This window comes from Ipomoea triloba, chromosome 13 (assembly GCF_003576645.1).
Source record: "Ipomoea triloba cultivar NCNSP0323 chromosome 13, ASM357664v1".
NCBI classification, from domain to species: domain Eukaryota; kingdom Viridiplantae; phylum Streptophyta; class Magnoliopsida; order Solanales; family Convolvulaceae; genus Ipomoea; species Ipomoea triloba.
The window spans coordinates 20,544,245-20,616,333 of record NC_044928.1 but is presented as its reverse complement, the minus strand read 5'-3'; the positions used below and the strand labels follow the sequence as shown (position 1 = coordinate 20,616,333).

General features: G+C 34.3%; 3 protein-coding genes, 2 long non-coding RNA genes and 3 pseudogenes across 6 annotated transcripts in view; 5 read left to right on the top strand and 3 right to left on the bottom strand.

The window, feature by feature from the left end:
• The window catches only part of LOC116002947, a 2,446-nt gene extending 917 nt beyond the window's left edge, over nt 1-1,529 (top strand). Inside the window, exon 3 of the long non-coding RNA XR_004094569.1 lies at nt 1,404-1,529. This is a non-coding gene — a long non-coding RNA (uncharacterized LOC116002947). The remainder of the gene's footprint in view (nt 1-1,403) is intronic.
• A 1,571-nt stretch (nt 1,530-3,100) lies between these two features.
• Nucleotides 3,101-4,677, top strand: LOC116001946. Its single transcript, XR_004094328.1, has 2 exons — nt 3,101-3,453; nt 4,429-4,677. It is a non-coding gene; the product is annotated as an uncharacterized LOC116001946 (long non-coding RNA).
• Nucleotides 4,678-6,311: 1,634 nt separating this feature from the next.
• Nucleotides 6,312-8,741, bottom strand: LOC116001339 (annotated as a pseudogene).
• Nucleotides 8,742-26,350: 17,609 nt separating this feature from the next.
• On the bottom strand, nt 26,351-29,455 carry LOC116002501 (eukaryotic translation initiation factor 5-like). The gene is made up of 2 exons (XM_031242648.1): nt 29,344-29,455; nt 26,351-28,293 (listed from the first exon to the last, which is right to left on the bottom strand). The coding sequence occupies exon 2, from the start codon at nt 27,955-27,957 to the stop codon at nt 26,623-26,625; it is 1,335 nt and encodes a 444-aa protein (XP_031098508.1). The 5' UTR covers nt 27,958-28,293; nt 29,344-29,455; the 3' UTR covers nt 26,351-26,622.
• A 13,376-nt stretch (nt 29,456-42,831) lies between these two features.
• LOC116002674 (beta-1,3-galactosyltransferase 7-like) lies at nt 42,832-47,720 on the top strand. Of its 2 annotated transcripts, XM_031242839.1 has the most exons (12): nt 42,832-42,918; nt 43,085-43,118; nt 43,340-43,436; nt 43,652-43,710; nt 43,840-44,048; nt 44,159-44,222; nt 45,678-45,750; nt 45,841-45,961; nt 46,060-46,147; nt 46,243-46,368; nt 46,616-46,725; nt 47,218-47,720. In XM_031242839.1, exons 2-12 carry the CDS (start codon nt 43,102-43,104, stop codon nt 47,364-47,366), a joined length of 1,113 nt encoding a protein of 370 aa, XP_031098699.1. In that variant the 5' UTR covers nt 42,832-42,918; nt 43,085-43,101; the 3' UTR covers nt 47,367-47,720. The 2 variants fall into 2 exon arrangements, with proteins under 2 accessions (XP_031098699.1, XP_031098698.1); XM_031242838.1 differs by having other exon boundaries at nt 42,838-43,118.
• A 2,538-nt stretch (nt 47,721-50,258) lies between these two features.
• LOC116001047 lies at nt 50,259-52,290 on the top strand (annotated as a pseudogene).
• Nucleotides 52,291-56,372: 4,082 nt separating this feature from the next.
• LOC116001338 lies at nt 56,373-60,112 on the bottom strand (annotated as a pseudogene).
• A 9,333-nt stretch (nt 60,113-69,445) lies between these two features.
• Nucleotides 69,446-71,496, top strand: LOC116001337 (cell division cycle 5-like protein). The gene is made up of 3 exons (XM_031241221.1): nt 69,446-69,511; nt 70,303-70,488; nt 70,747-71,496. Exons 1-3 carry the CDS (start codon nt 69,446-69,448, stop codon nt 71,494-71,496), a joined length of 1,002 nt encoding a protein of 333 aa, XP_031097081.1.
• Nucleotides 71,497-72,089: the final 593 nt, after the last annotated feature.

Sequence of the window (72,089 nt, the reverse complement as noted above, 5' to 3'; positions counted from 1 at the left end):
TGTTAATGTTAATGAAAAATCTCTCAAAAAACTGTAGGTATGAAAACATTATATACTGATTGTTTCAAAAATAATTTGAGGGAGGGAGCTTGAGAGTTGAGACTCTTATCAGTTGAGTGCTCTTCTACCTTAATATACCATCTCAACCTCATATCATTTTTATGTTTTTGGCTTGCTGCACTTCCGGTGTACTGACCATTCTCAACTCTCCCCTCATTCCTAATTTCTATATAAAAAATAAAAAACCTTGGGACATCAAACTGCACAGCTCTTACACTAAAATGATATCATGTAAACATGAGCTTAGGGGCTACAGTGAACATGCAGACATTACTGGGTCAATCTATTCAAATAGTTTTTAGACATTGCCTCTACAGTCACAAAGTGTTATAACTCCACATCTAATAGTTCACTCTATAATATCATTGAGAGACACTACCCAAAAGCATAGATTTAAGTTTACTGCTAGATGAGCTGATGATTGAATAAAGCACGGTTACCATTTTATGTACACAGATGATAATAGCTCAGTCCGTAACATCATTAAGAGACAATGACCCAAGGCATAGTTTTTAAGTTTACCATTGAATGAACCGATGAGTGTATATTGTTCTATGTACATGGATGAGCTGTAATCCATATGCCTCATGCATGCAGTTTTGCTGGGGAAATGCCATCAAAATTTCAAAATAAAACCAAAGGTTTATTAAAAGGATAGATGCTGCCTTTGCATATGTATGGTTAGGAACTAATTAAGACTATCATTAATACTGCAAAACTAGACTAGAAAGAACAAAAAAGATACATAGTATATAATTATCACACAGAATTAAACATGGTGGGATTGGTTTTATAAATGAAAAATGGGAATCTATAGTGTTTCTGCGGAGGCGCTAAAGTGGTATTAGAGTCAAAAGGAGAAAATAGATAAATTTCAAGAACAATGAAAATCATCAAGATCTTATATCAAAGATCATGCTGCTGATATAACTGTATGCATTTCAGTGCTCAACAATCCATACAATCTGACTCCACTAACACCATCATTTCAGTGCTCAAGTAAATCTCTCTTTTGGTTTTACGCTTTAATTTGTTCTTAATGGACTGGTTTACTTCTTTTGAATTATCCTTTCGATGATTAGTCTTCTGTTAGTTCTAGCATTGTTTGGGTTCCTATGTTTGATCTGATTAGTTTTGGTTCTGCTGATTTATTATCTGCCTGGCTAATTGCATTTTGACTACTTAGGGGACATAAGAGAGCTTCATTTTCCTTGCATTATGAATTTTGTGTGGTCTGATCTTTAATGATAATTAAACTCTAGTAACACTACTTTCTAGTGATAGTGGTAATGACAATACTAATAATGAGCAAGAAAGTAATGATTTGCTTGATGACGATGCAGATGATTACAGAAATGAAGAGGATGAGGATGATGAAGAGGAGCTTGATGCTATATTGCTATTATTGTGTATTGAGAGTTACAGTGTGCAAAAAAATAAATTTAAATATTGTTGTTTTGTTTTGCTCATTTTTTTAATTTTTATTTTTTTTTTATTTTTTAAAGGGTATCCGCGTTTGTTGTAAGAAGAAAAGACGCGGATTACCGTAAATTTTTTTAAAATATTCCGTTGCAAAATCGCGACGGAATTGCGACGGAATTATTCTGTCGTCATATTTCGCGACGGAATTTTTCCGTCGCTATATTTCGCGACGGCATTTTTCCGTCGCTATATTTCGCGACGGCATTTTTCCGTCGCAAACGGAGATACGACAAGCTGATAGACGACGGAACGAATTCCGTCGCGATTCCGTTGCAAAACCCTCTTCGCGACGGAATTTGGCTGTTTCGCGACGGAAAAATTCCGTCGCGAATCGCGATTTTTCTTGTAGTGATCAATATGTAAATGCCATACTTATATGCTCAAATGTAATAGTAATTAGGAATAAAATGTTTGTTGCTTATAAGGAAAAATGTAATACTTTTACATTTTGATGTAAAAGTATTATATTTTCCATAAAAAATATTACATTTTTCCTGTTAAGTAATGTTGACAAGTGTTTGTTGAAAATATAATATTTTTGAGGAAAAATGTAATATTTTAAATCAAATTGTAAAAGTATTACAATTTTCTATATAAGTAATAAACACTTTATTTCTAATTAGTATTAAATTTGTGCATATAAATATTACATTTTCTTATAGATCCGACCCTTTTCACGGTGAGACGGTCTTACACAAGTTTTTGCTATAAGTTATACACACACACATAATCAAGTGTGGCCTATATATGTATATATATATATATATATATATATATATACACACACACACACACACACATAATCAAGTGTGGCCGCCCCTTAACGTGCGGTCAATGCAGCCGCGCCACTATGTATACAAATATACACCACTCAATGTTAGAAAATGCACTACACAAATATGCATCATTAGGTACGCATCATCAAAAAACACACCACTAGGTATGCAAATATACACCACACAGTATTAACAAATGCACGATTAGTGGCAGGGGAGTTATGGTGCGGTATTTTGGGTGTATGGTGTGTTTTTTGGTGTTTATGTATTTTCATTGTGGTGCGTTTTCTAACATTGAGTAATGCATTTTTAACATTGAGTGGCATATTTTTTAATATTGAGTGGTGCAAATCGCATCGACCACACGAGAAAGCACGACCACATTTGAACAGAGATATATATATATATATATATATATATATATATATATATATATATATATATATATATGCGCTTGTGAATGACATAAATAAATATATAATTATATAAAGTTATTCAACAAGTATGTGTCTTTAGCATATTTGGTTTCAATAGTATTACATTACATGAATTAAAAGGTTATGGGTTAAATTCTTATAATTAACGATATTTTAAAATTTTAATACAAATCTCAATTACACAAAATAAATTTAGAATTGGGATACAGGTTATACGTTTAGACGGGCCAACCCGGCGGTTTGGGCCCATTTTAACGGCTCTAGCCTCTGCGGAAAGAAATGATAATTGACCAAAGACCCCTTAAATTAATAGTCAAAATTCAAAAAGGAGAGGAAAAGAATTTCCTCTTATCTCATTTCAGTCCTTCGCTCACGGTAGTAGAAACCCTTGTCTCTCCCTCATTGCTCATCTTACTCCTTCGGCAACGAAAAGCCTTCTTGATCGGTGATCATGGTGAAATCAAGAGGATGACACTCCAAATCACCAAAACAAGGAGGAAGAAGCACAGACCCTAATCGGAGCTCTTTGCAATTTTGAACACGAGCAACCCATCCATTTCTATGACGGTCGAGAACCTCGCGGCATGGAGTAATCTGGTCAATCAAAGGCAACCCAAAGTCAAGCACTTTCCCAATTGTATTCTTGGAACTCCTTGGGTCAAAATCAAGATGAGAATCATAACCCCATGACTCGGAAGGTAACCCTTTAGATTAGACTATTATTTCATATGTTGTAGAACCCACTCCCCTGTGTATGCATATGTTTGTTTTTGGTCTTGGTAATGATTTTGATGAAGATTTTTGGGTTGGACTTGGGGCTTTGCTAATAAATAAATGATCATGTAGACAATGAAGGTTTTGATATAGATTCACAAGGGAGAAGGGTAGATGATATTTCTGTGGGTATTTCTATTTGGCAAAAAAAAAAGAAGGAAAGATAATGATTCTAGTAATTGCTTGTTACTGTGGAAATAGAAAATATTATCCAAGTGAAAGAAAAAGGAAGGTCCCAAGAAAATGAGATGGTCAACAACTCGGATGACCTAGCAAATGATGTTGCAACAAAAAATAAATTTAAAAAAATCCAACAATAGAGCCACAGATGATGGAGAAGATATGGATGGTTAAATTACTTAACTGGTGAGTAGTGTAAAATCTCATAAGTTTATCCTAGGGCAAGAAACCAAGTGATTTCCTAGATTACTCCCAGCCTAGAAGAGATGCTTAGAATATTGAGCCTCATTGAAAAAGGAGCAAGTCCAGAAAGTAAAGTAAACAAATTTCTATTATGATTTATGAACATGATGCTGACTAGGAAGAAGACTCACCTTCTAAGACACTGATACATGACAATAACAATAGAAAATATAGAAAGACCTTCTAATAAAAATATGATCACAAATCACTCCCAAAAGTTTTCAAGTACATTAACTGACTCTGTTTCTTCCACAATAGTATGATTTAATAGGAGTCTAAGGGAAAAGGAATTACGAGAAACATTTAATGCAAACAACAAGAAATACATAAAAATAAAAGACGTTGTAAATATTGAAAATAATAAAGATTCTGGACTTACTAGCTGCCAAACTGAGAAAACTCTTCCACTTCATGCATGTTGATTATTATTCCTGCTTTTATGGGTTTTCATGTACTCCATTTTCTCTTGCATACAGAATACTCGCTCTCGAGTCGTCAAAACACAATGGGTCATCCTCGAAAAAATATTTGACGACATCTGCGACATTAAAGGTCTTTGAAATTCTCCAATTGCCCGAGAGGTAAATAACATACATGTTATCATTGATATTATTGATAATCTTGAAGGAGATAAACTTCTTTGGACTTAGCTTCTAAAAATTACTTATTGGAATTCTTGTTTTATGAATAAAAAACATCAACTGGTCACCCACTTAGAAAGCCAATTTATGCCTCTTTTTATTAGTAAGAGCCTTATAGATGGTCTTGGAAGATTCTTTCCGATCTTTTTCTCCCTCTTGTATGTACTGTAGTAACATTTTCTACTAAAACCTCCACATTTTTTTTTGACTCTTAGTGGGCTGGGGTAAACAAAGTGAATCAACTACCATGGGCTCTTTTCTGTTGCTAGAAAGAGTGATGGCACATGGCTTCTACTTCAAAGATTCACAACAAGAAGCTAGGGAAGGTATAATCTTCTTTTTGTGCCAAATGAACGAATATATAGTTGTCTTCTATGGTGGGTGGCATCAACGTCATATTGCCCTGGTCTGTCGAGTAAAATATGACAAGCATCTCTGTTGATAACTTCGCGTTCATAATATCATGATAACTTTTACCAATAGATATGGGAACACTACACATCTGTCACCTCTATAGAAGGTTAGGTCCCTGCTTGATCCATCCCAACTTGTAAGGCTTTGGGTGCGGTTTTGTAGGAAGCCTAAGGTATTGAACAAGGGACTTAGAGACAATATTGTCGTAGTTGCCATTGTCAATGACCAATTTACAAATCTTTCCAAAAACACTACAATGAGCTCGAAAAATATTTTTACGCTGTGTTGGGTTTTCTTATTCTATAGTGATTAGCATCCATTGTACAATGCAACTTAGAGGCTCACCATCTTTCTCAACAATTTCGACCTCCTCATTTGGGTTTTCCTCTTCTCCCTCTACGTGGTTAACATCTAATTTACCAAACATCTTTTTACAATCAACTAATGCTATCAACTAGTCATACCAACTAACCCAATCAACTAACAACTATTTACCAAACACCCCCTATGTATTTTCTTAATATAGCATAATTATACCAACTGTGTGAAAGGTGTTAAAACCAAGTGTGTTGTTGTAACATTAGGAATAACAACTTGAACAATCCAATTGTAGAAATAAGGGCATACTCAATTTAACACAATTGGAAGAAAACACTTAATGTATAGGACCCTCAAACAAGGTGAAAGTCAAATTCACTATAGCAAAATTAAGTATAAAGTTTAAAAGGGAACTTACACAATAAAAGACATGCTTTTTTGTTGAAACCCTAGTTTTGTAGCTTTAGATGAGTTGAGGATACAAGTTCTCCTTGTATCTCCTAAGACTACATTCTTATATACCTTGATGCAAATCATCTTATAGCAAGCTAAGCGTTCAATGGCACTGAGATGATGTAGGATGCCCAAGAATGTGTCTGCTATGAATTGAGTTACATTGGGACTTATTTGAGCAAAAGAGAGCTCTTAGGGGTTGTTGATGCAGTTCAGAATGCGTGAGATTGCTTGAGAGTTCTTTTAATATATATAGAACATGAGTCCATGTGGTCCAAGACTTGCTTTCTTATTCCTCATCGGAACAATACTCCTCAGCAAATTAAGAATGTTTAACATACATTACTTATTCTAATTACAAAAAGCCAACTCTAATATAATCATAATACTTAAGATTCCAAAAAGAGACCAAATCAAAATATACATTTAATGTTTTGCCAATTAAATGGCCAATACTTAAAAAAACCAACAATGTTTACCAACAAAGTTTACTTGTCTTTCTGTTTATTGTATATATATCTTCTTGCAAAGCTCTAGTTGGGGACTTGTGTTCCAACACAGCTAAATCCAACTACAAAGAAGGCCAATGCTTGCAGCGCTAGATATACATAAAAGAAGTCCTGCCCAAAAATCACATTATACAATGCACATTGCAACATAAAAACTCCCATCATAATCTCGAGCAAATGGATCCTGTTTGTAAGGGTATAGTTTAATGATTATTTCAAGAAAGTTATGCGAAAGCAATATAATGATTTCCTAGCAACCTTTTAGAATAGATATATTATCCAATAGAAATTTACACATCTAGAGTTAAATGCATTACCTTTCTCTAATCCTGCACGTTCTTCTTTTTGGCACTCTCACATTTTGCCTTTGCTTAGCTGCATTCCCTAATTTTTCTGTTACAACCCATTCATTGGCTCTGTTGGCTTCTAGTAGTCCGATTATTGCAGCCTTAGTTCGATGCAGAGACATGACGTTTTCAAATAATATCCATACCACAAGAAGATGGAAGGACCTTTTCCAAGCATAGAGAATAGCGATAATTCAATAAAAGTTATTGCAATCAACTCTTATAATTTTTTCATTTGTGGAATTGCTTACCTCTTTGTGCAAGCTGCATTTAGAATGGTTATAGTTGCCGGAAGATATATAGCTATTGGCTTTGTAAGATGCAACTCAGGGATTATAATAGCAAATGGGATAACAATACAATAGAAGAAAAAGGTAACCCAATGTGCTATAATCTTCCTCACGAAGAAAAAATCATAGACCAAGTGAAGTTTCTTGTATAGGGACACACGCTGCATTGTATATGAGAGATCCTTTGTGAGTTTTTTTTTGAATTATTATTAATACAAAGAAACCCCTATTGAATTTAATTACCTCGTTTTGGATGATTTCTTTGAACATTTTCCTGAAGAGGTTTGCTGGACCACATGACCACCGATGTTGTTGATACCTATAAGCCTTGAAGGTGCTTGGAAGTTCATTTTTTACCTAAATGAACTATTTTAGTTTCTTGATATATGGAGATTTGATCTTCCAAGTATTATTATAAATAAATTTGTAAATACTTAAAAGACTCACTTCTAAGTCACCAATATAAAGAAATTTCCATCCCCTAAGGCTAGCTCTGACTGCAAGGTCCATGTCTTCCACTGTTGTTCGATCTTTCCATCCACCAGCATCATGTAGTGCTTGGATTCTCCAAACACCAGCAGTCCCTAAAATAATATTTGAAATTATTAATTGCATTTATTAAATATTCTAGAGTGATACTTTTCATTGCTTACCATTGAACCCAAAAAATGAGCATGTTGATGAGCCCACTTCTTGCTCAACACTAAAGTGGTAGTTTAGTGACATCTCCTGAAGTCGAGTCATTATACATTCATCCGCATTCACTGTTGAAGTTTCACCCACTTTAATCACATGAATTGGAGTTCAAGAGTGGGATGAAGTTAATGCTAATACTGGCCTTACCAAATTTCCATCTTGCTTGCACCAATGCCAATTCTGAATTTTCTAGGAGATAAGGGATGGTCCTCCAAAGAAAATCATTATCAGGCTGAAAATCAGCATCAAAGATGGCAACAAATTCACAATCATCAACGTATTGGTTTTTTAGACCTTCACGTAAAGCACCAGCCTTGTAACCATTCCTGTTGTTCCTTGTCTCGTACTTCACATTAACTCCTCTTCGCATCCACATTTTACATTCATCCTCTACCAGTTTCTGTGTATGGGGTCTCAAAGGAATATTGTTAATTCATAAGATTTGGATAGATCTTTGTTTTAAGTTAATATTTAGTTGAGAGAATACCCTTAGGCTATCATTGGTGGAGTCATCAAGAACTTGCACAATAAACCGATCTGATGGCCATATAAAGCCACATACAGCTCCAATAGAGAGCTTGTAAACCTGATGAGGAATAAAGAAGGAAATTATAAGTATGAGTTATTTCCTACTAGTGATAGTGTGCTTATCCTTTTTTTTTAAAAATTATGGTAACTATTTTTTTTGGAATGCCCCTGATATCGTTAGTAATTACTCATCAAGAGTTTTTTTGCTTAGCTACTCAAAAAACCCTTGAGGTAACTTTTGTTTAGTTGGGTTACCTGAATAGTATTGTAGTTTTCTTTATAAGTTTTTACATTTAATTTAAGGTTGAAGTTCCTATTATTAGCTTGCCACAATGTTTATGCATATAACTTCATTATGCATTCACTTAGGTATAAAATATATGCAACTAATGTAAAGAAATTGTAATGGCTTGTACCTCCTTTTCATTAAACATGGGAATCTGGATCAACACCTTTGGGTAGTTTTGATTTTGCTCAAGATCTTCTTTCATAGCATTCAACTTATACCTGGTGTATCGTTTCTTCCCAAAGCACTTAACACCAACGATTACAATAGCCATGTAAACCCTTTCAAGAAAGAGCATAACAGACATCACTATGCATACAAACATTAAAATTCTCAGAATAGGCAAAAGAATTGGAACTCGTATGCTATCCCAAGTTTGTTTTAGACTTTCAATTGGAGTAGTATAAATTTCATTCCCCTGCTCTTTGAAAACTATTCCTCCTCTCATTCTCACAAGTTTGAGTTACTAAATCAATAATGAACGCAAATTAGAGACAAGAGAGAGAACTTAGGGAATGAAGACAATGGGCTTAGAGAGAAAGATTACTAGGTGGCTAGAACTGTGTTTAACAATGAGGCTATTGTGCTTTAAATAGAGAGGCTATGGTGAAGATGTAGATAAGGACTTCAATTGGGATACGGTGGAGGATTGTGGTTTATTGAGATTTCCATTAGCAATAAAACTCTACTATCCGAAAGACACATGGCTTACACGCAAATGTATCTTTTGCTAGCTGGAATACTGCATTTCCTGCTAGATGCAATTTGAGGTTCCGTCGGCAAATAGTGTAGGTTCATTATTTATTTATTTTTTGATTTACTATTTATAGTGTCTACTTAACCATTTCAACTCAAATTTTCCTATATGCTTAATGCTTCTAAGCTTCTTAGCTCATGGTTCTCTTTGCTTTCGTGATTTTAGCTACTTTTCTTACTCTTTTCTCGTTAAAAATTTTTGTTACTTGTATCACCAAGATACTCAAATTTCAATCTCGAGTTCCTTGTCCCCAATGACTTTCAAATGGATCAATTGAGGAAAACGTGAAGGAATTTAGTACTCAATTCGGTTGTTGAATTTTTGTTTCATATGATTTTGGGGAAAACGAGTCACTCATGCGTCAAGATTTTAATTATAGAAATATGGGTCATGGAATCCTATAATTGTGAATCCATTAACTCTTTTGTGGGCATTTGTATTCAATGTAAACTAGTAATTTACTTGTGTAATGAACGGAATAATTAGAAAAATTAAACCAAACCAACTTTAAATAAATCAAAGTTTTAGTACATTTTATTCTTTAAATAGAAAAAAACTATGAGATCTGAGTTGTCCATTTGGCTAGATCTAATGGTTCTAGAATAAGGAGAGAAAAAATCGTTGTGAAATTTTGGTAATTTTTTTTCAACTTTAGAAGTGTATTTTTGAATACTATTCGGTTCGCTTTTTAACCCTATACCATACATTTTTTTCCGTTGAAAATGCAATACACTTAAAGAACACTTTTTAGAGTTTATGGTTAATTTTTTATTTTGGTTTTAGTGTTTCATTTTTTAGCATGTGATTGCAATCATCCTTTGTAGCGATATAGAAGTTAAGGAGCTTGAAACATGACCTCCATTGAGAAAGTATAGGTCACCTTTGCCATATCCAGCCAAGTTGAGAAAAGAAAGGAACAATGAGTAACACAATAAATTCCTTGAGCTCTTCAAGAAACTCCAAATCAACCTTCCTTTTATTGAGACTTTGGCTCATCCTAAGTATGCTAAATTTTTGAAAATTTTGATGATCAACAAGAGAAAGTTGGAGAAGCTATCTTTGGCGACTTTGAATGAGGATTGCTTTGCAATTCTACTAAATAAGATCCCAAAGAAATTGAAGATACGTGGAGTTTTACTTTACCTTGTTTTATTGATGATTTGGGTGAGTATTAATTTAATTCCTTACTCCTTGTTTCATAAGCTTGGGTTGGGGGAACTTAAACCAACTCATATGAGCATACAGTTAGTTGATAGACCAGTCAAATATCCTAGAGGCATTATTGAGAACGTGTTGGTTAAAATAGATAAATTTATTTCCCTTAATTTTGTTATCTTAGATATGGACAAAGATACTAAGACCCCCTCTCATCTTAGGAAGACCCTTTTTGGGCACTGTGAGAGCTAATATAAATGTTAGTGATGGTAAATTAATTCTCAAGGTTGGAGATGAGGAAGTCATGCTTGGGGTAACAAAAGGAATTGTCCATAAGGGTGATAGTTGTAATTTGCTTTGCTTGACTGTATTGATCCCTGTTGTGGTCCAGATTGTGTGTATGTCTCCAGTTGTAAAGATTCTCAAGGAAAGAGCTTGATCCACAACGAAAAGATATATGGCCATGCCGTGGTAATAAAACAAGTCAATCCCTCAAACGTTACTAATCTTATGGTGAGAGGAAAGGCTATATGGGTTGAGATGTTTGATTTAAGAGAGCAAACTAAATGTTTTAAGTGATGAAATTTTGCTTTATAAATCTTATTTCAAGTTATTTCCAAGTAACCTCAAGTTTGATGGTTCAGGTTATTTAGTGACACAAGTATTCTCGTTTGGCACTAGTGAGGTAATTCATTCTATCAAGAGAACATTTAAGGTAAGTTGTCAACAATTGAAAAATATACTTTAGGAGAAAAAAGGGAAGAAAGAAAAAGGGCGTGACCTGTAATTGGTGAGGTACATCGAGTTAGAGACGTTAAATCAAACATTACTTGGTAATATCTTTCTCATTCGATATCTTATTTAGGTGATTCAAGACTATGGAAAACAAAGATAATTATCAACAAGTGTTATGTTTTGAGTTTCTTGAGATTTGGACTTTATTAAGATTAACATTTAGTATGAAGTTGTTGCATGTAGAACTTCTCATAGGTTTCTCAAGTAGCAAGATGACATGGCACTGGTATTAGCAGATGTGGAGCTTCTTTCTTGTTGACCTGGTTAATTTTAATGTTGACCTGTTTACATGGCACCTTGATAAGCTGTGAACATAGAGCAAGGCTCCTGTTTTCTTCTCCCTCAAGTTATCCAAATTCAGTTTCCAATCGTTATGAGTTTTTATACCAATTTTATGTTCGCAAACGCGACTCGCTTTCTTCTCCCTCGAGGTATCCAAATCTAGATTCCAATGGCCGTAGTGTCGCCTGAGAAAATCCAAGCCCGTCACTCCATCAACCACCTCTCCTACTTCTTTCAATCCACCGCCTCGAATCTACACTCTCTCATCAACGCCAATACGTTGTAGTCTTTTCCGTTTCCCCGACTGGACACCCCTATTTTCTTCTCAGAGTCCACATCGCACCTGCCCCCGTTATTGCACTCTTCCCCTTTCGAATCGGCTGACTCCAACTCCTCGTGTCTAACTCCGTAGTCTGTTTTCTAGGTCTGGTTTTGGGTTCCCCGACTTAGTTAGGATTTCTGGTTTTAGTTCCGGTGTCAAAGGCGGCCTGGTTTTTCTTGGCCAGGTTTTTAGTATGTGCGACCTTTCAAGCACCGGTCTTATGATTGTCTCCACTCACTTTGACATCCACTTTCTATCTAAAAGGTATTCTTATCTTCTACTATATACTTGTGAACATAGAGCAAACCATTACCAGTCTTACCCACCCCTTCTCCCTACCCCCTCTCTGCCTGCTCTAAAATCAAAGCTTTAAGCCAAAGCCCCATTACAAGAAACCTCCATTGGAGTGGAATTCTCCCCCTCTTGCTCGATAGATTGCATGCCAAGCTTCTTCATAGCGGCGATGGCCGCAATATTGGCACATATCGAGAGCGGATCCTTGCTGAGTTTATTCCCTGTTCTGGAGATTGTTAACCATTGTTAATGTTAGGTATCAGACAAATTAAGTAAACATAAAACAAGCCAAAAGTGTAATGAAATGGAATCTACGTACCTTGTTTACAAACAGAATTAATTTGTATATTCAGTTTATTGTGTACTTGAGATTTGAGAATAGGGTGAAGCACTTTTTCATTCATACTTCTTAATCATTCTCATTGTTCAGTATATAAAAACCATGGTCACACATTTAGATATAGATGTATTAGGGTAAACCAACTTATCTATTTAAAACTACCAACTCACTAATGGTTTCTCTTAGATCCAAAACCATTGTTGCATATTAGATATACATACAGGATGCAAACAATCGGCGATCAGTAGGACGGCAAACATGACAGTGGTGATTAATCCTTCCTCGGCGGCGGAAAGTCCCTAGAGGGCCTTAACAGAGAGGCCAATAAATGACAAAAGCATCACTTCCATCGAAGACGTGAGTGTAGACGTGGCTGCAAGTGCAAATGACTTGACAGAGGCATAAGCGTAAACGGGTTCTGGGTCAGAAACGATGAGGAAAGAAGACGTGAGTGTAGAAGTTTAAAAAAAAAAAGAAAAAAAAAAAAGAAATCCATGTCAGCATAGTCTTACTTATAACCTACAGGTAACTTATGAAAAGTTCTAGATGAAAAAAGATCATTGGTTTGTGCATCGAAACAGTAGTTATGAAAGGTCAGAGTGCGGCATGAAGAATCTCTTATAATTTATGGTGCGGAATGACATTTTAGCCATTGAAAAATAATTTTAATGGTGATAAATGCTTTCCCCAAATGAAATTTGCTTCATATATGATGTGCTAACAATCTCTTAATATGAAAAATGTAAGAGTAAACATTGAGCTAAATGGTGGGTTATGACACCATTACTTATGGTGTGTTTGGAAATCAGGAATATGAATAATTTTTGAAAATTGAGTTACTTTTTAGAAAATATTTTCATTCCAGTGTTTGGTTGCATTCTAGAAAACTATTTTAGGATGTGTTTTGAAACTTGAAAAATGATTTCAGTGTTTTTAGCGTTTGGGAATAAGGAAAAATTTAAAGTCAATGAAAAACAATGGATTGATCAATGAAAAATAACTAACATTTTCAAGAAAATGACTTCCTTTTTTTTTTTTTTGAGAAGTCATTTTCTGTTTGCAGCAGTGAAGCAATCAATCACTCCTGCCGTCGTCGCTACCACCACCCCACCCCAACCACCCACACCCACACCCACCAACCACCACCACCATCATTGTATATTTTAAATATTTAAAATTTAAAATTAAAAATAATTATGCTCATTTTTCAAAAATCGAACCAAACACACCAAGACAGTTTTATGAAAATGTTTTTGGAAAGTGACTCATTTTTTCAGAAAACATTTTTTAGAAGTCATTTTCCTGTTTTCCAAACACAGTAGTTCATTTTTCAAAAAATGAGTAGAATTGTATAATTAAACATTTTAATTGTTTTGTTTAGAATATAAGAACATTTATAAAAATAATGTAATAACATTATTAAATATAATAAATAATAACTAATAATATATCAAAATAACTAGTCAAAATCTTGCAATTCAAAATAACAAACCAAAATAACTAAAGTTTTACAATTTACAATTACGAATAAAGATTATTAATCAAAGATTACTAATCGAAGTGTTGGTGGTGGTAGTGGTAGTGCTAGTGTTGGTGGTGGTGATGTTATTGGTTATATAATAATAATAATAGTGGTTGGTGGTGGTGGTGGTGGTGGTGTGGTACTGTGGTAGTGGTAATGTAGTGGTGGTGGCGGCGGCGGCAGTGGTGATGGTGATGGTGGTGAGGTGTTGGTGTGGAAATTGGAAAATGACTTCCCAAAAAAAAAGGGGAAGTCATTTTGTATGAGGGTATTTTTCTTTGACAAAACAATCCTTGTACTTTGACTCACATTTTTCACTATTTATTAAATACTGAAAACCTAGAAAATAATTTTCAAAAATTATTTTCAAATTGATTTCTCTTGATATTTTTACAAATTCATAATAAAATCATAATTAGTACTAGTACTTGTAGTTCATGTGGTATATGAAACTCGTTACTTAACTTTTTATACTCCAAACCGATATGTCTGGAGTCAGTTTTATAATGTGAGCAAATTAAAAAACGATATGTATGGGCCAGTTTTATAATGAGAACAATCTCCTTCTGTAAAAAGTGAGGATTGGTTCAGCTGCTCATCAAGGTTCATCAATAATTGAGAATTTTAGTTTAAAAAATAATAGTGGGTTAATTTTGTAATTATTACAAATTTTTAAGTTTGTAATATTTATAAAACATACCCCATCATGTTTTTTCTTATTTTTCGGCAACGCTCAATCATTGATCTATCTAGATTGATGGATAAGTTCAATCTTCACTTTTTACACACATTACTTTTCACAATAGAGTTAATTTCAATGAAGGTTTCTTGTCTTTGGGGACAATTTCAAATTTAGTCACAGATTATCATTTTTGTAATTTAACACCCTAGACTATCATTTTTGTACACTTTTGGTTCTTCTAATGACTTTTATGGTGAAGCCTTATTCTAGGCAAGGATATTTTCGTCTTTTTATTTTTTTTAAAAAAAATTATTTTCTCAGTGAGTTAATCTTAGCGGAGGTCCCTTGTCTTTGGTGACAATCCCAAAATTAGTCTTAGACAAACGTTTTTACCATTTAACAACTCAAACTAATTTGGACACTTTTAGTCCTTCCAATGACCTTTTTCAGTGAAACTCTATTTTAAGCAAAAGTATTTTCGTTTTTTCAAATTTTTAATTTTATTTTATGGTTTTCTGCTCAGTTTTTTTCATCTCTTCAACCATGGATTATATTGCACCATCTCTTTCACCCAGCTCTTCTCTTCATCTTCTTCAACCTGGCCTCAAATTGTCCTTGGTCAATGGTGATACCGAGTACGTGAGAACTTTCGAGTGCAGCCGTGTATGGGGAATCAATTTTGCAACGTAGTTGGAAAGTTCAGGATGTCGCCACCTGGTAGGCTTTAGTCTAACTTCTTGTGTTTAAGTCCATGAATAATCTACTATAGATGTAGAGCCAAAAAAAAACATATTCTTTGTTATTGGAAAATACGCTTTTCTAAAATAGGATTTCATCTGAAGCACCAAAAGTGTCCAACATATGATAGTTTGTGGTGTTAAATGGCAACAACAATTGTCTGGGACTAAATTTGGAATAACCACTAAAGACAATGGAGTGATGGACCTCCGTTGAAATTAAATCATTGAAAAAAATAAAAATTGAAGAGACGAAAATAACATTGCCTAAAATAGGTTTCAACGAAAAAGTTATTGGAAACACTAAAAGTGTCCAAAATATAATAGTTTGGGGATATTAACTAACAAAAACTATAGTCTGGGACTAAATTTAGAATTGCCCCAAAAATAAGAGGAATTCGTTGGAATTAACTCTTTCACAATATTATGGGATGATTTATTATTATTATTATTATTATTATTATTATCATCATCTTGTAATCATAATATTTTTTTTTCTTGAAAACCAACCAAATAATAGTAGATTAAATCAACGCAGAAATAGAGTCTGGCGGGATAGAATCCCAATACATGGAGTTAGCCTGTAAGTAGGCCGAAGCAGCAAGCGTGTCAGCACCTAGATTAGCTGCTCTAGGCACATAATTAACTGAGCAATGATTAAATAACGACATTAAAGCCCTAGAGGCATCAATTGAAAATCTTGTAGTCATAATATGAATGAATTAAAAATTTTAAAATTGAAAGCCAAATGACACGTATAAAAATAGAAATCATATTTAATAATATTTACTTATTTAGTAATATGATTATTAAAGCTTTATTTATTATGGATGTGATTTAGTTTTTTTGAGAATCATCAATCATCTCATTGTTTGTTAAATATACTATTAGATTTATTTTTAACAATATATATATATATATATATTGTAATATTTATGAAAATGACCTCGTTCATTTTTTATTTGATTTATTATCCATAAGATCTTGCAAATCAATGATCTAAATTTGTCCACAAGTTCTCATTTGAAGAGTGGTTCTCATATGATTAGGATTTCATACATACATACATATATAGAAAATAAGTGATCAATAGGTATGATTTAGAGGAAATGAAGAAAAATGCAAAGCAAGATAGAGAATGAACCCACACAAAGGAGAGTACACCTTTAAAGAAATCCTAATTTAACTCCTAAAATGAAGCACAACATACGGATATAATCATTACAGCCTTTAACTAACAACTCAAAATTACCAAAGCACCCGTATACAAATGAAAAGGTAATAAATATGAAAGAATATCCAAAAAAATCACAATACAAATACTCAAAATGGATAGCTCAAATTTGTCTACAGTTCTCAGGTAGGAAATGATTCTTATATATATGGAAGGGTTCACATAAGAATAAACGCTTAGATAAAAAGTGATGATTAATATGGTCCATTCTTTTAATTTGGACAAATTTATGGTTGAGAGTTGTTAAAAGTTAAGGAAAAAATGAGCAATGCCAGTTTTATAAAAATTACAAACTTAAATTATTTGTAATAATGATAAAATTGACCATGTATTTTTTTTAATTAAAATCCATATGTGTGTGTGTAATAAACTTCCCATTAGGTTTGTTGAGAGGAAAGAGTTTAAAAGGTTTGTTAGTGTTGCCTAGGTTTCCCATCCCTTCTAGGTGGACTATTAGTATATCCATATACAGAGTATATCTTGGTGAGAGATTGATTCTTAAGAAGCTATTTTGGATAAGTTTAACCACTCACTAATAGTTGAACCTCTATTCAAAGGATAAATTAGACGTGCATTGCTATACACTTTATTGATGATTAATAGAAACTAAATAATAAAATAATTTTCTTTGTCTATGTTTCTTCTTATAAGTGGAGTACGTAGCAAAGACCTTAGAGAGTTGCTTGATTGAATGTGGTATTAAGATTGTTTTTACTGTTATTGTTGATAATGTCTCATCTAATGATATTGCTTTGGGGTTTTCAAAAGCAAGTTTTTGTCTTGGAGTACAAGTTCTATTAGGTGTTAGTACATGCACATAAGCTCTATAGTCCATATTCTACGGGTAAATGTAAATATATATATATATATATACCCAAAAGAATATACAAGTACACAGGGCATACCCTGGTCCGAGAAAACAAAAAGTCTGAGCGTCATCAAGCCAAAGCATAGTAAAGCACAAATACATAAGTAAGCCAACAGAAGCAAATCATAAGAAAGCTAGAACAAGAAGCAGCGAGTAAAGATCAGTAGAAGCACATTAGGATGGAGGCCAACTCTCGCGAAAGGTAGAGAGTTGGAGGCTCGTCCCAAAGTGATCCACTCGCACGTCCAAGACAAGTGCTCCACGGGAAGCTCAACATTTCTTACATGGTGTAGAAATATAGTTGCATCCGCTTGGCCCAAAAGAACAATGGTACAAGAGAACCAAGACAACCTGAGCGCATTGTGGAGATCGCTCCCAAAAGAACTAAGGAAAGCATCATGGCAAAACAGCAAAAACCGAGGCACACTGCTGGCAGTGTTGGATATTTATATAGTAATGGATATTTTCAAGCTTAAATAATATTTGGAGTTGTGGAGTTATAAGTATTTTTTTAGTTTGGTGGAGTTGATTTTGGATGATCGAGAGATACCTCGAGAGGTCAGTTTATTCGAAAGATCAAGTTCGCGGAACATCGGTGTCTCGAGAGATAGGAATGTTCGAGAGATACATCGAGAGATCAGTTCGATCGACAGATGTCTCGATAGTCTTTTTGTAAACTTCCAACTCTCGAGAGATGCGAATCTGTGAAGCGTTGTATGACTCGAATGCTGATCTGATATATGTAAGGGTAAGTATTGTACACATGTTTTAGTATCTCTTGTTTTGCAACAAGTATATTGCATTGGGGATATTAAGACTAGAATGTGTTTTAACACGTTTATCATGCATGGGTACGTAACTTACGTAAACCGGATTATCCTATCCAAAATCGGTTGGAATTCAAATATATGGTTGAAGGTGGTTTACCAACAGCCATAAACTTCCAGTAAACTGCTCCCAACGGTTAGAATTTTCTCTATAAATTCTAGGGAGTTTCATTTGATGAAGTGTGCAAGTTTTGCATTCTATCAAGTTATTTCACGGTTCAAATCTCTCCTAAAGTTTCTTTTCAAGCAACAAAAAACTTTGTTTCATCTTCTTGTATCCCATAAGATTTAATCTTGAAACCTCGTTGCTTTGTGAGATGAAAGATTAAAAGCTTATAGGAAAGTGATATCACGCCTGAAGATCTCATTTCCTCGTTACTGTTATTCCTCATATTCTCCATCAATAAATCAACAGGCAGTGAGCACCAAGCACAAACACACGAGCAAACTCATTATGATAAATCACAAAGTACCTGTCCCGAAAGCTCTAATCCAAGCCCCCGGGTGGACTTGGATAGGGATAGTCTGTACTGCCTTCCCCACTTTGGGCAAGTGGGCAACCATCAACGGATTTGGAAAAACTCTTTACCGGATCACCGTTGGGCCGGGCTAGTATACTGCAATCCGCCAGCATGTGTAGGGTAGAGTACTACCATCCCAACTTAACAACAAGTTGGTCAGTGTATAAGGCAAGCAAAGCAGGCATAAAGACCATAAAAGAATACGAGGCAGAGATGATGAGTTAAAGGTGGACAGATAAGCACAGAGTAATGGTGAGCTGAAGGAAAAGAAAGGAAAAGAGCAAGCCAAGGAAGAGGTATGCGGTAACAGAATGAAGAAGTCGGAAAGCAAGTAGAACAAATGCCCTAGGAAGGAAAGAAATGGGCAAGCTCCAAAAGGAGTGAAGCTAGACCCTGGGGGACAGACCAAGAGACCAACCGCATGCCAGGACCAAACGGTTGGGGTAGAGCATACTACCATCCCTACTTTGAGCAAGTAGGCAGCGGGGTACCCGGAAAACACACATACAATCCTAGTGTCGGGTGCACAAGGAAGGGGTAGCCTATACTACCATCACGCGAAGGGAATCAACCGCAAAAACAATGACCAATCCCATCTGCGGGCCATCGAGAGAGGATATCACTTAACCGCTGATATCAACGTCAGGATTGCTCAGTGTATAAAGATAAGAAATCTAGAAGATCTAGAAAACCTCTACAACTAAGGTAATTGAGTCCAAATCCATATAGACATCAAGTTATTATATTTTATGACAAAAGTGTAAAAGTAATAAATTTTTTTTGTCTAAATAATTAATGCATAAAATTCAACAAAGAAAAAAAATACATTTCAAAATTTAATTTAAAATTGGTGACATTTTCGTGCATATTTAAATACAAATTTATTCACCCAAGTTTCGATGCCAATTACTTCTAAATTTATTTTTCACTTACAATTAAGGCAAATATATAGATTCTAAAAAAATATTTATCAAGTATAAAAATATTAAACTATACATAAAATATTTTTTAAAAAAAATTGGGGGCCCTGTGCGATCGACCTGGCCAAGGCCGGCCCTGCTCCTAACGTGTCAATCAATTGGGAAAAGGTGGCAGACTTTTGTCTTTTATAATCTTGGGGTATTCTTTTTGTCTTTTGCACTAACAATATGGCAGGCACTTCTAAGGATTTAAGTGAGACCACTGCCTCAAGAACTTTGGGGTCCACAGATACTTTCTCGGAGGAAAATGGAACGGTTGGGAAGTCTACTGGGACCGTGATTAAAGATAAAAACGACTCCTTGGGTTGACCTTTTTAAGCCCAGCCGTGACAAAGGTGGCAACATTCATCACCTTAACTTCTTTGCTCCAGTGAATGGTAGGGCTGTTATTGAAGATAATGAGCTCCTTGTTTTTAAGGAGCAATGGGCCTTTGCACTTCTTGGCTGTTTTGCGGGACGGTTTCCGGGGACCACGGCCATTCAAGCCTTGGTAGATTCTTGGAAGGTCCCATGCAAATTGAGCACCCAACCGAATGATCATGTGCTCTTTAGATTCAATACCGAGGAGGAGCGTTGTAAAATTCTCTCTAATGGGGACTACTCTCTTTATGGCAAACCCTTGTTCAAGACTCTCCCTGAACATTTCCATCTTGAGAATAATGATTTTAATACTCTACCAATTTGGGTCCAATTCCCATCTCTTCCCGTGGAGTTTTGGGGTCCCATTGCCTTGAGTAAAATCATAGGGGAATTGGACCCAAATTGGTAGAGTACTAAAATCATTATGTAACCCCTCGGTTTTCCGACAAAGTTAGGGTTCGAAAAAATTTTTTTTTTTTTTTTAAGCTATGACATTTATGAGAAGATCTCTTGGTACTTCAAAAGAATTTTTTTTTAAGACTAAGTTATTAATAAGCTGCGATTTACGTACCGGTCACGAACCGAAAATTTTAAAGATTCGCTTACAGTTTGAATTTTCCTAGAAAATGGATTATTAAGTACGATACGATTAAGCCTGAACTTCCTACTTAGTTCAAGAGAAATTTAAATGGACTGTAAGAGTGAAATTGTTACGGACCTTCGTACCTAAATTTCGGGGGAAACCGAAAAATTCCCGATTTTAGTGGTTAATGACGGGATTATTTTTAGAATAATTTTGATGTTAGAATTTTCCCGAATTAAGTTATAATCCTCCGCACCTTTATCTGATTTAATCCCAAACTGGCAAAATAATCCCTACTCTTCAAGATCTACCATGGGGAGTTGACAAGTGTCACCCTATTTCACCACATGGTAATTTAATTAATGCAATGTCATAAGAGGTATGGTAAGATCATACTTGTTTCTTAATCTTCAAGCCAACTTCCCATCACACTCTCTCTCTCTCCCATTTTCGAAATTCTTGAAGGAAAAAGAAGAAGAAGTAAACCTCATTCTTCTACATTGTGATCCAAGAACTCCCTAGCTTTCTCTTCAACTCAAGTGCTCCATAATAGGATCTTCGGTGAAAAGTTTGGAGGAAGAGATCATCATCTTTCTACGATTTTAGAAATCTACTTGGGAGGTAAGGAATCGCTTAAGTTGGTTTAGTCACTTGAAGGTGATCAAATGCTAGTAAATTATGTGACTAGGAATTTTATGTGAAAATTATGTGTTAAGTTTGTGGATCTACAAGTTGGCTCAAAAGACTACATCTTGATTTTTGGTAATTTTTGTATGCATGTTCATAGTTAACTTATGCATGTATATGTTGTGTTTACGTTCATTGAGGCTTATACTTGTGAAAATAGTGGAAAAACGGGGCGTTACAACCCAGTATTTGCTGCCCGAAATTGGCAGAATCGGATGGACACAGCCTTGGACGCGCGTCCACCGCGCGTCCATCGGCGCCCAGGATTTCGGCGTCGCGGCCGAGAGGTCGGACGCCACCACGGACGCGCGTCCACTGCGCGTCCGCGGGTGTCCGAGACTACGACGTCACGGCCGAAAGGCCGGACGCAACCACGGACGCGCGTCCGCTGCGCGTACGTGGCGCCCAGTTTTTCGTCGTCAATGCCGAACGTGCGGACGCCGCGCGGACGCACACGTCCGCCGCTGCGGTAACCACGAGCCCGCGCGACACGGAGCCGTTTTCGACCGAACTTTTCCCCGATGTTTTTGCTCCCGAATGTTATGATGCTTGGAAGGCCTACGGGCAACCGAGTCAATTTTTGAAAGCTCAAATATTATTTTGTACATTATGTTCATTAATGTGGGGAAAGATTGTGTTTTCAAGAAACAAGTGTGACCCTTGCCACTTGGAATTTCATGGGGAAAAGTCATTAACAACTATGTGTATTTTGGAGATATATTCGGATAAGAATGATCGCTTGAGTCATCACGTGAATATACTAATTAAACCCAAGGACAGAAAGAATGTTTTGAAAACCTTAATTTCTGGATAATGTTGTTGAAATGTTTGACTTCTTGGGAGGCTTGCGAGCCGGGGCCCAAAAGTTAATGAGATGTTTGACTTTACGGGAGGCCTGCGGGAGCCGTGGCCCGAAAGTTATTGAAATGTTTGACTTCTTGGGAGGCTTGCGAGTTGGGGCCCGGAAGTTAATGAGATGTTTGACTTTACGGGAGGCCTGCGGGAGCCGTGGCCCGAAAGTTATTGAAATGTTTGACTTCTTGGGAGGCTTGCGAGCCGGGGCCCAGAAGTTAATGAGATGTTTGACTTTACGGGAGGCCTGCGGGAGCCGTGGCCCGAAAGTTATTGAAATGTTTGACTTCATGGGAGGCTTGTGAGCCGGGGCCCGGAAGTTATTGAGACGTTTGACTTTGCGGGAGGCTTATCAGCCAGGGCCCCAAAGTTATTGAGATGTTGACCTGCGGGAGGCATGAGTGCCGCGGCCCGAGGTGCTTGAAAATATTCCAAGTATGCCTTACACTTATCAAGGGGGAAACTAAGTAAAATTTTACTAACTATGAAAATCTAGTTACTCCGTAACTAGATTGAAGAATAAAATGTCACGAGTTCTGAACAGTATAATGTGTGTGTTGTTGAACTCACTATTTTGAGTTAAATGATGAAATTCTCAGAAATGAAAGTATTATATGCTGATGTCTCTCATATACTATGCTATACTTTCTTTTGTTGATAACCGATTGCAGGTAGATTGCAATTGATGGGTAAAGTTTACAGTTTCTGAGTTTTATGTTGTTTTTGAAACCTTTGTTTACTTTCGAGTGACAATGGATTTCCTTACTTAGCCGTCGTGCTAACTACACTTCATTGTGTCCGTTATCAGATGGAATCTAGTGTGGGCTCATGCAGCCCAGCGGACTCCGATCCATCGGAGTTTGAGTTCCCCGTTCTGGATTACGATGATTACATGCAGTTTTTGTCTGATGATGACCCGTACACCCCCGGCTACGCTCCAGATCCTCCAGTGCTGACTTGTACTCCCGACCTTGTGCCCACTTCTGTCTCACCGGCGGTACCGGTTTGGTCACCAGTCCCTGTTGAATCGTTGTGCCCTCTAGACATTATTCAGGCTAGCTATGGGTTCTACCCCATAGAGGTTTTACCCGATAGTGATCCTCTCGAATTTGTTGTTCGCTACCCTTACCCGTGGGACCCGAGTCCCCCGGAGTATCATGACGAGTGGATGATGCATATCAATACCTGTAACTTTCTGGACCACATCACCTGGTTCGAGGGTGAGTGGCACCTTGTTTGGGGCACCTACACTAGCTCGGTGTACCACTCGTTAGACTAGGTAGTGTCTAGGGTGGGAAGTCAAGTCTGACCTTTTGTGTATATATCTTTTGTAGCCATGCTTGTACTAAGATGGCTAGTGGGTCGGGTCTATCTCAAACTCTCCCAGTGGTTTGTAACTAAACTTTGGTACTTGTTAGTAGCTAGCTTAGCTACTCTTTTGTTGATGCCGTGAATATATATATATCAAGTTATGATGATCATGATGATATAGTACAATTCCTTATCTTTAGCATGTGCATCTAGAATGAATCCTATCTGTATGTGATTGGGTTTAGTCTAGATGTGGCGGTAACTACTCCGATTGTTCGGTACAGCCAAGTCGGGGTGTTACACATTATTCTCAAGATGGAAATGATCCGGGAGAGTCTTGAGGAACAAGGGTTTGCCATAAAGAGAGTAGTCCCCATTAGAGAGAATTTTACAACGCTCCTCCTTGGTATTGAATCTAAAGAGCACATGATCATTCGGTTGGGTGCTCCATTTGCATGGGACCTTCCAAGAATCTACCAAGGCTTGAATGGTCGTGGTCCCCGGAAACCGTCCCGCAAAACAGCCAAGAAGTGCAAAGGCCCATTACTCCTTAAAAACAAGGAGCTCATTATCTTCAATAACAGCCCTACCATTCACTGGAGCAAAGAAGTTAAGGTGATGAATGTTGCCACCTTTGTCACAGCTGGGCTTAAAAAGGTCAACCCAAGGAGTCTTGTTTTTATCTTTAATCACGGTCCCAGTAGACTCCTCAACCGTTCCATTTTCCTCCGAGAAAGTATCTGTGGACCCCAAAGTTCTTGAGGCAGTGGCCTCACTTAAATCCTTAGAAGTGCCTGCCATATTGTTAGTGCAAAAGACAAAAAGAATACCCCAAGATTATGAAAGACAAAAGTCAGCCACCCTTTCCCAATTGATTGACACGTTAGGAGCAGGGCCGGCCTTGGCCATGTCGGGCCAGGGCGACCGCACAGGGCCCTCAATTTTTTTTTAAAAATATTTTATGTATAGTTTAATATTTTTATACTTGATAAATATTTTTTTAGAATCTATATATTTGCCTTAATTGTAAGTAAAAAATAAATTTAGAGGTAATTGACATCGAAACTTGGGTGAATAAATTTGTATTTAAATATGCACGAAAATTTCACCAATTTTAAATTAAATTTTGAAATGTATTTTTTTTCTTTGTTGAATTTTATGCATTAATTATCTAGACAAAAAAAATTATTACTTTTACACTTTTGTCATAGAATATAATAACTTGAAGTCTATATGGATTTGGACTCAATTACCTTAGTTGTAGAGGTTTTCTAGATCTTCTAAACTTCTTATCTTTATATTTCATAAGTGTTTTTGGATTGTGATTCTTACTTTTATAAATAGCTATTTCTTTGTATATTATAGTGAAATCTAAATGTTAAAAAAATCTCCCTTCCCCAATGTTCTTTGTTTCTCTGTTATTTATTTGTGTTTTTCGTTTTACTCTATTATATTTAATTAGATTGCATCTCAAAACAAAAATAGCATTTTACTCTATTATATTTAATTAGATTGTATATCGAAACAAAAATATTGAAGGTCCAAATTAAAGTATTTTTAATGGAACGGCCATTAGGAGAAGTCAGAGGGTATGTCTACAATGTCAGGTGAGCAAATCGGACAAAAAACACTCAAAGGTCAAAATCAATTTGGACTTTGACGGAGGAGGGAAGTTCAAAATTTGAACTGACCGGAAAGGTAGACGGCCATGCAGGCCAGCAGCCGGAAAATCACAAAGAATGAGAACTTCCGGCCACCCAGAACTGAAAGCAAGCAACTAAATCACAAAGCCACCTCCCTAACTTCTAGGAGAACGTAGATGTGTTCACCAGAATACACAGAAAAACAGAGATGTTTCCCGGTACTGCCGGCGAACTCAAAGACGAAGAAACATGTAAAGTAACTAAAGCGGGAGGTGGTTCAGAACATAGAACAAGAAATAAAACGGGTGTGGGCCACCGGAAATCTGACTGGTGAAATCACTCAGTAATACAAAGCGTTTGAGAGGATGACCGGAAACAGTTCCAGCTCTCATAAACACTGTGTAATAGGAGAAACCCAGCACACCCGTTTCCCAGAGCTCCAAGGGAGCACCGGTAGAGAGAAAAACCAGAACAAGAACAGGCTATGACTTCACCGGAAAACCCAGTCCGGCGAAGCAAGCATACAAAGAAATCTCAGGCAGAAAAATAAGCCGGAAGGTAGAGGGGATTCAAACCTTGCTGGAGTAAGGAAGAATCTCCAGCCAACTAACCAGAGAAGCAAAGGTTCCGTGGAGCAAGCAGTCGACTGCAAAACCACGTCTATCCCCGTGGAAGTGTTGACCGCCATGGGAACCCAGTTTACTGGCCGTCGAAGACCGGCGGGGGCAGAAGCTGTTCACCAGTGGGGAACTTCCGACGAGGCAGGCTAAACCCCAAAGGTGAAAGGACAGAGCTTCAAAGAACACCAGTGCTTGAGGACGCCGGAGAAACTTCACTGGAGCCCAGAAAATTCATGAGACATTCGAGCTAAACCGTGAGATGAAAGTCAATTTGGATTAGGTCAGATCCTTTTTTTGCAATAATATAAATTGATAAAATTGAGTTTACTGCACCACCAACACATCTCTTTCATTCTTTCTTCTTTTAAATCAAGATTCAAATCAAAATCCTGCCCTTCCTAGTTTCACCAATTTGGATTAGAAAAGGAACCAAGCTTTTTAATATCTGATTCCTAATTATCAATTTGTTAGGTTGCCAACTATACATTATAAGTTATAACTAACAGAATTTGGAAAAATATAATCAAATGCAAACACTAACCAATCATTTAAAAAGACTCGATATGAACAAAACCATCATCCAGATCAGAAGAAACAAACTTCCACAATTGGCAAATTGTTCACCTTGTTTCCAATAACACAAACAAGCTTACAACACTGTTTAAACCATGAAACACAAACGATGGCTGTCCGGTTTGTAGAACTGAAATATATGCGGACAGCATTATTCATATTGATAACACGCAGACAAGTAAATGCATAAGCAAACCAGCATTGAAGTATATAGATAGCTAATAGGGAAAGTGAAACCCGTTACTAGGATTCAGATTCAGATTCAGCACTCTGTAGCCATTCCACAAATGGCTTGACGTTTTTCCAAATATGGGAGCCTGTATTGTGACTGTTCAAACCCTTCTCGTACCACTCGAGAATAAACTTTTCTTCCAGTATATCATTGTCGTAAAGAGCTTTGAGAACCAAAGCCACCTCCTTAACAGCTTCAGGGCTGGCTCTACCACAGAATGACTCGATGGCGTGAAGCAAAGATGGCTGTGTACCCTCTTCTTCACGTGTGACAGCAGCGAGGTAATTCTTCTTCTTAATCACCGCCTTGGAGAAACCTTTTCCAACTCCATCAAAGAGAGCTTCGAAGAAAGCATCGAAAATCTCGTCGTTAGACCCAGAAAGAGAGCCCAATAAAGATTTAAGCTGGCCAGATGATGCGCTCCTCTTCAAGCCATCTTTGATTTCATTGACCAGAGTATCATGAGAGTTGTTAGATTCGTATCCATTCAACTCGGGCCTCTCTTCATGTACTCGGGAGCTTTTTTCAGACTTCTGTTTCTCGTCACTAGTCGAAAGCATTACCATGCTAGCAGTAACGGAATTAAGCTGCTCCTGGATCCTTTGTTGAGCAGCCGCCATGGAAGTATCAGTCTGCCACTGTACATCGTCATCACTGCCATTATCGATTTCAGCTTCATTTTCATCTGCTTGGCTACCAGATGGCGAGCGCTCTTCGTCGGAGACATTGGCTTTCTTCTTTGATATCTTCGAAGCACCGTTCTTTAAATTGTTAGAGGAGCCCTTCTTCTTTGCAGCCTCTTTCTTATGTTTCTTCCGTTCCTCATCTGCCATTTCTCCTTCCTTGAGCCTTTCTTTCTCGGCCCTCCTCATCGCCTTCTTGTCCTTCGATCCCTTCTTTTGTTCAGGAGGGTTCTTAAGAATAAAAGTCGTGAGCTTGTCCCTCATGTCAACATCCGAGATAAACCCACAGGCAGCACATTTGAGTTGAATCATTTGCGACTTGGTGATGAGAACCTCAGTTTCGGGATTTCCACAACCATAACACTGCACATACTTCTTGATGAAGGTTTCAAGGAGCCCAGCGAGTTTTGCAGTGTCGTGGGCCCCATTGACATGAGACGTTCCTGTCTTCTCGTCGAATTTGGATTGGGCGCCAAGCTCACAACCAAAAAATTTAGTAGGATAAGATGCCGGTCTGGCCAAGGCCTTTGCAATGTCTACCATGTTCACCACATTGGTCTTGATGCCGTTTCCACGGCCTTCAATCTTCGTAATCATTCTGGGCATCTTATACCTATAGAAGGCATCATCTTTGTTTCCAGCACCAATGTTTTGCAAATCCATTTCGTTCTCAAGAAGATAAGCTCGATCTTGTCAGATTGATCAAAATGGGTAGAGGGTATCTCTATCAAAAAGAATCTGGTTTTAAAGACGGGGCAGGCAGTATAAACTGGCAATACTCACAGTCAGAACTATGTCCCTGCAAGAGCTCAAGATGCATGCAGCCCACCTTTTGCAAGAGATTTCTATCCTTTATTCTCGACGTAGGACAATACTCTCCAAATAGCCCAATAGATGAGAGAAATAGAGAGGTCCGTTCAGACATAAAAGGCGTTTCAAAATTTACACCCTCCACTTTTGCTGATCGCTAATATGCAGCCGAACTGGCAGAATAGAATGCTGAAGTATAGCAGCAACAACAAGTTAAAAGGATCCAAACAAGAAGCATTTAAAAGATCACTCGTTTAAAATAAAGAAATCAAAATTGACAACCATATAGTTTTCTATAGTTATATGAGAACTAGAACTAATTTCTCAATCATTCGTGATCCTCTTGAAGAATTTCCAAGAACTAATTTCTCAATCATTCAATTATTTTAAATTTCAAATAAAGACCAGATGTATGGGCACTAAATTTTTGGCCAAAGAACACCCAAAACATAAGGGCTCTAGTCTGTACAGTTCACTTGGCACATCTAAGCCAACAAGAAGAGGATTGGTGAACACAGCTAAAACTAAACATATATCCAATTAATTTAAATACTCATCACATATTCACATGCACATATATAGAAATACAATGCAACACTTAGCAAGTACTATGTCACACATTTAAAACAACAACAACCAAACAAGTACTGTGTCTGACATTAAAAATAAGTGACTCTCTTGTGAGACCGTCTCACGCATGGTCAAAATGAAATTGTAATACTGATAAGGAATAAAGTGTTTGTTACACATAATACTTCGGAAAAATATAATACTTTTAAATCAAAATGTAAAAGTATTACATTTTTCCTCAAAAGTATTACACTTTTATTCTGATGACTATTAAATTTTTCAGTATTACATTTTCAACTTATCTCACACAAGTTTTTCCTTAAAAATAATATGAATAAACAAGTTTGCCAACGTGCCCCACAATGTTTCTCTGCAAAAAACCTAGATTGCCCGGGATCTGCAAGATCAGCTCTTTCCATCCAACATAGAAGCGGAACACCATTGAGTTTTTAGATCTAACCAATAGATCGCAATGGTTTTGTCCTAGGAAAAAAACCAAAGGGAATACCCAACCACAATTGCACACAATAGCAATAAAAAATCAATCCAACGATAAACAGAGAAGATCTACAAGTACCCAAAATTATTTATGATCTAATAAACAAATAAATAAAATAAACAGGCTGATTGTATATGCGTAATCAGAGAAAAGAAAAGGTTCGGATGTACCTTCAGGAAGAAGAGTAACAGAGAGGTCGGAGAGATTGAGATCAGTTGTTTGACAGGTTGAGTCGGAAAGAAGGAAATTTATTTATGGGCGATTTGGAGGAATAGACAAAACGAGGAATATCCTACTTAATCTATACTACTTTGTATTAATCAATATCTATACTATTAAGGTGCATTTGAAAATCAGTAAAATTACTTTTGAAAAATGTTTGAATGTATTATGAAAAATTGCCTTTGTGTGTTTGGTTCATTTTCTGGAAAATGGGTAGAATTATATAATTAAACATTACAATTATTTTATTTAAAATATAAAAACTTATAATAATATTATTTATTAAAAAATAGAATTAAAAAGAAAAAAAGCGTAGCACAGGTTTTCAGCGTAAACATGTACTAGTTTTCGCCATGGTTTCCGACGATTTCTCCACCTCCTTGGTCCACAGTCATGGGTGATATGGCTTGGTTTTGACCGAGAATATGCGAAACGACTATTTTGGCAATTCCGAAAAATGACTTACGGAAAAACAATATCGTAAGTCATTTTCCGGAAAAATGAACTGATTTTCCTTGGTCAACAGAAAACATTTTTCGTTGACCACATTTTTCGAACGTTACCAAACATCAAAAACTCAAAAAACGTTTTCCGGAAGCTATTTTACGGGTTACCAAACACACCCTAATAAAAATAAATTTTAGGCAAAAGGGTCAAATAGACCCATGTACTAACACGGATTGTTCATCCAACACCATGAATTAAAATATGGTCCATCTAAGTCATTATACTCCTAATTATTTTTCATCTAGCATTTTTAGTCTATTTCTAACAAGTAACCCATCTAATTTGTTGACATGGAAAAATAAAATAATAAAAAATGATGACATGTTATTTATATAATGTTTTGGATGATTTTACCCTATTTCATTAATGAGGAAAATGATTTCTTACAATGAAATAGGATAGAAATCAAAGTTGTTATATAATGTTTTAATTACAGTGTACTGCACTACTGTGTATGTATATAGTGGGGTATCCAAAGTTGTTCGGCAATGAAATTCCATGAAAATCGATATATGAAAATTAAATATAATAACTTAAGATATTGTATTGGGTAAATTTTATTATTTTTAAAAAAATAATTTAATTTTCATATATTGATTTTCATGAAATCTCATTATCGAACGACACTGAATACCCCGCTATACATACACAGTATACTGTAGTTGAAATTTTGTATAGCAACTTTGATTTCTGCCCTATTTCATTGCAAGAAATCATCCAAAAATACAATATCTTAAGTTATTCAATTATCCAAAAATCCAAAAATATTAATTTATTTTTAAAATAAAATAAAATTTACCCAATACAATATCTTAAGTTATTATAAAAATAATTTAATTTTCATATATTGATTTCTATGAAATCTCATTGTCGAACAATAGTGAATACCTCGCTATACATACACTGTAGTTAACACTTTATATAACAATTTTGATTTCTACCCTATTTCACTGCAAGAAATTATTTATTTCATTAATGAAATAGGGTAGAAATCATCCAAAACATTCATATAAATAACATGTCATCATTTTTTCTAATTTTATTTTTCCATGTCATCAAGTTAGATGGGTTACTTGTTAGAAATAAGCTAAAAATGCTAGATGAAAAATAATTAGGAGTATAATGACCTAGATTAACCATATTTTAATTCATGGTGCTAAATGAACAATCAATGGTAGTACATGGGTCTATTTGACCCTTTTGCCTAAATTTTAATATGGTAATAAAATTCATATTCCTACTACAATTGTACATTATAGTAATACAATTTTTAATACAATATATTATTTTCTACCTTTCTATCCGTAATACAATTTTACATTAAAATTACTAATAGAAATCTTCAATAATAATAATAATAATAATAATAATAATAATAATAATAATTTAGTCATAATAATAGACTAGCATCGTTGCTCCGACGAATATATTGTTCGATAATGTTCAGCCGTTGTTAAAATCAATTGTTGGTTCACCACCATTTAGTCCAGTAATCCCATAGGGAGTGAGAAGCAAATTTGTTATCTCAATAGCCTACCTAACTATTTTATTGAAATAAAATGCATTTTTTAATTTCCCTCCTCGATATAAATAATTGCAGTAGCCATTAGTGAAGCATTGTACGATGAATTTATGGTTTGCTCTCCAAGAACACCTATTAATATGTGTAAGAATGGTAATACAACTCACATTGAAATTATTTGTAATAATCTTTATATTTTATTATTTCCCGAAAATATTTCAGTTGCTAGCAACCCAAATAATATATATCCAATTAATATAAAATTTAATTTGTATTATGACATGCATTCATAGTTGTGTATCTAAAGTACGAATTATTCTACGAGAATCGTTTAAACACATATAATTTTTTCTTTTTAGAAAATGAGTCGGTATTGCAATCAACAGTTAGTTCTCCCGCATTTAATCCAGTTAATCCAAGATTGAATGGTGAGCAATTTTTTTTTCCAATATCCCACACACAAATTTTCTTATGTATAAAATGAAATCATAAATTTTCCTTCCTCAATGTAAGTAACTGTAGTAGCTGGTAACGAAGCATTGTTCGATGGATTTAGAGTTTGCTCTCCATCAACACCTATTAATATACCCACCAACAACTACTATTGAAAAATATAATGTAACACAATATATTAAATTAAATGCAAATTATGATTTATTTGTTCTGTTACATTGCTGCAGTTAATGTTCATCAAAGTCCATTCAAAGAGAACAATGTGGTCACAGATGAACACCATTAAGTGCAATCACAAATGGTATATGTTATATTCAAATTATCTTATTTCTCATCTAGGTTAAAGTAATATTTTAATATGATTTTATTATTTAGTTATTGTTTTATTTTTATGTGTTAACGTGTTAGTATTATTTTGTATTTATTTGTTTCTTCTTTTCCTTTTCTTTTTTTTTTTTTTTTTTTGAAAATAATGCAGTTGCTAGCAACCCAAGTTTATATGCACTGAACAATGTAATTCGGCCCGTCACACATTCGACTGTCATCATAGATGGTAACACCTTTTCTCTATTAGTTGACTACCTATTTCTTTATTGATTCCATACGCTAAATGTGATGTTATATATGTTTGAATAAAAAAATATTCTATACACTCAATGTTATGTTATATATGTTTGAATAAAATAATTGCAGTTAATATGCGTAACATGTCATCACCGTCCAATGAACGTTCATTGAGTATGCCAAATATGTCAACTTCAACGTCTTCATCACACCAACCATTAGCTAATGTTACAAACGGTAATTTAGACTTGACGATTCACATATTTTTCCTTTTTGTTATTCTCAGTGTGTGTTTACAACTATTTTCATTACTAGAAAACAAATTTAACAATTCATTATATTTTTTTAAAAGTGGATAGAGCATCTCATCCTCGGTGTAATTCTGCTCCGCGGTCAATTGTAAGAAATTCCAGTAGGACATCGGCAAGAACAAATGTAAGGAATTTAACCACGGATTTCGAATAGGTCGCGGCTCAAAATAACAGATATTGTGAGTTTTTTTTAATACAAAGGGTCGTTCTGTTTATTTTTGTCACAACATAATTAATATGCGTTTTACGTTGCTCACTTCGAGGATGCACAGTTTCTACTCACTTCGAGGATGCACAGTTTCAACGATATACTAATTTGTGGGGTTTTTTTTTTTGTATTTTTAAGAGTTAGTGTTATCGGATTCGGATAAGAAACATTTCGCTCATGTGGAGTTGGAGAAGTTGTTATCTTTGTGGGGGAAGAGCCTAAGGGGCTTTTCAGAAATGTCAATTCTTGACACAAGTAGCATGAGTTTGATTGAAAAATGTTGTTAGGCGAAGAGTTGATGTATGACAAGAAATCGTTGAAGACAGAGCATGAATCGTTGGTAACATAATTGACCGACGAGCAAAATAATGTCTACGACTTTGTGATGAACGATATTGATTCAGATGGAGGTAAATTATTATTTGTGTATGGTTACAGAGGAACATGCATGACGTTCGTGTGGAGAACGTTATCAGCAAAGATAAGGAGCCGCGGTGATATTGTTCTGAATGTTGCTTTGAGTGGAATAACATCTTTGCCTTTGCTGGGAGGTAAGACATCGCATTCCAAATTTGCTATACTGCTCTCTTTGAACAAAAATTCCACGTACAATATATTGCGAGGCAGTGACCTTGTTGAGCTTATAATTAGGATCAAATTGATAATATGGGACGAAGCACCGATGATGCACAAACACTATTTTGATGCTTTGGACAAAACCATGAGGGATCTTTTGAGGTTCGTCATATCGGGTCGTGTTGAAAAGACATTTGGTGGAAAGACAATAGTTTTTTGCTGCGATTTTAGACAAATTCGTCCTGTTATTCCGAAAGCACCGAGACCAGTAGTTGTCAGAGCCACTATTAATTCTTCGTACCTGTAGACGAATTGCAAGGTATTGAGGCTCACGACGAACTTGAGACTACGGAGCTTAACTTCAGAGGAAGATAGACGGATGGTCGATTTGTTTTCAAAATGGATTGCAGACATCGGATATGGGATTGTAGGGGGTGTAAACAATGGTTTGTCTGAGATCGATATTTCGGCACGATTTTTGTTGAAGTGTGGACCCGATCTCATAGCAACTATAGTGGAGCGCACCTTCCCAAGCGTGAGATATGAAATGCTTGATGAGTCGCACCTAGAAGGCCGAGTGATCCTCTCGTCGACTTTAGATGTCGTTGATCAAATTAATCAGTACATGTGCGACATGAACACTGTAGAAGGTCAAGCATATTTAAGTTGTGACTCTTTGCGTAAGGCAGAATCAAACACTGAAAATCTTTCAGAAGTACACACTCTTGAATTCTTAAATAGTTTGAGGTTGTCTAGACTTCATAATCATTCATTGACATTAAATGTTGGTACACCTGTTATATTATTGTGAAACATATACCACTCTCCTAGTCTTTGCAACGGTACGTGCCTCATTGTCACAAGATTAGCAAATCACATTGTCGAAGCAAAAATAGTTAATGGGACACATGTAGGAACCAAAGTTCTTATCCCCCGAATGTCTCTCATTCCTTCTGATATGAGATTGCCATTCAAGTTTCAGTGTAAACAATTCCCATTTATGCTCGCATATGCTGTGACTATCAACAAAAGCTATGGTCAAACGCTAACTCACGTTGGGTTATTGTTGAAAAAATTAGTCTTTAATCATGGTCAATTGTACGTGACTTTTTTCCTGAGTCACCCATCCCAATGGCCTGAAGGTGTTAGCTCTAGACAAGGATAGGCAAAATTTTGTTGCTACTACCAATATCGTCTACAAAGAGGTTTTTAATAATGTTTAATTCCAACCGGTGATATTATGTTAACTTTTTATTTCGTAATATTATTGTTAACTTTATAATCTAATCAATTCCTGAGCGATTGTCAAATTAATTACACTACAATTAGTTTGATTATTAGAAGACTATTCGTATTAGATTTGAACGGGTATATGTAATGTCCTTTAGACATTTGTATCTATTCAATTGTATGTGTCTCAACTTGCAGGGATTAATCGGCGTTGGACACACATTATCTTATCCTATTTTATAACTTATTATTTATTAATTACTCCGTATTATTTTATTAGTCAATATAATAAGAACTCCAATTTAAAATTTGGTTAGAATTTTTTTTTTGTTGAAAATCGCATTCCTTAAAATCCGTTTAAGTCTCATAACTCCTAAAGTAAACTATATTTTGTTACAATTAATATTAAATAATTATTATTACTTGAACTCCCAATAGAATAAAGTTGTAACAAAACATAATATAATCTATCAATATAGATTAAAGTTAGAATAAAGTTGCTATAATAATCAAATTCAGCGACATTGATACGGAGTAATTTTTAGGAAAAATACTACTCCATACTTGTTTTTGTTCCCACGCACTCTCAATAATATCAATGGTATAAATAATTAGATTATATAAACATGTCTATCTATCTTTTTCCTCTTTTTTTTTTAATATATACACTACTTCGCGAAGAATATGACTAAACTATTAAATAAAAAAAATTCAACATACTCTTTTCAAAAAATAAAATTCAAAATACTCCGCATATATTTGCAAAGATCACCATCATTGTCAATTGTCATATTCACTGTCTTCGTGTCTTATTGTTTATTTCTTAGATATGCGAAGATTGCAAAATTGATATATATCTAGACAGAAAATATATCTTACATACAAATGAATTATGATAGAAATTTATTTCTATAACTGAGTTGCTCAAGAACAAGTAGATTTGTCCAATTTATACAAATCCTAAACACTGATATATAAAATCTCCAAAGTTTTGGCACCGGATGCATACATATACACATTGACTATTAATTGGACAATTATTTGCTTGAATTCAAGCAAGGATAACATCAGAAAACATAATCGATCCAATCAATTTCTTCAATTGCACTATATAATATTCGATGTTTAATTTATATAATTGTATATCGATTCAAATATTCTTAAAATATTATAACAAATACATTTCATGCATCGCAGGGGTGAAAATACTAATGTAACTAATTGCATAATAATCTAAGATCTATAAGTATTATTCAATATAATGGTAAATAGTTGTTAACTGATCGAATTAGTGAGTTTGATTAGTTGATAGCATTAACTGATTGTAGAAAAATGTTTGGTAAATTAGTTGTTAGCTGATAGCTGATTACATGCAAAATGACTTTCTGAAACAACTTATCAAAAAAGCTGCTTTGAGCAGCACAATAAGCTGTTACAAAAAAGTTAATTAAGCAAACACTTATATAGGCTTTTTAATCAAGTCAAACAATTAATAGTGGTCAAATAAGCTAAAATTGGTTGATAAGCTAACTATATTACCAAATAGGGTCATAGTCTAGAAATAATGGAGTAAAGGAATAATATTATTAATTATTAATAGTGGAAAAAACTTAATACAATTATGGTTACAAGTGAGCTCATAAAACTCTAATTAGGTTTAAAAATGTACTAGACCCTTAGGAATCATATCCCTTTTCAAGCTAATGAAGCACAATATTTATAAAGTTGAACTAGAAAATACATGTTAAAAATTCACAAACAACATAGAAGTGATAAACAACTATAAGTGGTTCAAGTTGGTCATGATATGTGTCGAGCATGTATGTGACATTGTGACCCTTAACAAAATGGTTGCTGTTGTGATACTTTTCTGACAAAAAAAAAAAAAAAAAAATTGACCATGTAAGCTAGTTTCTCGATTTAGGAGGCCAGAGGCTCCAAAACTAGTTGGGTTCATGACGTCATTCATATAGTATACACTTCATATATCACACCAATAGCAAAAGATGCATTATTAAAGGCACACAACAAAACCATCTTCCTAAACAAAGGCCACATATCAATTGTGGGCATAACATGATTAAAGAGAATAAGCTCCCCATAGCCATTCAAAAATTTGATAATTTTGAGATGCTTATGTTGGGAAAAATTAGCAAAAATTTGTATTTTAAGTAGTCATTTTGAGGTATCAATTTAAGTGGGTTTACTTTTGATTTGGATTGAGTCCAAGTGGATTCAAATTCTCTCCATTGAGATGATGAATTTGATATATTATACATTAAAAAAGATTGTGAATAAGAAATTAATTCTCAAAGTGTACCTATTAAGTTGAGAAAATGAAGTTTGTGAATGCTTTTAAGTAGTCTTTGTTCCACATTGAGAAAGCATGTCGATTTGTACCAATATAAATACAATTTAACTTTAAAAAAAAAAAAATTGACTTGTGAAGTTCTCTCTTGTATACAATGGAGGGGGTTGCAAATCAATCTCAAAATAAGCTCCAGCCCAAACATGCTAGGGTTTTAGGAATCAATATTAATTAATCTCAATTTATTGGATTTTCAAAAAAAGATCTCAATTTATTTGAGAATTAATTGAAAGTTTTCAACTTTTGGCATATTTAAAAATTATATTTTTCACTCATACAAACTGTCTCTACTATTCTAAAAATTCTACCAACACTTCTAAAATTCAAAATTTTCTTTCTTTATTCAAGTTTGCCAAGAAAGTTTATATTGGAGTAGTTCATTAACACCAATGCAATCTGATACATATGTCCCAATCCCAAATTTTTACCACCTTCAAGATTATTGTTGGTAAGAAAGTATAGATGGGTAATTATGCTTAATACTATGCTGAAGGCATGTGCAAGGAGATTTTGAAGATGACCTCCAGAAACGGGTTAACTCTGAATAACATGTTGTATGTGTCAGAGGTGCACAAGAACTTGATTTTTGGTTTGCTATTGAACAAACATGACTTTTGAGTGGTGTTTGAGTAAGACAAAGTAGTTTTGTTTAAGAGTGGGAATTATGTAGACAAGGTTCTGTACTTGATGGACTATTGAACCCAATTTAATAACTGTTATTAATAGAAACATTAATAATTCTTTTGCTCACTTGCTTGAGTCTTCCAATCAATGGCAAGGTAGACTATGTCATGTTAATTTTAATTTTATAGGTAGATTATTTAACATTAATCGTATTTATGCATTCCAAATAAATAATACAAATGTGAAGTTTGTGTGGAAGCACAATCAACTTGCCTTCCTGCAACTCCAAATTGGCCCCAGTCACCGACCATCGAATATGCTAAACTCTCCTCCCATGGTTTCGTCACTATGACTTGGTGCCGCCGTGACCGCATCAGCAAATATTCGTTTGAGGATTTTCACACTTTTAGTTTGCCTATGTGGTCTTCCTCCTCCATCATATGCCTCCGGCGGGGTCACCGAAGGCACCTCCGCCGCCCTCTACATGGCTGCAAAGGAACGAGAGAAAAAATGAGACCCGTAGTGAGCAGTCCGCGAAAACAGAGCAACGTTAAATCCGTTGAGTTTGCTAGTGAAAGTGAAGAGCAATAAAGAACTGGTCCGTCTATGGAAGTGCCCCTCAATGGATCTACTTGCGCTTTCTCAGATCAAAGGAGGCGAGGAGCTGCTGCTACACGACTTACAGCGGAGCAGTGATCTGCAATTAGGCAAAGGCGATGGTCTGACAAAGCTACAGTCGGCGCACTCTCGGTCAATGCAAAGATCTCAGATCTGGTTCCTTAGTTCGAAACTCCTAAGCCATATCTCTATAGAAAATGCTAGATGCCCTCTAGTTCTCATATTGAAACAGCGAAAAAAGACTAAATCAAAAGCTTGCCTACCGATCACCGCATCACCTCCTCGTCGAAGTCGCCGCTGCCAATCAAACCAGATCCAGTATCTTTCTCGAACGCTCATCTATGTCGCCAACTGATGATAACAGTGATTTGCTAGTTCTCAGATTGAAACAACGAAAGAATGCCAAATCAGAAGCTCGCTTGCCGGTCACCGCCTCATGTCTTTGCCGGAGTTGCCACCGCCAGTTGAACAAAATCCAGTTTCTCCTCTGATGTCCATTATTCGTTCCAAAACTTCTGAGCTAGGGGCAACCTCAGATGAAATTCTCGAAGTTATTAAACCTTTATGCATAATCATTTATTGTTTGGTAACAGTTTGTGGATATAAGGTTGTTCTCAAATTCTTTCCGCATTAGGTTTCTGATCTAGAGCTTGCAGTCTGTTTGTTGGAGAAGGAGATATGATGAGTTGACGTAATTACTCCTCAGACGGCTATCTAATAGAAATATAGATGGAGGATTAAAATTATCCTCATCATAAAATGTGATAAAAATTAATAATGTGGACTAAAATTAGCAATGCCCCAATAAAAATTGTATATATATGGGTTCTCGTGTGGTTGATAGTCTCAGGTGCGGTTGTGTGGTTAAATTTGAGCCATTAATCTTGCTTAAATCAACGTCCAGATTAATAGTGATAAAAAAAACATGCAGTGGCAATTTGGTCTTTTTATATTTAGGTCAAATTTAAGGTGCGTGAATTTCCTTCTTTAAGGTGCGTGGGTTTTTGTGCTTAAGGTGAGTCACTTGTTGAAACTTAAAGTGCGTGAATTTCATTCTTAAGGTGCTTGAGTTTCATTCTTAAAGTGCGTGATTTGTATGTTAAGATACGTGGTTTGTGTACTTAATAAGATACACCATTTTAAACCTTTAGGTGCGTGATTTGTGTGATTTATGTACTTAAGGTGCGCCATTTAAAAACTTTAGGTGTGTGGTTTATGTTCTTAAGGTGCTTTGTTTGTGTGCTTAAGGTGCGTGATTTGTGTACTTAAAGTGCACCATTTTGACGCTTAAGGTGTGCTTTGTTTTTCCTTCTTAAAAAAAATAAATTAAAATGAATTTTTATAATTTTATAAACAATTTCATGAATTCCTTTAGATTGTCTGTCATCCCAAGTGCTCAAATGAGAGCTTTAATGGAGGATGTGCGTTTTTTTTATTATTTAATTTTTTATTGATTTGAGCCTTTGATCAATGGCTCAAATCTAACCTCATTTTTTATCTGGGAGCAATTCTGCATATGAACTCTCCCCCCCCTCTCTCTCTCTCTCTCTCTCTCTCTCTATATATATATATATATATATATATATATATATATATATATATATATATATATATTTCCCAAAATGATCCCTCGACTATTGCTCATTCTCAATTTTGCATTTCGACTTTCAATTGCACCAAATGTGGTCCCTCGACTTTCAAAAACTCACCCAATTCGATCCTCCGTTACATATTCCGTCTAATCAGTGTTAAAATGAAGGACATTTTCGTCCATTTACCTATTGTTAGCCTAATAAACATTGAGAAATAGTTAAGGGACCATTTTGAGAATAGTTGGGGAACATTTTGGGAAAAATTCTTTTATTTATTTCATTTTTGTTTATTTTCATTTTTGTAGACTCTATCAAATTAGAATTTCTATACATTTTTTTTCTTACAAATATAAATAGTTAAAATTGCGCAATCCAACCTCAAAATTTTTAAGTTTCTTTACAGATTTTTTCCCTCTATATAAACATACAAACTATTTCTATGAAGTTTTGCAATAAGTTCCGCAAATTTCATAAATACTCATATACTTTGAGTCTTATTAAACATTTAAACCCTGTGTTAGAAGGGGGAGGGGGGAGGGGGGAGGGAGAGCTTTTGAGAAAATTCCTATGTACACATAACAAAGATATAATTCAACTGGGGATTGTCCTAAAATCCTCGTAGTTGACGTCAAGCCTACAATTAGTGAATTAACAAACTTAACAAAACTTATGTTGACTCTTCTATGGAACTATAATGGAAGTAACATTTGACTTGCTCCGTACTTTACATTTTACCAAACATTCCTGCCTAACATTGTTTTCTGTAAAATCCCTGTATCTAGACATTCCTCATTTATAGTCGACCAAATGCTATAGGGGGAAAAAAAGAATTATATTATTATCACTTTGCCCCTATAATTTGAATCAATACTCCACAATTCATGGATTTAATTACATTTTTAGATAGAGTAAGTAAAACACTACTAACTGATTTATCAATTAATATATCCTATTAAATAAATAATTACAACTTCTTAATAAATAAGAGATTAAAGTAGTCATAAATAACAACATTAAAACATTTTACCAAACTCATAAATAAAGTTTCAACTCCAATCCCAATAATTTTTTAATTAATTCGGTAAGAATGTAAAATTCTTTTTTTTTTTTTAATACTACTGACTCTATTACAATGTATTATTCATAACTACTTTCTCAACATATTGAAGCACAAATAATCAATATCGCCTCTACTGAGACTCGAACCCACAACCTTCCATATGAGTGAGTAATTCGGTGCCACTGGACCACAAGGTAAAAAAATACAATAGTGTCTCTAATGTATAATCATAAGGGGTACCTTGCAACGGCAAATGGCCCCTTGTGATGTCCACACGTTCCTATTCTAGCAGAGGTCATGGCGGTACGAGAAGCTCTCTCATGGCTGAAGAATCGTGGACTAGAAAATGTTCGGATTGATTATGACCGCTTTGTTTTTTGTTCTAGTTTATCTTACTCTAGTTTAACTCGTTCTTACATTGGTTTAATTTTCCAGTCTTGTACTCCGTTAATCAATTTTCTATCGAGATTTAGGATCCAGTTTATTTGTAGAGATAAAAATCAAGTTGCCCACGTGTTGGCTAAAGAGTAAGACCGAGGGGGCTGACTCTATCTGCTTGGAGTGGCAGTGTGATGTACCACCTCCTTTTTTGAACACTTTGCTAGTCTAATATAACCTCTTTGTTGGTTGAGATCGGGGTTCGATCCTCACCCATGTGAATGTAGCAAATCATTTGGCCATCCCCATGTGTGCTAACCGTTGGAACGCATAATTAGTCTTCTAACTATCGGCTGGAGGATACCTTTGCACAATCAAAAGAAAAAAAATTCATTTGTTGGTTTTCAAAAAAATATAAGCATAAGGGGTACAGTGTGAATATTTTCATATTATTGGGGTCTAGTGAAATAACTTCTAAAATAATTCTTTTAAAAAAAGAGAGAGAAATTTATTTAAAAAATCCCATCGTGCCATCAGACAACGAAACCACATTAGCATTCTCTGTATCTTTACTTTGTTTATTCCAATATTTGCTGCTCTTTTGTTTTAAGAGGTTTTCTTTTAAATTCGAAAATTATTCTTAGCATTCCAGAATATATATTTGTATCATATGATCTATATTCAGTAACAAAAAAAAAAAAAGAGAAAAAATTAATTATAAGTTATTTTGAGAGAAATATAACGCTCTTTATAACTTAAAATTAATATAATATTTTTTTAATACTCATAATTTTTATAAGGTAGTATCTAATCCTGTGACAATCCATTTAGAATAGTAAATATGTTATCACATTACGTAGTAGTTGACAATTGATATTTTAAACTAGGGTCACACTTGTGTGAAGATTCGTGATATAATACATTTGTGTGAGGGAGTAAAAGTAGGGAGTAGAACTTGAGAGTCCAAGTAGTATTTTCCTTCAAAAAATATAATACTAATTAGGAATAAATTGTTTGTTACTTTTGGGGACAATGCAATACTTTTACATTTTGATATAAAAGTAATACATTTTTCATAAAAAAAATATTATATTTTTTCTTAAGTAATGTTGGCAAGTGTTTGTTACCTATAAATAAAAATGTAATACTTTTAAATATAAATGTAAAAATATTACATTTTTTTCAAAAGTATTACATTGATATGATCCTTCTCAAGAATAAGGATTCGTGAGACGTCTCACACAAGTTTTTGCCTTAAAACTATTGTTTTTAACATTTTGAGTTATGTTTTTTTTTTAAAAAAAAACTGTATAAAATACAAAAACAATATATATATTTAAAATATTTAAAAAATTTAGTTTCATTAAAATAATAATAAATATAAGAAAATAAAGTGAGGAAAGACTAGTATAAATCAAATTCCAGATTTCCAAATCCATCACCGTCCTATTGCACGTCGTCCTCCCCTCCCCTCCCCACCAGCTTGCACCTTCCTCTTGATCTCTCTCTGTACTTTCTCTGCTCGGTCCAGACCTATATACACACAAGACCTACACGTAGATACGTATATACATATCGTTTGTCTTGTGTGTATATAGGCGCGGAAGGAAGAAGAAAGCAATGAGAAATAGGCACAACGCTAAAGTATCTGCGAAATGGATACCCCTTTTCTCCATTGCTTTCTTCTTCCTTGGTATGCTTTACACAAACAGGTCTGACTATAGCTCAATGGCTTCTATCTTCTTCTTCTTCTTCTTTTTATTCTTTATTTTTTATTCTTTTTACCTGTTTTTTTAGTTCAATTTCGGATTTGTTTTGGCTGGACAACTCTGATTGGTTTTTGTCTTTTTGAATTTTGAATTTTGAATTTGTTTCGAGCTTTTGCGTTTTGATTTTGTTGTTGATGGCTTTGATGGATCTGCTTTTCGAACAGGTTATGGGGCCCACCGGAATCCACCAACCAGCTCATTGCTCAGCACAGACGTGACCAAGAATTGCAAGTGATTTCTGAGGACTGCACGACTAAGAAGGTCTGTATTAAGATTACTACATTAATATGTTTTGAATCTAGTTGTTATTTTTTGAATTTTTTACTTTCTGAATTTTGAAGTGAGTTTTAGATTCTTGTTTTTTTGTTTACTATCTTTTTGGAGTGTTTTTTTTTTCCTTGCCTGGCATTGAAGTTGATAGTAGATTTTAGTTGGTGTGCATGCTTATATGAATCTTTCAATGTTCTGTGCACTAGAAACCTGGACAAGAAAAGGATGTGATGCAAGAGGTGTACAAAACCCATGAAGCAATTCAGTGAGTCTTGAATTCCTAGCAGTATATGCTTCCTCCTTTCTGACCTGCAATAAATGCTTGTGCTCTTATTTATTTAAATGGGTGTTTCTTTTTCCTTTTTATTTTTTGGTGGGTGTGAATGGCGTTTAGATCTCTGGACAAGTCAATTTCAATGCTTCAGATGGAGTTGGCAGCTACTAGGAGTACTCAGGAGATGAAGAAATCTGATGGGTCTGATGAGTCTCCTCAATCACAAGATGGGCCTCCAAGGAAGAAAGTATTTGTTGTTATTGGGATTAATACTGCTTTCAGTAGTAGGAAGAGGCGTGATTCTGTGAGAGAAACTTGGATGCCTCAAGGTATTAATTGCTTTTGATGGCGACATTTTGTTATTTCAATATGTTCAATACAGATCTTGGATCGGTCTTGCTTTGTTTTGAAAATGTGTTGTTTCTGGTGGCCTGATTAGGGGAAAAGCTTCTCAAGTTGGAGCAAGAGAAGGGGATTGTTATCAGATTCATGATTGGGCACAGGTATTTTGCTTTTGTAAAATTTTTCACCATATGGCATATGGTCAGTCTCTTCAGCAGTATATTGTATTTTTGGCAGTTAATTTGTTTAGGCAGGTTGCTGATGTCTAAATTGCAAAAAAGTTAAAGGCTTTGAGCCTATATCTTTGCATTCTCTGTTAGTAAAGCTGTTCCAATTTGATTGTTATTCATCCCCGTACAAATCAGTAGAGTTTTATTATCAGTTCATCACATATATTTCCATTTATCTACAACTATTAAATATTAATTGAAATAATTACTCCTATGATTTTCAAGGGGAAACCAAACTGAAACATTTAAATGTTACTGCACCACCTCACAATTGTTATTGAAGCTTCCTTGGCTTGGACAAAGAGTCAGATGACAGATCTGGTTCTTGTGCATTAAACAATAGCTGGAATAAAAGGGGTAAATAATCAGTGTCCCCAACTTTCTTGCACCTTTTTGTTCTTTGTCGGACTACAAACATTTCTCTTGAACTGTTCATCACCCTACTTGATAGAAAATTTCTTACATTATAATCCTGAACCATTAAATCTCTTGGGAAAACTATAGGGCTTACCAGGTCAACCTTTGGTACCTTGCAAACATGAAATAATTTTTCTACTTTTCATCAAGCAATTACCTTGTCTGTCTTACAGTTCATTATTTCAAAATATTAGGGCTACTAGTCCTCTCTTTAAACCCTCCTGCCTCATAGCCTTATGGCCCCAACTACAAGCTCCTTCTATTCCTAACTATCTTCCCCTAGTTAGTCTACCAGTTAACAGTGCTCCCTGTAGAATATTCAAGTCTGTTCAAATTGTTGTTCTACCTTTGCCAAGTCCAACATTTACTGGCTTACCACTAGTGTACCTAGTGTCCTAGTGTCATATTCCAATCTTGTACACATATCAAGAAGCAACTGGTCAATACTTCTCTTTGCCAATTCAAGCACCTTCAAGGCCTGAGATTTTACCTGTGTCACAAAAAATACTTGGTGAAGTGTTAATGTACCATAAGGAAAAATGAATTTGATATCTTGCCATTGTCCTCTAGAAGTTTTCTGATTGAGTAACTCAACAGCTTCAGTTTCTGAAATTGATTTCATGTTTCAGTAAAGGCATAAAGTATTTTGAAAATTACTGCAGTAATCAATTACAAATCTATGGTTTTAAGCAGGGAATGCCAGTCAAATGCTCATTGTTTTTCATAAATTTACCAAAGGGAATTCACTTCACATTCTTGGTGATCTGTGCAATTATATGGTTTTGCATTCTCTGTCTCTACCTCTCCCTTGTCCCCTTGTCAGTTTTATTATTGTATGAAAATGGTATGACTCATTCAACTAAATATTCAACTTATTGGGAATTTCTGATTTGCATTCTAAATTATATTCTCAATGGGGTCTTAGATGGATGTGAAGGAATTGACAAGTATCTATTTTGATGAACACAGTGCAACATCTAATAGCATTCTGGACCGTGCTATTGATTCTGAAGAAGCTCAACATAAAGACTTTCTCAGGCTGGTAAATTGCATTCCAAATGGATGTTGCTTATGGAAGATTATATTTTTGGAATAATTACAAATTTGCATGCCAATGCACACAATATTTCAGGACCACGTTGAGGGATATCACGAACTTTCTGCAAAAACCAAGATATTCTTTTCTAGTGCTGTTGCAAAGTGGGATGCCGATTTCTATGTCAAGGTTGATGATGATGTCCATGTCAATTTGGGTACACACATTACACTGCTTATATATTTTAATTCTATACAGTCCTATGATTTGGCATAATGGAAATATAACTTGTATCTTATTGGGTGATTCTTACAGGTATGCTTGCTGCAACTCTTGGCCGCCACCGGTCGAAGCCCAGAGTTTACATTGGGTGTATGAAATCTGGACCTGTTCTTGCCCAAAAGTAATTTGGCATTTTTCTTTCACTTCGTAATGTTCTTTAACTTCTTTTCCTGTAATTCATTCAGGTTATATATTAACTTTGATTATCTTCGTCAGGAATGTCAAATACCATGAACCAGAGTATTGGAAATTTGGAGAAGAAGGGAACAAATACTTTCGACATGCTACTGGGCAAATTTATGCCATTTCAAAGGATTTAGCTACATACATTTCAATCAACCAGTGAGCTTTTCGTTTCATTAATTTTTTAAAGATCCAAATTGATAACTGGATTCTTTAAACATATAATTAAATTTCTCAAAATGGCTATTGGAGCAAAAATTTTCATCTGATTGTCATTACGTCTAAATATATGTTTAAAACTTGAATGCTTGCCAAACAATATGATACCAAAATTCTTGAATAAGTTGTTTCTGCGGTTTGCTTGAATATTCTTGTAAATTTTAAGCTTTTGTAACTGCGAGTGTAGGCCAATCTTGCACAAGTATGCTAATGAAGATGTTTCCCTGGGTGCTTGGTTCATTGGTCTTGAAGTTGACCATATTGATGAACGAACTATGTGTTGTGGAACTCCACCAGGTATTTCTCTTATATTGACATTTAACATTAGTAAAAGTTGCATTCAATCGAAAACTTGAATTGTTTTGCTCAAATGTGGAATGTAGAGTGATTTCAAATTAGAAGGCATGAAACCGAAAACCTGAAGAATGTGTAATTGCAATACCGATGAATTTTATTGGAATTTTTCAAATGAAGTTTCTGCAAAATTCACCCTTTAGTATTATTCTCTTACCAACCAAACAAATGATCACCATTCGGATCATATCCACTATGAAAACTCCGCATGGTGCTGATTGGCAGTGAGCAACACTCTTTTGGCAGATTATATTTACTCAAAACTAAATTTTTGTTTTTTTAATTAAGCCTTGGCTAGCAGAGAGAGAGAGCAAGCACCCTTACAGAAATCCCAAACTCACCTCCACAGCCTCATTCTTTTCTTCTGAGCTTTTCTTATGTCCTCCCTTTATTATGGCTGGATTTTTATACACCCTTTTTGCTGGTTCATTGCAGACTGTGAGTGGAAGGCACAGGCAGGCAATGTATGTGTAGCTTCCTTCGACTGGAGCTGCAGTGGAATTTGCAAATCAGTAGAGAAGATAAAGTTTGTGCATGAAATGTGTGGCGAGGGTGAAGAAACTCTCTGGAATGCCCTATTCTAGACTTCTAGTTCAACCAGGGATTTCTGGCAAGCTAAGAAGCTGTAATTCAAGTTCAGGCCTTTGGGGGCATATATAGATCACAGCATGCAATGTATGATGTAAGAATTATAGCTGTTGACTAAACTTTATTACCAGAAAGCGAGAGATCAAGATTTGGGTGTAGATATTAGATCTGTTGTTGCCTAGATGTGGGTTTGGGGGAGGGGAGGATAAAGCTTATAGCTTTGTGATGGGAGACATTCAAATATTGAGTTATTCAAATATTTTGGGTTTATTGAGTATTTGTAAGTGCAGTGGTGATTTTTTCTGGTTCCACGTTCGACAATAAAAATTCTAAGATGAAATGACCCTCTACCAACTGAGTCTTTGAACAAGACTTGAATGTTTTGAGTTTAATTTTTCAAAGTTGGATAGTATTTGTTAGGGCAGTGCTGATGCTTTTTAAAGCCATAATATATTATATTATATTATGTATATATATATATATATATATAAATATAAATTCAGTTCTCGTGCGGTGGGGTGTCTCCCGTGCAGTTGTGCGGCTTAGGTACGTAATTTTCTTCTTAAGGTGCGTGATTTTCCTTCTTAAGGTGCGTGATCTGTATGCTTAAGGTGCGTGAGTATTGAAATTTAAGGTGAGTGAACCTAAAGCTTAAGGTGCGTGATATGTATGCTTAAGGTGCATGAGTTGTTGAAGATGCGTAGTTTGTGGTTTAAGGTGCATGGTTTGTGTACTTAAAGTGCGTCGTCCTAAAGTGGAGGAAAATATAAATAAATAAGCACTCATCACTATGCTTCAATTCCAAGTGTAAGAAGAGATCTAGAGTGGAGGAAAATTAACAATTCTCCTTGGCCGGAGACGAGGCGGACCTTCGTCTCCATGGCCAGAAGATGAAGGTTCTCCTGGCCATGGAGACGAAGGTCCTCATCTCCATGGCTAGAGACGAAGGTCCTCGTCTCCATGGTTGGAGGCGAAAGTCTTCGTCTCCGACCATGGAGACGAAGCCGGCCAGAGACCATTCATCTCCTGACGGCAGTTCTTGTGTATTTTTTTTAATTTTTAATTTCAATTTTAATTAATTATTATATTTAAAATTATTTTAAAATATTATTTTTCATATGGATAACTAGTACATAAGGTAAAACATGTCATTTTGGATTAAATTGCATGAATTTGTGTAGTTTAGGGACTCAATTGCATTGTTTTTTTAGTTCAACGGCCTAATTATATTTTGGTGGGTAGTTCAATGACCTATTTGACCCTTATTCCTTTTTTATTTCCTTTCGTTGTTGAGACAAATTGTTTTGGGAGTTTGTCAATGACAATTGCTACAATTGTTGTCAATAGAGGATGATAATAAATAATTTAAAATATATGGTTACAATAGATATTGTTATTTCTTTAGAAGTTTTCATGCATTAATAAAATTTCGAGAATGATGTGTAAACTTGTTCAATTGGAGCTAGTGGATATCAACACTATCAATCCTTTGGAAAATGGTCTTACCGTTTTAGAGTCCAGGTGTAGTTGTATTTAGGTCGCGCAGATCTGACAATGATGTAAGTACAATTTTGTACGATCAAAACGAAATAGTACAATATTTGTAAAGTAATGTACAATATTTGTAAAAAGAAATATATACAAAAAATATTAATATCATAATGACTTAAATCATTCCAATAATGCAAAAACATAATTGAAATATTGATTCTTGTTTTATGTGATAAAAAGAAGATTAATTAAACGAAAAAAAACTTAACTTAAATCTGTTTTTTTTTTTAATGCAAGAAAATGATTTTCACGGTTCCTGATTTATCATCTTTGATGCTCAACTGTCGTGCTAATTATTTGACTAAAGTTTATGTTAACTTTTATATTGTATATTTTTTAATACATTTTAACATATTTGTAGTATATGTTTAACAATTATGTTAACCCTGATTGAGATAAAGTTCAACTTTTTTTTATATAAATTAATGAGTAAGTTAAAAATAATAAGGCTGTGTTTGGCAGAGCTTATTTAGGAGCTTATAGCTTATTTTAAGCTACTAATAAGCTATAAGCTCTGTTTGGTAATGCTCCCAAAATAAGTTAGTGGTTTAAAATAAGAGCTTATTTTTAAACGCTACCTTAGGTAGATTTTCAAAATTAAGTTAGTAGCTTATTAACTTTTTTCTATCTTTATCCTTATTATTTTAAATAAATGACATCTTTTACCCCTCCCAATTAAAACTCTTTTGGCCTTTTCTCTTCAATATATTTTGATATAATTTAAATTTGACATTTGTGTTTGAATAATAATTTTTGTATGAACTAATTTTATAAATTATAAACATTTTGTTTTACTTTATATATTTTCAAATATATGTTCTTACTCTATATTTTATTAAAATATATTGATTTCATTATTTTATATTTTAATATGTAAACAAACCTATTTAAATTTAAAACTATTTAAATTTTATGAAGATGTCCTTTTTAGTCTTTTTACATTTATTAGCTTATCATAAAGCTAATTTTACCAAATACTTTTAGGCATAACAACTAACTTAACAACTCTTCAGATTTCATAGCTTTTCAGCTTTCAGCTATCTTTTCAGTTAGGTTTGTCAAACATAGTCTAAATAATTAACAGAATATTTTAGATGTAAATGTAGATTGTAAATTGTAGATAAAGGAAAGTAATAAATATGATGGGTGTTAAAGAACATCACCTTGAATGGTCATAATGTTAATATTAATGTCCGTATTTAACAATATAAAGTTTACAAATTAAAACTTTTGATATACATACATTATGTAATACTTAGTTACCAATTCAAAAACCTTAGGGTACTAATTAAAGCTAAAATAAGCTTATAAACCTTCTCCCTTGGGCCTTCACACAATCAGACCTTCAGCACGCATTCTGTTCTCAACCATTCGCCCCTTCACGCCAGGTGCCGGTCGCCACAGCAAGCAGCCGTGCACCTTTCAGTTCGCCGCTGTTGACGCCTTCATCGAAGTCCGTAGGTAGCAGCAGCTCCGCGCCTCCGCCGTCAGCAAGCTCTCCGTCGTTGTCGACTTCGTCCGGCAGCACTTCCATCTCACTCTTCTTCGGTGACTGGTCCGAACTTCAAACCCTAAGCCCCTCAACTTTCTATGGGATTTTATTATAAGTTTATAATAATTGCTTGATTGCGAACTTGTTAATTTTGAATATCATAGTTGTCCATTGTGATAAGTAGACAGTGGATTATGATTTTGGTTTGTGAAATGTAAATCCTAAAATTATCCCAAAATTGTCACCATTTATCATAATTGTGATACTGATTTGTGACTTTTGAATTGATAAATTTATAATGTGTGCTAGTATGCGATCGATATTAAATTTTGATATTTATAATTATAATGTAATTTATAATGTGTCATGATTATTTATTAATTGATATGAAATTTGTTTTGTGGTTTAGTCACTGAAAAAATTTGAAACAAAAATCTACTTTTGAGAGTTCATTTAGCAGAGGTAGTTTCAAAGTTTCTAGTATGCATCTTTGTATTTAAATTGCTTTAATTTCACCCCTCACCAGTGCTATTCTTAAAAAATTTTGCGATCTCTGTTTCAAACATATTATGAGAAAGTTGAAACATTCGTAACTTTCTTTCACTAATTCAAGCAGGATTCGTTCATTCCTATCTGAAGCAGAAAATGGAGGAAGTTGAAGTTAATAGATGCCAGATCCAGGAGTGGTACCCAAAATTCAAATCTGACTCCATAAAAACTGAAATCCTTGATCTTCCAGAATCATTTATAGAGTACCTTCTTGATGATAATGGCCCCTTTCTTCTCCCCCTCTCCATAGAAGATAATGATGCCCTTCCCAATAGAATCCATAAACCTGAAGATGAAGAGGACTGTGAAGTTACTGGAGGATCTGAAGATGAATCAGAAATACCTCCAACACCCCCTTCATTCCCTGAACTCGAGATGAAGGTTAAGGAATCAATTCAATCTCTTGGGGGTTCTGCCTTCCCTAAGCTTAATTGGAGTTCACCCAAAGATTCTGCTTGGATGAGTTCTACGGGGAACCTCAAGTGCACATCTTTCAGTGAGATTGCACTTTTATTCAAATCATCAGATTCCTTAGTCCATGATCTTTGTCATGCATATGATTCCTGCAGCAACAAGACAATTTCTAGGCCTCCTAAGTTTGTTCTTGCTCTTCGCAAATGGTACCCTTCCTTGCATCCGGAGATGGAGTTCCGTTGCTTTGTGCGAAATATGGTTCTGGTAGGGGTTTCCCAACGTGAGGTCACTGGGTTTTATCCTTCTCTCATTGAGAGGAAGTATGAGCTGAAAACAGCGATCCAAAGTTTTTTCTGTGCTAAGGTGAAGAGCAAATTTGAGTCAAAGAGTTACACATTTGATATATATGTTACACTGGATCACCGGATCAAGCTTTTAGATTTTAACCCATGGGGTGCTTTTACCTTGCCGCTGCTCTTTACTTGGGAAGAATTGGAAGAAGGGGGAAATGAGTTGGATTTTAGAATTGTAGAGAACCAATGTGGAGTTCGACCTGGCTTGAAGACTGCAGTTCCTCGAGATTACTTAGATACCAGTCCGGGAAGTGGTTGGGATGAATTCCTGAGGAAGGCTAATGAGGAGTTGAACCCGTAAGAAATGCAAAATGAGGAAGGTTTTATCCCAGGTCAGTGATGTGGTGACTTTACTATATATTTTATGATCACTAAAACTATGCCTTGTGGCATGCAGTTGCAGAAATTCTAATTTCATTTCTCTTTCTGCATTCCTCATCTACCAGCTCTCATTTTTCCTTGTTTCCAGGATTTTATTGCGCGTTTCTGTATTAAACAAAGTAAAATTGCTTATTAGGTACTGAATTTGCATCATACATAGTAATATACAATTACAAACAACCTCAGCTCATTGATTTGGTCAAATCTTCCAATAAGGTTTGTGATAATTATGTCTATTACCAATCACCTATTCACATGTAAGAAAAAGCAAAGCAATGAAGCATAGGCTATTGAGTTTAACCTTCCTGTGACAAAATGTGCTGGCACTGAGAAGTCTTGAGTAATTATGGTATTCTTCACACTTGAAAATTTTTGTTACATTTTTGAGGATCTCAGTTTTTGCAAACTCTAGCAACTCGAAGGATTGTTTTTCCCCGTTTCTAAGAATGTGAGATTTCCCTTGAGTAATGTAAAAAACTTTGTTATATTTTTTAGGATGTCATTTTTTTTTTTCCAGATTTTTAAGTAATGTGAGGATTTGAAAAAAAAAAAATGTGACAATTTGATCTAAGCATCTGCTTACAGTTTTTGTAATCCCATATGTTAATGTCACTCTAAAATTTGAATAAAGCATTAAGAACAGTTTTCTTTGGTAACTATACTATATATTACCCCGTACTATATTTTAATATACTAGTTATAATATAGGCATTGCGCAATTAAACTAATGTCCAGTGTGAAAATTAAAATAAGTAGATAACTAATATAGTTTTTTAAAATGTGAAAATTTATATAAAATAGAATTAATTATTTTTAATATGATTGAATGAATATTTTGAACTTGTGATAAAAAAAAAAATAGTATAGGTGGGTATTATTGTACATAGGTATCGTGTATTAACAATTTCATATTAAAATAAATTAATTCTTAATGCGATTTTGTTTAAAATTTATGAGTCGGTAAAAATTAACTTTTTTTGTTTTTGGTTATAAGTGATATGTTTATATTGTAATTCCTAATATTGATGAAAAGTAATTAAAAAATTATGCAATGAAACTATAAAATATTAATTTATAGGTTTTCCTTATACACATGATTGAGACGTTAATTTTAGTTATAGGTAAACTCTTTCTCTTGCAAACTTTCATTGATATCCTGATGATAATTTTAGTATGACATCCAAATTTTTTAGGTTGATGATTGTAAAAATAATATATTTCAGTTTTTGTTTATGGCGGAAAGTAACGAATTAAATTAAATAAATAATTATTACCACGATAAAAAACAATTGAAAGAAGAATATAAAGAGAATACACAACCTAGTCCTCATGAAAAGCCACATCAATGGATACAAGGTGCCTATTAAGCTCAGGAGAGTAACATCTGTACTCCTTTGCACACGAAAATAACCAAGAAAGACACACTTTAAAGACTTTTGATATAACTCGTGGACATTGGGACGAACATTCCGAACAAAACATGCACAACCAAATACACGTAGGTCATAAAGGCTTTGATGGATAGAGACAATGGAATGGAGTTTTCCCATTCTAGACTGTGGAGGGCATGCGATTGATTAAGAAATAGGTTGTGGAAACAGCATCAGCCCAAAATTGCTTGGGAACCCCCTTCTAAAACAAGGCCCTCACAGTCTCGAGGAGATGCTTATTTTTGCGCTCAGTCACCCCATTTTGGGGAGGTGTGTCGACACAAGATGACTTATGTAACATACCCTTCTGAAGCATATAATAGGCAAAAAGTGAATGAAAAATATTCTTTAGCATTATCATTGCGTAAGATTTTAACGGCGCCCCAAATTGGGTTTCAATTTCAGCACAAAACCCATGAAACAAACCAAACAATTCAGAATGACTCTTCATCAGATATAACCACGTCATACAAGAAAAATCATCAGTAAATGTAACAAAACACTTAAACCCAAGTTTAGAGGTCATCGAACACGGTCCCCATACATCAGAATGTACTTAACTCAAAAGGAGCAGTTGCACGTTTGTAGACTCTAGGACTCAAATGCACGCGATGGTGCTTAGAAAATTCACATGACTCACAAGGTAAAGAGGACAAACTCCGAAATTGAGGACACAATGTCTTTAACAATGGAAGAGAAGGATGACCCCAAACGACAATGAGCATCCAAAGGGGTGATAGCACTGGAACAGGCCATCGACTCTAGCCTTGTGGTGTCAAGAATGTAGAGACCCCAAACATGTGCACCTTACCAATAACCCGAATATGAAATTAATAACTAAATTTTCATATTTTCTTCCTTTTCTAAGAGTTAAAAAAATATTATTTTTTCACTTTTTTAAAATCCATTTTTGTGAGAGGTAAGGGTGTATTTTAAATAAATTATACTCCGTACTCCGTAGATAATATTGTCCCAGATGATATAAAATGAAAGAGTGCTAGCATAGAAATAAAAATTTAAAAATGGAATATAAGATATAGTTATTCAAGGAGGATTAATAAACGCATAACAAAGGGCAAAACAGAACGGTTCATTTGACAAGTGCATCCATGCTCCATGCCTGGGGCATTCAAGTGTCGAAAATATACGCATAATAATTGATGGAATATTATCTTGACATAATGCAAATAATAATAGGAATGCCTTCGCGCCGGGTTTAGCGTAGTTGGTTCGTCACCTGACTTAAAGGTCATGATTGGAGACTGCAATTTAAGGGGAACCGCTGGAAACATGTATGAGAAAAAGGTCCAAAGATGATGGAAGGTCTAAATCAGATCCCTTCTGCATTGCGATTTACCTCTGCAGTGGCTCTTGAAGCAGGTCCTGTGGGGTTTAGAATTAATTTAGCAAAGGTGGGATCACCTAAGTTTTATAGGAATTTTAGGATTTCAAAATCTTAAGTTGGAGACATAATAATATTCTTAAGGAAAAAGTGTCAAATAGGCCACTGAACTTATCGCTTTTGTGCAATTGGGCCATTAAACTTAAAAGGTGTGCAATTCAACAATCAAACAAACAAAATTTGTGCAATTGCACCATTTTTACAAAAATTTTCTGGTAAAATCCAATTATATTACTAACATATATGTATTAAAAGTGGCATTTTCTTCTACCATACTAGTTGGGTGTTAATATTAAAACGTTTTTAACTCAAATTGAATTAAATTTTTTTGTAAAAATGATCAAATTGCACAAACTTTGCTTGTTTGATGATTGAATTGCACACTTTTTAAGTTCAATGGCCCAATTACACAAAAGCTACAAATTCAATAGCCTATGTGACACTTTTTCCTATTCTTAATATATAATAGTAGAAAAAGGGTTATTATAGGAAAGAAATATATGCATTATCTGGTACTAGAGACAGAGATCTCATTTGCAGTCCACATCTATAGCGCACTGGACATACTAATACTGGAATGCATGAAAGCAGATATGTTCTTCATGAAGTTGAAGAGTATATTTTCATCAAAATTTAGTTCTAAATTATATGACTTTTCTAACTTTTACCCCTACAAACCACATATTTCAAAGTCTCACTAGAATTCATGGGAATAAAATGCTAAGGGAAGAATTGTAAGCTCATAGGGTGCATTTTGGCAATACTTTCTTATGAGTCAAATATATGTCGGCATGGTCTTGTTTGGAAACTTTTTTATGCCATACGACATGGTCGGATTTTAGGGCGGTGTAAGATAGGCAATAGCACATGCCCTCAATTTGTAGAGTGCCTAATATTTATCTTTGACCTAACTACTTAAGAAATAAAAAAAAAATCTACAATTAATCCTAAAACACATCAATTTTATCCAAAATCACTTCTCATAATTATGACCTAATAATTAATTGAGTATGACAAAACCATTCTGTTTCCTCAACACGGCATAGATAATGTCTCAAGTCCTGAATCTGCATAGATAATTCATAAAAATCATATATTTTACGTATTGATTTTAAAAATTGGGCTTATACTTTTAGTAGGACCTCATTTATTTATAAAAACAGAGCCACCAAAATTCAAAAATAGGCCCTGCCATACGAAAAAGCTTATCTCAATAATAAATAGGTCTCAGTGTACTGAGAAGCCATATGACCTCATAACGGAATTGATCGAAATGGAGAAAATATTGAATTTAATTAACTAGTAATTTTTATTTATTTGAATTAAAATATATAACGACCAATCTAATCTAATCTAATCTAGCTAAAATCTAAACATAAAACCAACCAATCTAATCTAAGCAACACACTAACCATAGCACAATCAACTAACTAACAAGTAGCTTCAATGGCAAGCCTTCTGATTTTGGATTTGCAGGTCGTGGTTGGGAAAAGGGCTTCAGAAACATGGAGACTACACTTCTCCTTCCCCACACAAGCCGATTGAATCACTGGCATCGCATTGGTGGCATCACAAGGGCTTGTTTCAAAGGAGCACAACTACCTTTTGGTTCACCAAAGCTAGCAAAGTTGATCTTCGAGATCTTTCTGCCCCCACCTTGGCAACACAATTCCAATGTTTTTCCTTCTTCTACATTGGCGCATATGGTTCCTACTGTCACGGTTTGCACCCTAACCTCTCGAGGATCACCGCCCATCTCTTCGAACAAAACCAATTGGTTGTTGTTCCCTTTACTTAGGAGGAAGGAACGTGGAACATGGTACCATCTTTGTGAAGGTTTTCCACAACCGGTCACACATTTTGATCCACCATAGTTCTCACGATAGTCACATTTAGGGCACCCATCGGCTTTGGCAAGGAAGGATGGCCAATATCTACCAATGTTATGCCCATTCACCCATGCAACTCCCTTCCCCATTCCTCTCAAATCCAACACCACTGGGTCTTCGCCTGCTGGGGTTTTAAAGAATGTCTACAACAAAATAAACACAACGGTTTTTTAAATTTGTGTGTTGAGAATAGAGGGGTCGGAGGAATAATGTATGTAATTGTATGGATTAATTAAGTTACCTTGTACCAAATAAACATCCTGTCTGTTTGGAAGTCAGATTTGTGCCACGTTAACTTATTGTGGTCATCAAGTTTAAAAATTCCTTTAGAAATTCCATGTATTCCGACCATATATGTCCATGTGTTCTTTGATAAATCTAGCCCTTCGCCATTTGGTTCAACTATCTTAACTGGTCCAAGAACTCCTTGTCCTACTTTTTCCAAATATTCTCCATAATTCTACCAACAAAGAAAACACAAGAGGAATTAGGAAAAAGAAAATAAAAAGATTATTTAAAAAATTGATAGTTGTAATGAAAAAACTCTTACTGGTAGGCCGACGGTCTCGCTAAGTAAAGAAATTGTATTGATATCTTCTCGAATTTTCACATTCCTTTCGAATGAAAATTCAAACTTTCCATCTTGAGCCCACTGAGAACCTATGTACTTCTTGTTAAAAAAGGCAGGGAGGACATGGCTTTTGGTATTAACTTCAAGAGTAAGCTCTTGACCCAAAATTGGATTGTTCTCATCTATCTTGAAACTGAACAAATTAAAACAAACTAATCAATTAGTGATCAATCCTATAACCAAAAAAAAAAAACTATGATAATTATTTGCCAAATATACATACCTTGTCATGTACCACAAGTAATCGGTAGTATCATTTGTTACAACTTTCTGATCGAACAGTTGTTTGGCATCACGAGCATCTATCAATACTGAGCTTTGATCTTTGTCACCATACTTGAGATGCATAACAGTTTCAGGTCTATATGACCATTTCAATGGCCCTTCACTCAACTTCTTCACCATCACAGTTGTTTGAACATTAACCTACAACCAAAAAAAATGTCAATAAAATACATTCAAATTATTAGTTACATTCATGAATATTGTACTAGATTGATGTCTTTATAATAAGTTACTCACCCGGGCTGTATTATAAACTTCAGTTTTGCAGTCAGGGAGGATTGTGACAGACCATGCAGGAGTGGTATAATTCCTGCCTTCAAAGGTGATGGATATGTCATCTTTATCGTTCGCATTTCCTAAGAAACATATCCTTTTCCCCTTACACTCGTACACTGTTGACTGAAAAACATAATATAGAATGATGTCATTAGATTCATGAAATTTGAACAAATTAAATATAATAATGAATTATAACACTTACCGACATCATCCTTCCATAGTTAGTGTTGGTTGCATTGCCATGCAAAAGTACATCCTCCAAAGAATATAAGAGGTTATGGAGTTCCTTGAGATGCCCCCACTTTGGTTGGTTCACATTGCCTAAACCATTCCCACAATAGTATTATCAATGATGGGGAAGTCAAGTTGAGATCAAATTGGAGTCTAGTAATTAATTAAAACTTTACCATATTCATCGAGGGGAGCATTGTAGTCATATATTGTGGCAATGTATGGTCCACCCGATGTCCTCCCAAAGTTTGTTCCACCATGATACTAAAGATGAAAAAGTAGGTTAAATCTGAAAATCAGAAAATAAGAGTAGAGCAATAAAGCACAATATCGTACCATATAGTAGTTTTGTAGAGATCCACCATATTGGAAAAAACGAGCAACAGCAAATGCAAGATCTTCAGCAGGTCTGTGAGGATCTCTATCACCCCAACTCTTAAACCTTACACATTAAAGAATCAAAATTATTAATGCAATTAAATTCTTAATTAATTACATATATAAAATAAATAAATTTAAAAGTATATACTAACCAGCCACTCCAGTTTTCAGTCCAGAATTTAGGGTTATTGTTCTTAGGCCAGAATTGATCACAATAAAATCCATTGCAGGTATTAATCTGCATTTTGAACCAATTCATGAAAATTAAATTAAATATAATTACTAAAAAAAATTTAAAAATAAAAAATTACCATAGTTTTTGGAGCGTCATCCTCCTGGCACATTATCCAAGGCACTCCAATATCTAGAGAAAGAGCAAAATCCGCACACCAATTTATATATTTCTTTCCTTCATCTCCATAGTGCGATATAATATTTCCATACTCATTTTCAATCTGAAATTTAAAAAGAAATTTTAATAATAAATATTTACGTTCTAGGTGAAAATTATTAAATAAAAAATTAAAAATTTAAAAATCAGAAAAATGGCAACATTACCTGGGCAAGGATAATATTTCCCCCTTGACTGGCAAAAAGTTTCTCTCCTTTTACCATGTCTACAATTTTCTTGGTGAGGATCCCCATCTCCCTCTGAGTAGGGAATAATTTTTAAAATCATGAAATGCAATAATAATAATAATAATAATAATAATAATAATAATAATAATAATAATGCCAAAGACCTTGTGGTCTAGTGGCACCCGATTTACACTCCCATGTGAAAGGGAGAAAATAATAATAATAATAATAATAATAATAATAATAATAATAATACCATGAATATTGGTTCTGAAAGTGGTGTTCGGCATGTTGTGTAACCACACAGGAAATCCTCTGAAATTTAATAGTAATAATAAGGTGAAAAGTTACAAGACTTTAAAAGCTGAAAAATTTTATAATCTTTATGAAGCAAAGATCAAGCTTGACATTTACCCAAAATTCCATTCTGCACAGACGTATGGACCTATTCTCAGCATAGTATAAAGCCCTTCATTTTTTATTGCCTTGAGAAATTGTATCAAATTTTTATTTCCCGAAAAGTCATACTGCAATATTATGTAAAAGTTAACAATATATATATACACATATTTCCAAATTAATAAAAACATTTATTAACAATTTTAGTTCAAACCTCACGATAACTTGGCTCATGAGCATTCCAAAAAACATAAGTTTCTATGGTGTTGATACCACCCTCTTTTGCCTTTTTGATCAAGGAAGGCCACATCTGTATAAATAATAACCAAATTTAAGATATTAACAATACAAAATACATTAAATCTTTTTTAATAGAGTATATAACAAAATTGAGAAATACTTGAGTCGTGCTACGAGGATAGTGAATGGAACCAGAAATGATAAGTTTTCTCTGACCATTAATTTTTAGAGCACGATTATCTAACTTGTAAAGCATCGTGAAATGGTAAATAACAAAAAGATATAGTGAGAGCAAGGCCAATGAAGCTAGTGAGTAAAGATGCCATTTTACAAAGAAATATTGGAATAAGAAAGGTTTGGAATGAAATTTTTGTTTTAGGATTACCCTATTTATAAGAAAGAATTGAAGTAGGTAGCTAACTAACATATTGATAACAAAAATATTTAAATATTATTTAAATAATATCTCCTTTTACTAAGTAAAATGTATTATCTTTAAATTATCTTTTTTTTTAAAAAAAAAAATCAAAATTCAAAATAGATCAATACACCTAAGTTATCCTTATTTTTAGCACATGTATGATTTATTCGTGGTAGACATTATATTTTGATATTTTGTATAATTTCACCACTCAAAAGAAATTTTTAGATCCGCCTTTATTTGTGTAGATATATTTTTATGCATGATCCACAGTAAAATTTGCTCTATAGTCTCAAGTTGCTTCTTTAGGGGTTTGTAACTATGCTAAAATTTTAAAATTTTACTCTATTCAATTTTACATGTTTCACTGGCTTAAACAGATTTTCTTAACCTTCTGAAAATGAATTATGATTGGGAAGAATGATTGGGGAATTTGAGCTACAGCAGGAAGGCTTTAAATATTGGTCACAATTGTGAAAATTGAAGGTCCACCCAAGTGGAGGATCTTCCTGTGGAGAGCTTCTGAATAATGTATTGCCCACCCACTACAAATTTATATCAAAGAAGGGTATGTAGAGGTGAGTGTTACATGCTCAAAGTGTGGAGAATACATGCATTGAAGACGTACAGCATGCATGCATTGGTTTGTTGTGAGTTTTGACAACAGGTTTGGCGTGAAAGTGGATTGGCAATTGCAAGGGAGGGAGTAGATTTTAACAATTGGTTAGAGATGACATGGGAGGCATATATTGGATTCGAATGACTTGCAAATGCTGGCATGGCAGCTGTCCTATATCAACTTTGGCAAGCTAGGAACGTGGCAGTTGTCTTTAACTTCTCCGTAACTTCGTGGGTCCCTTTCTCTGTAACTTCTCTGTAACTTTTTCGGGTCCATCCGTATTCGCTCCAAGAGGCACGGGAGCTCACTTGTCACTTAAGCTACCCCATTTAGTTATGTATGTATGTATGTATATTAGTATATATGCATTTAAAAAAATTGTTAATATTATAATTTTATTTTCTTAATTATAGTTCTTATTTTAGTAATTATAATTAAGGAAACTGCATGTACAAACTAAAAGAATTTAATTATTAAATTTGTATGAGTTCGTAACTATATTGAACATAAATTATTTAAACTATGAATCATTACCATTATTTTGAGTACAATTCATTCTTTAATATAATTTTAGTTATTTTATGATATTATGAGTATAAATCATTACTATATTATGAATATAAACCATTACAACTATAAATCATTATCTTTATTTTAAGCTTAAATCAATACAAATATTAATCTTTACTGTAATTTAAATATAAAACTGAAAATATATACAATTAAATTCGAATCAAATAAAATTATTTCAATTTTAAAATTTTTTAACTGAAATACAAGACAAATAAATTTAAAGATATCTACAATATGAAGATATTAAATTAAATAGAACATTTCAGTTCTACCTAATTAGAATAAATTCCATATATCAATTTCTTACTTGAAATTTTCATTTTATTTTATTATAATATAAAATTACACATACAGTACATAAAATATGTTAGTAATATGCATAGTTCAAATATATTGTATACATTTCATTTAATATAGATACATATAGAAGATAATCATTCTTAGTAAATGTGAACGATAATCATTACTATTATTTAATTCATCTAAGTAAATGAATAAATAAATAAAATATAATAAATAAATGAATAAATACAAAGCCCAATGAAATAAACCTTTTATACACACACACACACACACACACACACACACACACACACACACACACACACACCAGCTCACTACAACTGTCTTTGAAAAAAAAACAAAATAAAACAAAAAAAAAAAAAGAAAAAAGATAATCTCAATCCTGTAACTCTAACACCCCGTACAGTCGAATCAATCGTACCCTTATTGTCCAAACAATACTTTAAGCATTTATTTCATTGAGTAAAACGAAAGTATGAGCCGTTATGGGTGATTTTTTTTTTTTTAAAATATGTGGCTGAAAAAAAAAAAAAGAAATACAATGATAAATGAGGAATTATAGTAAGGTAAAAAAATATTGAAATGTATGATTTATATATTAGTCTCTAAATCAATTAGATACAAATTATGTTAGGAAAAGTATTTAAAAATGGCTTAATAGTTATAGTACATTAATGGTTTATAACAATATTTTCTGTCAATAATATTATACCTTAAGTATAAACATATATATAGTGTTGTAATTTGGCTTCTCAATTAGCTCAGTTCTCGCGTGGTGATTGCCCGGTAATTGCTTAGGATTATATATATGATAATGTAGTGTAGATAAGGCAAATGAGAAGAAGAAGAACAAGAACACAAGATCACAAAAGCTCAAAAACCACATTTTATTCATCCATCAACATGTATATATATACAATAGTACAACTCTTCATTTCTCAACATAATGAGTGAGTTGGAAAGTGGCAAATGAAAAGTCTCAAAATAATGGCCATTAGTAATATATTTATAACACTCCCCCTTGGCCATTATTTAATCATATTCATGCCTCGTTAAAAACCTCGCTAGAAAAACCCTTTGGGAAAAACCTAGACGAGGAAAAGAGTACACGAAATATGTTAAACCATTGTGTTGCACCGGTTGCCTCATTAAAAACCTTAGCCTAAGAAAACGCAGTGGGAGAAAAACTTAGCTAAGGGAAAAAGAGTACAACCATAAACCTTCCAGGCATAATCTTCAAGATTTCTAAGGTCTTCAGGACTATCCAATCAAGTGCACCTATATTAGTTGCCTCATTAAAAACCTTAGTCTAAGAAAACCCAGTGGGAAAAACTTAGGTAAGGAAAAAAGAGTACAACCATATGCTTTCAGAGCATAATCTTCAAGATTTCAAAAGTCTTCTAGACTTTCCATTCTAGTGTAGCTAGAGGTTGTCGCTCCCCCTGAAGATAACAATCTTCTAAGCCTACGCATTCCAATTTTATAAACATATTACTCAAAATTGGATGCAGGTAGAAACTTGGTGAACATATCTGCCAGATTGTTCACGAGGGCGAACTTTCTCAACAAGAATTTTACTAATCTTCTGGAGTTCATGTGGGTAGTAAAACTTAGGTGCAATATCTTTTGTAAAGTTCTCATTAACAAACCTATTACTTGCTTGGGCAACACAATCTTTATTTGTCCACATATGGGACATTGGGGGGGGGGGGTAAAAATATAGCATAACCAGTTTGGGACTTGGCATCATGGGGATCAAAATAAAAGAACCAGTACCCAAGTAGCCCGCCAAAACCACGTATTGGTTTCTCACATAAATATCATAATCTTTATACCTCGAAGATGCTAAAGGATATGTTAAACATCATTTCAATATTTCATTGTAGAGGGAGCACTAAACGTTGCTAGCAAGTTCATCGCAAATTCAATATCAGGCCTGATGCGACTATGGAACTTCTAGTTCCATAATAGTGCTCCAATAACAACGATAATGGACTTCTAGTCCCAAAATATCCTTATTATCATCTTCGAGTCTAAATAGTCCCTTATCTACTTCAAGAGATTATTGGACTACCGTCAGTGTGATAAGTAAATGATACTTATTCATATAAAACATCTTCAAGACATTTTTCAAGTAGGCTAACTGGTATATAAAACTCTTTCAAAGAGAATCTCAATCTTCAGGTCGAGGCAATACTTGGGTTTCCCAAGTCTTTCATTTCAAAACTCCGTCTTTCAGCATGAGCTAATATCACCAAGCTCTTTATGTGCTTCAATAACATATAAACCATCAATATCGACTGAGAAGATAAAATAAATAACTCCATTAGCAATTCTTTAACGAACACATAATGGTACATATTATTTTCATATTCCTTCTTCGGGAGGAAAACACTCAGTCAATAATATTCAAGTCATAATGATACATGTTGCGATTTTCACTTTCCTCATTTCAAAAGTGTTGAATCTATCAGGGATTTACAGGTAAATATTAGCATCTGGTGACCCATAAGTTTGCGGTCATGACATTCATCAACTGCATATCTAAATTTACAATTCACTGCCAATGATGTTAATTAGCGGAATGTAATGCCATATGTTGTGGGAGAGTACATTTGATTAAAATCAATTCAGGGTCTCTGCGTAAACCCTTAAGCTGCCAATCTCGCTTTATATCATACCACCAAATTGTTTGTATTTCTCTTTTGTAACCTGCTGGGTTAACATTAAATGGTGTACATATTATAAAGAGAATACAATTTTAGCGAGCTGAGCTATACATGCTTTAATTGCTCCTTTATACATTAAAAAAAAAATCAGGGCACTACTGGTGCCTAGCTCTGGATCCAGATTCTTATATATTAAGAGCAATTTATAAGGCAATTGTGTTGTCGACAACTATAATATTTTTCATAAAATCTCCCATATATATAAAATTCATGGCAATTTCTAAATCAACCAGACTCTAGCCATTTCCCAGAGATATTTTTATCTGGTTGTTCCGCATCCCCAATATTATGATTTTGGGTGCACCTGTAAATTTATTGGGGGTTTTCGCCTTCTGGACGAATGTCTTCAAGACATACTTCTTTAAGAGATTTCAAGAGTGACGAATTTTTTTACTAGATTTAGCTTTCCGCGGATTCTTGTCTTTTATACCAATATGTCTCCACGCTTCTCGCGTCAAGGAGCATTGGTAAATAAATATACGGTCCAAGTTGGGGAAGATATGTGAGACCTAGTCACTCTTCTTATCAGTATATATATTGGCATATTAGATATCTTCTGAACTTCTAGTTCAGTTTACCTCTTCTGAACTTCTAGTTCAGTCTACCTAATATGTGGGTTTAAATACTGAAGATCTTTTTCATCAATCATTCCATGAAATTTCTCGGCATTCTATAAAATTTGGGCTTTTATCTCCCCCTAATGCCGTGAAACGATCTTCAAGTGTGCAGTTAGTGTACCTAATTATATATTGATCCCATATCATGGGCTCAAGTATTTTAAACAACAGACGGAGGCTTTGATAGCCCTTGGAGGTACGCAATGGCGGTGATATAGTNATACATAGTTTAAGAATTTTCTTCCACAAAATATGCTTTATATAATATGCACTTGAAGGAATCTGACTCACCAAAAAAATATTTGCCCAAGGCAACTCACTAGCTCAGCCCATATTATAATATCATTTGGGTCTTTAAAGCCTTTAAAAAAAAATGTACCGCAACATATGAAGTACCCAAAACATATACGCAATCATCTATGATCGATCAAATATGAAAGCATACATATCAAATGATATTATAAGAGTACACAATAATCATAGGAAAATTGGGAAGCTTGTCAAATAATATAGATCTTCAAGATCTCCCAAACATCTCTATCCTCAACTTTCTATTAGTTTCACTCATTGGTTAATTTGCTTCGTGCAAATTCACATGATATAATTCACTCCCTCATTTGCTTCAGGCAAATTGATATGATATAATTTATTCATTCGTTTGCTTCGGACAAACTGATATGATATCATTTGCTTCTATATTTCAAGCTAATAACATTTAAATCAATCATATCATGTATGTCATAAGTCAATGATCATTCTTATAAAGGGGTATACCACTCCTTAAATAACACAGAATTGCACTAAGACATATTCATAGGGAGATTCGATATCTTAGCATATTAAATTTAGTCAAAGGAGGATTATCATAATTTCTTGATAATAGCAATCCTTCCAGGATTGATATAGGATTTTTGGAACAATTTCAACCTTGAATTAGCAACCAGCTAATTGCATACGAGGGTCACGATTTCATGCATGAGAAAACTTTTCATAAATAAACATCCAAACTAAGGGAAGTAACTCCGGGAAGTAAGATTAGAAAGGTAAGCTTAGAGAAGTACACTTCTGAATAGTAAATTTCAAATAGTTAAACCGAGTAGTAAAATCAGCAAAGAAAATCAGTAAATTTAAATTTCTTTGCACTCGTAAGTATATATATACTTCTCGGCCATGCAATAACTTTTCAAATATTGCGGTCACGTATGCTTCAGGCATAAGCTAACTCCTCATACATGAATATATTTTCATGCAATACTCAAACATCTTCATCAATACCTCATCATTTCATTATCATCATTTATTACAGTATTTGCTTCAAGCAAACTAGAATCAACAAGATGAGCTGAGACTCATTCTTCGATGGCAAAATGCTTTGGTGTGCGGCACGTAGGGACCAAAGCCCTTCACACCCACATTGATAGCAAACTTCTAGCTAGAATTTTGCCTCAATAAGTATGATCGTCATTGATTATCTTGATCACTTTGCTTCTTATTTTTGAGCTCGAAACTCATACCACACCAGTTATAACCTCGACCTCAACCCCTTATAGAATTGCTCGATTGGGCAACATTATGTGCTTCAGGCACTAGTGAAAAACCAATCAAACATGCATTTTGATTATTCATCAACAACTAGTTATGTTTCTTAGCCACAATGAGTGCTTTCATCAACAACTAGTTATGTTTCTTAGCCACAATGAGTGCTAAAATTAGCTTAGAATGCTGTTTCTTAGCCACAATGAGTGCTAAAATTAGCTTAGAATGCTTCATAATTTGTTGTCTGAGTGCTAAAATTAGCTTAGAATGCTTCATAATTTGTTGTCTTGTACTGCTGCTAGAGTACAAGGTTACTCGCATGAAAAATATACATAGTATTTTTAAATAAGTATTTATCTGAAACTTCCTGTTTGCAGAGTTTTAAAAATAAGTATTTATCTGAAACTTCCTGTTTGCAGAGTTTTAATTGCGAGACTATTTTATGCAGAGCTAAATTGCAGAGTTTTAATTGCGAGACTATTTTATGCAGAGCTAAATTATAGTCAATTACTGACTTATAATCTTAAAACTCGAGATTAAAACCTAGTCAAATCGTGCCTAAGGAAGGACAATTGATGACTATTGGTCGAAATGGTGTGCCTAAGGAAGGACAATTGATGACTATTGGTCGAAATGGTCCTTCAGGGACTTCCCAATTGATGACTATTGGTCGAAATGGTCCTTCAGGGACTTCCAATCAAATACTCATTTTTAAGGTCGCGATTCAAGTGGTGACGTATGAAAATGAGAACTTTTACCTTCTGGGTATCAGTGCTCTGTGACTTAGCAACAAAAGCTTGTCTCAATTCCTTAGATGTCAAATGTATTCAATATCTAGAGCCCAAGTTTAATAATTGCTTCTACCAAAAGAGAGTTTAATAAAACCACATTTGGCAATGGAGGACATGATCTACAAGATCATCATTTTCGTGTAACTCTACGAAGCAATGTGTAACAACAATGGGAAAAATCACTATTTTGAATACATGTTCAAACAATGGATGAAGAAACACCATTTTACAAAAATATGCGTATATGTATCTTAGTATTCTGATGCAAATACAGCAATCCGATACAAACATAATAAGAATTGATTATGCATTTGATATCCAAAGTCATAGAACATACATGGATACATATACATACAATTTGGTACATAACCACATGTATTTACCATTTTCAAGCATCATGGTTCATGTAGAGCTTAATACATATCCATGATTCAGGAGGATAAAACAAGATAATTTATAATTACAAACCCATGTATTTACTCCAAAACTTTAACCATAGCTTGATGAGGGGTTCATATATACTCACAAGTAGTTAACAAACATGGAGTATTATCACACTAATTATCAGAAGCACACATATACAGATAATAAAATCAAAAAGGGAGAGTACTCATTTCGCAGACACAAGGATTGGGGGTTCCAATTCATATTGGAAGGCAATATGCACAAATAAAGTCATAGATTTCATAATAAAATGCACAAGACAAGATAGCAAGCATACCGTTCACCGAAAATCACGATAGAGACTCGTGCTGATAACGTGTTGTAATTTGGCTTCTCAATTAGCTCAGTTCTCGCGTGGTGATTGCCCGGTAATTGCTTAGGATTATATATATGATAATGTAGTGTAGATAAGGCAAAGGAGAAGAAGAAGAACAAGAACACAAGATCTCAAAAGCTCAAAAACCACCTTTTATTCATCCATCANAGATCTCAAAAGCTCAAAAACCACCTTTTATTCATCCATCAACATGTATATATATACAATAGTACAACTCTTCATTTCTCAACATAATGAGGGAGTTGGAAAGTGGTAAATGAAAAGTCTCAAAATAATGGCCATTAGTAATATATTTATAACATATAGATTATTATCAAGCTAAATATCTATTAATTTTCTTAATAATTAAAATAATTCTTAGTCACATCCATACTACTAAAAATATTACTTTAAATTTTTTATAAATAAGATATAATATTATTAAATCCAAATAATTAAAAATAATGTGCCCATAGGACAAAAGATTTTATAGTTGACTTAAAAATTAACTATTAATTTTATTGTTGAATACAAATTGACCATTATTAGACATTATTTATGGTAATTATTGTGTCCTGTGTAATACTAAAATTATTAGGTAGGATTTTTATAATTAAGGTATAATTTAATTAAATCAAAATTATTAAAAATAATGTGCCCACGGTACAAAATAAATTATATTTGCCTTAATAATTAATTATTAATAATTAATTAATTTAAATTTACAATTATTAATAATTATTTATGGGAATTATTAGGCATTAAAAAAAAGGATAAAAAAAGAATAAGAAGAGGATAACATATCAAAGATGCGATACAATATCTTACATAAGCCAAATTAATATAAAATTTAATAATTACTTTGAATTCAAATATAGAAAATATTGCAGGAAACATTGATTTCATCCACACGAACCTCATTTTTCAATTTCGCCCCCACTTTTACGTACTCGACATCTGGATTTCCTCCTGCAATTACATGGATTTCTCATTGCACACCGCCAGATCGATGAAGACCTTGCCATTCTTGCGGTGGTTTACGGAGGCTTCCTGCTACGACAATTAATTATTACCATAAAGTGGTATTGTAATATGATTTAGACAATTATATTATTATTAAAATAAATATAGAAAAAATAAAATAGAAATAATTTACAAAGTAAATATAGTGTCCACTATTATATAATAATGCATATTACATGTCAATTTATAAAGTTGTAATATGATTTCTTACTCAGCAATGGAAGAAGGGAATGAGAGAGTAACAGGCATGGGAAGAGGAGGGAGACAGTACAAAATAAAGAATGTATTTATAGGTAGAAAATGTGAGAATTATAAATTTGTATAATTTTTCAAAAGGAAAGTGTAATTAATTTTTTAAAAGTTTCTTAAATAATTTTCAGTCAGTTAGTAATATCCTTTTTTCCTTTTTCAATTTGCCTAATTCCGGTTTTCTTTTCCATTATGATTTTTTTTTTATATATTTTCAATCAATTAGTAATATCAATTTTCTTTTCTATTTTATCTTTACTATTATTTGGGTCGGAATTTCACAAAGGATTATTTCATTTTTATTAATAGTAGTATAGAACTATAGATATAGAAATATAGATAAGTATTCGAATTATTATTATTGGTGTAAAAATTATTATTTCTACAAAATTTTCAAGGAATTTTTTTACACAGGATTTGTTTCCATTATTTTCACAATTATAATGGTTTAATTATTCTCAGAATTTGGTAAATAAAATTTTGTTACTAATTAAGTTTTATTAATTTTGTTACCAATTAATTAATAATATTAGTTTGGGCGCAAAAGTTAAAGGGGAGAATTTTACTTTTATTAATAGTATTGACTAATATGTGAATATAGAAACAATATTACTAATTAATAGATATTAGTTAATTTCCATTTTACATTTTCTTACCAAATAAGCTTTATTTATTAGCCAAAAGTCTTCTGGTGAAGCCGCATAGTGTGACCTTCCTAAAGGTATCCTGAGACTCTTGAGACTTCTCTTCTATATATATCCCATATCTCTACCATTGTAGATATCGAATTCAATCAACACAAATATTTTGTTCTCATATTGAAAGCGATTCATCGTGAGGATTATGATGAAGGGAGGAGCATGGAAGAACACGGAGGATGAGATCCTGAAGGCGGCGGTCATGAAGTATGGCAACAACCAGTGGGCCCGTAACTCCTCCCTTCTCGTTCGTAAATCCGCCGAGCAGTGCAAAGCTCGTTGGTATGAGTGGCTCCACCCTTCCATCAAAAAGGCAAGTCTTTATTTTTGTTTCTGTTTCGATCTTAACAAGTTTAGTTTCTATCTTTTGAAAATCAAAACCTTCATTAAGATCAAAGAAGAATCAAGTTTCAAATACAGTCGGGGGAACATAGTCCCAAACACCAAGGACAGACGCAGATCTAGTTGCCCGTGCAAGCACATGAGCCACTTGATTAGTTTCTATCTATTCATTCATATAGACTAGACTATATGTAATTACCTACCTATCTAACTGTTAATGACATTGCAGATTGAGTGGACTAGAGAAGAAGATGAGAAGCTTCTTCACCTTACAAAGCTTATGCCCACGCAGTGGAGAACGATTGCATTTATTGTGGGCCGTACCCCATCACAGTGCCTGGAACATTACGAGATGCTCCTTGATGAGAATTATCTAAGGAATTGGAAACTGAGGCCAGGAGAGATTGATCCAAATCCGGAATCAAGGCCGGCTCGTCCTGATCCTGTTGATATGGATGAGGACGAGAAAGAGATGCTTTCTGAAGCATGCGCACGGTTTGCCAATACAAGAGGCAAGAAGGCCAAAAGGAAAGCTAGAGAGAAACAACTCCAAGAGGCTCGGAGGCTAGCTTGTTTACAAAAGAGGAGAGAGTTGAAGGCAGCTGGAATTGATGATGTTGATGTTCGACATCGAAACAGAAAGAGGAAGAAGGGTTTTATTGACTATAATGCTGAAATAGCCTTTGAGAAGAAACCACCTCCAGGATTTTATGATGTTACTCATGAAAACCGTACAGTGGAACAACCTAATAAGTTCCCAACTACTATTGAAGAAGTTGAAGGTGAAAGACGAGTAGATAAGGAGGCCCGTCTGAGAAAGCAGGATAATATTGCTAGGAATAAAATTGCCCCTTCAGCCATTCTCCATGATTATCCTGAAACACTGAGGAAGAGGACTAAACTGAATCTTCCTGCTCCACAAATTTCAGATCATGAATTGGAGGCTATTGCTAGCTATCAAAGACGTTGCTGGTTTTAAAACGGCAAATTCTGGGCAGTTTAGTGCAATCCTACTCCAACTCTAATCAATTTCAGCAACGGCAACTCTCACTTCCTTTAGTCTTTACTATTATTGTTACTTTGTTAGGTTGCCTTGTGCTTGTTTAATTTGAAATTAAAGATGATGTTGCGTGGGCTTGTTGATGCTAGTTTCTTAATGCATTACTAAATTATTGCCTAGGAATGTGATGAAATTAACACACTAGTTTTGCAATAATTATTTAATTCGCCAACCAACTTTGTTTATCCTATAATTTTGTGTTTGAGATTAATTGCATGCCTAAATCTGGCCAATTTTTGCATAGGTTAGTCTGTTGAGAGAATTAATTAAGTAAACACCATACATTTTAATTGAGTTAATTCCAGCAATGGTATTCTGACTATGTTGATTTTTCAAAATTAGTCTCCAATTTTTAATTTAGATAATTTAGCTCCCTTGACTTTCAAATTTTTTCCAATGTTGATCCTTTCGTCAAATTTTAGTTAATTGATGTCAAATGAAGGGGTAAATTGTCCATTTACCTGTTTAGTGTATTATTACTCGTATTTCTCTTGTCCTATACGTTGTATATA

Bases quoted from the DNA above. Each gene is read 5' to 3' on its own strand.
- LOC116002501 (XM_031242648.1), bottom strand. From the start codon at position 27,957: ATGGATTTGCAAAACATTGGTGCTGGAAACAAAGATGATGCCTTCTAT.
- LOC116002674 (XM_031242838.1), top strand. From the start codon at position 43,027: ATGAGAAATAGGCACAACGCTAAAGTATCTGCGAAATGGATACCCCTT. The intron at 44,049-44,158 runs GTATTAATTGCT...TGGCCTGATTAG, and splicing joins AGAAACTTGGATGCCTCAAG to GGGAAAAGCTTCTCAAGTTG. The intron at 44,223-45,677 runs GTATTTTGCTTT...TGATGAACACAG, and splicing joins AGATTCATGATTGGGCACAG to TGCAACATCTAATAGCATTC.
- LOC116001337 (XM_031241221.1), top strand. From the start codon at position 69,446: ATGGAAGAAGGGAATGAGAGAGTAACAGGCATGGGAAGAGGAGGGAGA. The intron at 69,512-70,302 runs GTATTTATAGGT...TCATATTGAAAG, and splicing joins GACAGTACAAAATAAAGAAT to CGATTCATCGTGAGGATTAT. The intron at 70,489-70,746 runs GCAAGTCTTTAT...ATGACATTGCAG, and splicing joins TCCACCCTTCCATCAAAAAG to ATTGAGTGGACTAGAGAAGA.